The 72,089-nt window shown below is 37.0% G+C and overlaps 2 pseudogenes; both read left to right on the top strand.

The window, feature by feature from the left end:
• The first annotated feature begins 35,694 nt into the window (after positions 1–35,694).
• LOC122733102 lies at positions 35,695–35,794 on the top strand (annotated as a pseudogene).
• Positions 35,795–62,493: 26,699 nt separating this feature from the next.
• Positions 62,494–63,097, top strand: LOC122732272 (annotated as a pseudogene).
• Positions 63,098–72,089: the final 8,992 nt, after the last annotated feature.

Raw genomic sequence — 72,089 nt, 5'->3', positions numbered from 1 at the left:
GTCTCTATACCTTAATATGGGAAAGAGGTTAACACAATTTCTTTAGTCTAATTCAGATACAGGTGAGGGAAAAAATATCACAATTGTCTGAACTGTCTTTTTGTACCTCAGCTAGGCAGAGATAGGAGACTAATTAAAGTCAGAGATGTAAATGCATTGACAAGCTCTGAGACATGACACCTGAGTAGTATGTTGTTTAAACATCTAAATGTGGGTTCTAATCTGTCCCCTCCCCAGTTTGGGGGGAAAACTGCTAAAATCACTGATAAATTCACCAAGAGTTTAGGCTTTTAAGGGCTTATTAAAAGATATAAGATAGTAAAGACAGAGAAAGATTGAGAACAGATTTCTTATAGCATGGAAATTCTAGCCTTCCTAAACCTCCCACGTGAAGTCCTGCCACCAGGCCGATACCTCAAACCCAAAGAGGAAAAAGCCCTCCGCCAGTGTTCGTGTCCTCCTCCCATAAATGGGAGGCTCATCAAGTTGATTGGCTGGTAACCTTGATTGACAGTACCCACGAGCAAACATCACTTCCTGATGCCAAGGAAAGCCACATGGCTTGCCCTCAGACGCCTTCTCCTCATGGTGGAGCTTTCCTACAGTAACTCTCCAGCAGGTGGAGTCATTCCAATCATTACAGTAGTATCACTCTAAGAGAGTAATCATCTCAAAGCAGCAAGAGCAATCACTAAGAAGCAATATTGCACAGAACCTTTAGGGAATGGCATCTAAACATTTCATTAAATTACTTTCTACTAGGGCAAGACACCACATTCATAGTTAAATGAATGTAAATAAATAATAATAACAATATACCGCCAAAAAAGATAACATTACATAGTGGATAGGAAGCTAGGTTCTAAGTTTTAGGAAGATGTGGGTAAAATTCCCACCTCTGATATACAGTGATTTAATGATTCTGAACAAATTATTTAACCTCAGCGTGCCCCAAGAAGCTCTAGAAAACCTTATGAAGTAGGGGCCAATATGCTTTGATATGGGAAGTCTTCTAACCTACAGTTCTTAAATCAATGAAATTATAATATAATAATAACAACTATACAAAAAGAGCACAAATCAACAAACATTTAAGCATCATTGTGGTAAGCAAAAGTCTGGATATATAAACACAGAAATATATCACAATTCTAAAAAACCTATTAATAAGGGGAGTTTTCCTTAATATAGGAAATAGTATTTATCTAAATCCAAGAAAAAGCATTATGTAATAGAGAAAGTTAGAGGTCTTTCCAATAAGATCAGGGATAAAGAAAGGATGCTTATTTTTACCACTACCAGGCATCTAGGTGGTTCAGTGTATAGAGTGCTGAATTTGTTGTCAGGAAGACCCAAGCTGTGTGGTCCTGGATACATCATTTAACCTCTATCAGCAAGAGTTTCCTTATCTGTAAAATGGGTATAATAATAGCACTTATTTCACAGGGCTTTTATGTATGTGTGTGTGTGTTTATGTGTATATATACATATATGTGTATATGAGTACATATATACAGATATACATATGTGATCGTTTGATTTTCATATATGTATATATGCAAAATATAAGGTACAAAACATAAGGTATAAATTCTAATTTTTATTATTACTACTCCTGTTTGATAATACCAGAAATGCCAGCTATAACAATAGGAAAAGAAAAAGTGATCGAAGGATCAATCGTAGGCAACACATAAACAAAATTCTTATTCTGCAGATATAGTGAACTTAGAAAACCATTGAGAATCAACTAAAATTAATTGAAGCAATGACTTCAATAAGGATTTTTAGGATAAAAATAAATTCACATAATTCATCAGAATTCTAATTCTAACATATAACAAACAAAATACAGCAGAAACATATAAATAGAGAAATTCCATGCAAAATAACTACAGAAGCTATAAAATATTGGGGAATATATTCACCTCAGAGCTATATGAATCTAAACTATAAAATACTCTTTACAAAAATACATACCTAAATAATCAGAGAAACATTAATTACTTAGGAGTAGGTTGTCAATATAAAAACAATGACAATATTAACAAAATTTATTCAGTGCTGAACAATTCAAACTCCCAAAAGAATATTTTAGATTAGAAAAAAAAATCATATGGAGAAACAAAATGTCAAGAACAATTTATGAATAGAAAAGGGAAGGAAATATCATTACTTATTTCAAATTGCATTACAAAGCAGTAATCATGAAAATAATTGGATATGGGTTAAAAAACTTGGAGAAGTTGATTTGTGGAATTGATTAGGTACATAGCATATGGAAGCAAACAAGCACAGTGCCATAATGAGATAATAAAGAGACTCAAAGACCGCAATTACTCTGGGAATAATAGTTTGAAAATATTTGAAATATTTGAAAATAACAACTGAGAAAACTAGACAATAGTCTGGCAGAAAATAGGACTCTCGACCTTTAGTTAAAAACTGGTTCAAATTTCTCCTTCACACTGTGACATATGTCTATAGAAGGAAGAAGTAAAGATGTGCACACCCCAGGAGAACACCTACTCACACCTTAGCATTCTTATTTTCAAAGGAAAACAGGTATATGGGGCTTAAGTGGATAGGGATGGGAGAAAAGAGAGAAACAAAATGGAATGTAAAAGAGAGAAATGGAATGAAATGGGAAAATGTGAGGGGTGGGGAAGAGAGGCCAGTCTGTACAGTGTAGGAAGGGAAGGAACATAGAATGAAACTAGAAAGATAGTCTGGGGTCAAGGTATTAAAGGTATTACAAGACAAGTAAAGAAGCATTTGTTCTATCCCAGAAGCAAAACAGATCTGGTGGAGCTCACTTAGGGGAAGAGTGACATGGTCAGATTTGCACTTAAGGAACTACACTTTGGCAGTTATATGAAGTGGAGAAAGACCTGAGCAATGGATAACATCATTATAGTCTAAGTGAGTGAGAGATGATGAGTGTTTGAACTAAGGTGATGGCTATATGTAAGTAGAGAATGAAGCGGATATTGGAGATACTGCAGAGATAAAAATAGGTTTTGTTCAGGTTTTCCAACTTTTCTTTAAAGTCTCTAATTTCACTTACTTCTCCCTTCAAAACTTTTTGTGCCTTCCAGTTACTTTCATACTGGCAAATAGGGAGTCAATGACTCTGCCACACTCTGCCCCTGTCATTGTTGTCTGACCTTTGTTTTTGAATAAGACCAATGACATCACAAGGGATATCTTGACTTGTTCGTGAATTGGATTAAAGTGAGGCAGGGTTGCACAAAGTCATTAGCCTCACTCTCTCTTCCTGAATAATCAAAGTTCAGTGGCAAGAAAAAAGTCGGGATGAGTGGGGATGGCCCAGGATGCAGTGAATGACCGTGGTATCTTTGATATCTGACCAAGGTGTAAGTGCTCCATAGCACCTGCTTTGGCTTCCTTCATGGCCATGGGAACAAACTGTTCTCATTGATCTATTCCACAGAGGAAGTCTTCACATGCCTGGGGTAGACATCCCCCTGACTCAACCTGTCGGTTACCCTCAACCTGATTTAGCCAATCTGCCAAGACAGTTTTTACTGAGATGTGGCCATTGCACATTCTACAGTTTCTTGAAGCCACAGATGACAGTTGGGTGAGAGATGGACACCAAAGGTGAGCAGCCCTGAAAAGGTCTTGGAAAGCCCTTACACCAAAGATGTAACAAAGATGAACACCCCATGCACCACATGAAACCATATCTGGAGCACTAAATATAGATCTGGGCACAATATTTTAGAGAGGATTTTTATAACCTGGAAAACATTCTGAGGGGGGTACACAATATACCAAAGGCCTTCTAACCATGCCCTGTAAGGATTGGTGGGCTGAAGTGGAGATGTTTTGTTTGGGAAAGAAAAAGGTCAGGAATGATCATGATATGACTACAGACTCTCCCAAAGGAGAATGAGCCACCTTAGAAGGTCTTTAAATAAAAATTGACTGGTCAAGGCAGCTAGGTGGCATAGTGGGGCAGCTAGGTGGTGTAGTGGATAAAGCACCAGCCCTGGATTCAGAAGGACCTGAGTTCAAATCTGGCCTCAGACACTTGACACTTACTAGCTGTGTGACCCTGGGCAAGTCACTTAACCCTCATTGTCCCACAAAAAAAATTTGCTGGTCATTATGATGTATACTATAATGGAGATTCATTTATGAATCTATTAAAGTTGGTCTTTATGGCTGTGGTATCTTCCAACTTTGAAATTCTGCAGTTTTGTGATTTGGCATTTATCATCATGTAATTATATTACACAAAAAAGGCTCATGTGATTAATAACTTCTAGAAAAATAGCCATGTGAGAAATTATGTACAAGCCTGTATCCTTCTTATCCTATCAGCCCCAAAGAACTAGACATGCACTAAATAAAACAGAACAAAAAACAGGGGGAGAGACAAAGAAATGTCTATGGTTTTATTAAAAAGGCAAAAAGACTCATTAAAAAGAGGAAAGTTCCAGGGGCAGCTAGATGGTGCAGTGGATAGAGTACTGGCCCTGGATTCAGGAGTACCTGAGTTCAAAGCCAGCCTCAGACACTTAACACTTACTAGCTGTGTGACCCTGGGCAAGTCACTTAACCCCAATTGCCTTACTAAAAAAAAAAAAAAAAAAAAAAAAAAGAGGAAAGTTCCTAATACAGTAAATAAATACGATGGAGTAGCAAAATGATAAGTGAAATCTCCAAAAAAGAATTCTGTGATAACTGCAATTACAACCACAGAAAATAGGAATGGAATGGCTACAAGGACCTTGATAGAATGGTTAGACGGCATAACAAAAGAGTTTAAAGAAGAGATAAGTGAAATTAGAGATCTTAAAAATCAAAGGGAAAACCAAAGGATTCAGAAAGAACCTAAATAATCTTAAGAAAGTAGTAGACATGCTTGGAAAAAAAAGAAAGAAAAAAGAATGAATACAGAAATAAGACATTTAATCATGGAATCAGACAAAAATAGTATAAAAATGCAACAAAGTATTAGAAAAGAGGATATAGCCATAATCAAGATGTAGTATCTTGAAATGAGTCCTCGACCTGGGGGAAAAAAGGAACTCAATTAAAATCTTTGATCTGCCACTTACTACCTGTGTCATTTTTGGCAAATCATTTAACCTCTTTAGGGCTTATTTTCCAAAAATATAAAGTGAGAGCATTGAACTCAATGACCTCTGAAGTATCTTCTAGTTCTAAATCTATTATCCTATTTTTGCATCATTTTGACATGAACTCAAAGATGGTTTAATATGAGAAAAATTATAAACATAATAAATAATACTAATAGCAAATAATAAAATTATCATCTCAAAAAATGCAGGGGAAAGAGCCTTCAACAAAATTAAACATTCATGTTTTAAAGAAACTAAAAAGTAAAGGGCATGTTCCTTAGTATGACAGAAGATATATACATACATATACATATATATATATTCACACATATATATATTTTTTTTAATCAAGAACTAGCATTGTTGAAATGAATTAACACTAGAAGTTTTCCCATTAATTTCAGGTGAAAACCAAAGCTCATTCTCATTTTCTCTCTCTCTCTCTCTCTCTCTCTCTCTCTCTCTCTCTCTCTCTCTCTCTCTCTCTCTCTCTCATATTAACACCGTGTTTGAAATGTTAGCTATACCACTAAGATAAGAAAAAAAATTAAAGAAATAAGCCAATAGGAAGAGTATAGGTGAAAAATGCACAACTAGCTACAAGATAGAAGACTACAAAAGACAAAATAATTGATGTCAATCATTCATAAAACTTCAAAGCTTTTTGCACAAATAAAGTCAATGTGAAGAAATAATATAGGATAGGAAATTTTTTTCACTAAGTGTCTCTGATGAAAGGTTGACTTCCAAAAATCCATAGGGAACTGAGACAAATTAAGAGTGAACATGAATCATTAATTTTCCAAATTAAAAAAAACAAACTGTTAAAAATCACTTGAAAAAATGTTCAAATTCAAAATGAAACCCTACATGTGAAAGTTATAGGGAAACAAGTCTCAGGTAAACATAAAGGAGATCTTCTTAACATTTAGAACTCTCCAAAAATGGAACACGTAGCCTCATTGGGGAAGGAATTCCTCATCAGTGAAGGTCTTCCCAGGGTTGATCATTTCTTGGGATATTCCAAATGAGATTCATGATTTGGCTCTCTGAGGTCCCTTCCAGCTTTAGGTCTTTGAGGTTCTAGATATCAGAGCATGTTTACATGCAATTGAATCACATGCCAAGTTCAATGGTGACTGATGTGAATTTGTTTTCCTTAAAATGCTTTATAACTAGGGGTTCATTGAAGCAACTCTAACAAATATTAGACAATATGTTATTCAAACTGGTTTTGGAAATACTCTCTAAATAATATTGATTCCTTCCCTTTCCCCCTCACCCCTCCTTCAATTCATTGCATTAATCTATTGAAAGCTCTACCAAAAGAATAAGCTTTCTCTCTGTCTTGGAAAATTCAGTTTATTCTGGGTTTAAAAGACTAAGCTTTCTTACCATCTTGGAAATTCACTTATTCTGGATTCTAAAAAAGCCTCAGACTAAGCTTCTATTACCCATGAAAAATGCATAGATATTGTGTATTAAATATTAAACACTCCATATAAGATTGCAAATAGCCCATCCACAATAAAAAAGTATACCCCTAGCTTGGGAAACCAACATTTTTGCTTCAGTTCTCACCTGATACCCTTCATTTATGTGAGATCAACAGTTCTATGATTAAAATTAACTGGGGACATTTTTTAAAGCCATCAAAATCAAAAGTATTAGACAAGAGACGATCATATAAATTACAATACCTCAAGAGATGTAAGGAGACTATTTCCAAATAGTTTAAATGAGCAAAATTTCATTAAGTTCCTAAAACCCAAATTTAATTTTAAAAATCTAAAATAATTTACATTAAATGGCACTATCGAATGTCAAAATATGGTTAGATAAGCTACAGTCATTCAATAGCATTCTGACAAGACCCTGAGGTTTTGAAAGATCTGATATACAATCATAGTGATTAGTCAGTAGCTCATAAAGGAAGAAAGTTAAAATGAGCAGGACATTGCAAAGTAAATGCTGTTTCATGATATTCATCCAGGATGCTTCAAAGTGTTTCAGTCACACCTCAGAACCTAACTTAAAAGTTAAAAGTCCTCAGGGTCCATGCCTTCAAACAATGTTGTTGTTTGTGGTTGTTACTGTTATTGTAGTTGGTGTTGCTACTTCAGCAATTAAAGGCCCTTAGTTTAAATCTGGGACAGAAATTAGCAATAATGATATCCATGTGGAAGAGGTGAGGAATATTCAATGGCAAAATAAAAGAATAACAAATAAAAGAATAACAAATAAAAGAAAAGGAAAAACAAGGGATATGAATGGGGACTTATGTGCCCTGAGATCTCTGATGTAGCTGTGAAATTGTAACGAAACACTAAGAAGATGGCCACTTGGGCTCTGGCAACATCAGTGATTAGTAAGCACTCCACCCAATTTGATGCAACTGTTCTAGAAATCTAAGAAATAGAGGGGAGAGCAAAGGGGTTGTTGGTTGGCCCTACTTGAAAGTACTGTAATGATTATCTTGACACAGAGGACAGTAGATTTTTAATGCTCCTTCATGTTCTGGATCTACAAGAAAACACGGTGTGTTGTAATAAATCAGAAATATCAATACTATGCCTTCTGTCAAAGTGCTCCAGTACGGATGGTAATAACTCACTAAAGCTGACAAGCTGAATGAGCATGAAATAAACTAAAAATGTAAATAATTATTCACCCAAACCATATCAAACTATTATAAACAAATCTCACCAGTTATAGATGAGGACTTTATCATGCTTTTTTTTGGTCAAAGTACAAGTCATATATTGAGAGTTCTAAATTATAGTCACCTTTTGAGTCATATGGCATGAATCCAATTATACCAAGAGATAAATTCACAAAAGTTGATACCAAATATTAATTCAAAGGTTATACATTCCTTCACAATATTTGAGAGAAAGGGAAAAAATTGATTACCTCCACATAAGAGCTGTTGCCATAAGCCGAAAGGGGAAGGTCTCAAGGAAAACCCCCAAGGACAGGTATCAAACACCAGAGATGCTAAAGAGCTAACTGCATTAAGGCATTAAATTATAGCAATTGCTAGCTGGTAAACATAGTTTTAAAAAAACCCTTGAACATGATATGCACATTTTTTTTATTTTGGATTACAATTTTATTTTGATTTTTAAAATCTAATTTACATACCACTTATATGTTAAGTATTTAATACATTGAGCATATTCATTTCAAAGCTACCCTACTTGTCCTTCACTTAATTTCTTTATCTTTTGTACATTTCAAAAATTATTTTATTATAATCTCTTTTTTATACACTAACACTACTTCTCCTTCCCTTATTCCTCACCCCAACCAAGAAAAAAGTGTTCCTTTTACAAAATAAGCACAAGAAAAAATAATGACCAATAATGTGTCTTGTTCTGCATTTCTATCAGAATATGAAGATGCAATGCTTCATCATAGTTCATTTGAGTCATGGTTGGTCACTGTATTGATCAGAGTTCTTAAGTCTTTCAAAAAAAAACTTTTCTTTATATTATTGTAGTCATTTTATAAATTGTTCTCCTGATTCTATTCATTTAAGCAAAAGATATGGATAGCAAAAAGATAAATCAGTCGATAACTTAAAGAAATTAATTCAGGCATCATTGGAAGATCAAATACAGAAACTGAAGCTTAAATACTTTGGCCATATAATGAAAGATGGGACACATTGGAAAAGACCCTCATGTTGGGAAAGTTTGAAAGCAAAGAGAAAAGGGAATGGCAGCTGATGAGATAGATAGCATCATGGAAACAATGAACATGAACTTGGACATACTTCAAGAGACAGTGAAGGATAGAAGAGCCTGGTATGCTATGGTCCAAGGAGTTAAGAAGAGTTGGATATGACTGAAAGACTGAACAGCAACAAATATGAAATAACTAAGATCCTACAGTCAAATCAAAAGGTCCACCATCAGTGAAAGCTATAATTACTCAGTCTATGATATGTCAAAAAAGAAGTATCAAATGAATTATGCATGTTTGTGGAAATGGAAGAGTTTATTATGGTATAAAACGTATGTATGATGAATGTATATATATATATGTATATGATGCATGTATGTGTGTATATCAGAAGGAACTTGAACCCATGTCTTCCTATGTTGGAGAGAAGAGAATGAGATAATAATAATAATAATAATTAATAACTCATTATTGTATCAAATTTTAGCATTTATAGAACTCTCTCCTTAGAAAAAGCCTGTGAAACACATAATGCAAAAATTATCATCTCCATTTTACAGAAGGAAAAAGCAATTTGCCCAATCTCATGGTTGTAGCACATATTGAAACTAGAACCCGAACTCTGGTCTTTTGACCCTAAAATTAATATTCGTCCCACTAATAGTGGACCTATATTATATTCTATGATTGTGGGTTTGTCCATAAATTGGGGGATAGATAAGCCAGTTAATGAATGTGTTAGATGGAATACTATTGTGCTACAAGAAATGATGAAGGCAATGGTTTCAGAAAAACCTGGGAAGATTTGTATACATTTACAAAGTAAAGTAAGCAGACCAAGGAGACCATTGTATAAGTAACTGCAGTATCATAATAAATAAATAAGTTGTGAAAGATTTAGTAACTAACCAACACAATAATCCACCGCAATGCCAAAAGACTCAAGATGGAAAATGTAGCCCCCTCCAGACAGTGAATTGATGGACTCAGAATGTAGATTGAAGCAAATTTTTTCTTTCTTTTCTTGGTTTTTTTTTGGGGGGGGTATAAGGAGGAACATGACTAATTGGGAAACTTGTTTTGCATAACTTCAGATTTATAAAGTTTTTTTAATTTCTTGTCTTCTCAATGGATAAGAGAGAGAATTTGGAACTGAAAATTTAAAAAATTTGAACAATTTTTAAAGTGTATTACAGGGGGGCAGCTAGGTGGTGCAGTGGATAAAGCACTGGCCGCTGGATTCAGGAGGACCTGAGTTCAAATCTGACCTCAGACACTTGACACTTACTAGCTGTGTGATCCTGGGCAAGTCACGTAACCCCACTGCCTTGCAAAAAACAAAAACAATAAAGTGTATTGCAATACTGTGTTTCATCCACAAAAAAAATATCTAGAATCATGAGGGAGACTAAGAAACATTCCATATAGGGGAATCAGTTGAAAGAATTGTTTATGTTAATTCTTAAGGGAAGAAAACATAAGTGGAACATGAGATCAGTTTAAAATTTTTCATCTTTGTAAACCCTATGTAAAGCACAGGAAATTACACATACTAGGCATTTAATAATATGCTTAATTTCATTTCTACTTAGAACATCTGTAGAAGATTGTTTAGAAGGAATCAGGAGAAGAGATAAATACTTGAATGAAATAAAGACAAAGAAATCGTGTAGGTGACTTGAAAGGATATGGATCAATGAAGTAGATCAGTGGTTGATTTGGGGGAAATGAAAATAAGTTGAAGAAAATTTGAACAACCTCTAGACCCAGATGGGGCCATATCCTACTTCTAAATTAAGAAAAGTAGAATCAAGGATCAAGGTTAACTCCAAATAGGCATTTTACCCAGATATACATACAAAAACATCACCTTATAAACAAATTGGAGAAATATGAAAAAAATATCTATTGAATCCATGGATAGGAAAAAAGTTAATGAACTAAAAATAGAGAATCACAGAAGATAAAATGAATAATTTTGATTACATGAAATTATAAAGATTTTATGCAGCAAATCTAATATTGCTAAGATTAAAATGGAAAAATTAACTAGAGAAAATAATCTTTGCAGCAAGTATTTTTGTTAAAGTCTCATTTTCAATATACATAAGTTACTGATTCAAATTTAGAGGTAAAAGAGCCATACCCTAATTGATAAATGATCTAAGGACAAGACAGGGCAGTTTTCAAAGGAAGAAATCCAGGATATCTAGAGCTAAAAGAAAAAAATGCTCTAAATAACTACTGAATAAAGAAATGCAAATAAAAACAACTCTAAGATTCTACCTTACACCCTTCAAAGTGGTAAAGACAACAAAAAAGAAAAAATTATAAATGTCACAAGGGTTATTAGAAAACAGGCACATTAATGCAGAGTTGATGGACCTATGAATTGGTATAACCATTCTGAAAAATAATTTGGAATTACAGACAAAAATATACTAAGCAGTTCATGCCCTTTGATCCAGTAATACCACTTCTAGGCCTATCCCCAAAAGAAATCAAAGTAAGAAGAAAAATTTCTTTATGTGCAAAAAATGTTTTATAGGCAGGGTCTTTTGTTGTTCAGGCAAAAACTGGAAAGTTGAAGAATGATTGAATAAGTTGCATCATATGAATATGTTGTTGTAATATTGTACTGTAAGAAATGAGGAAATAGATGTATTTTTAAAAGACTTGAAAACACACAATTAGGGAAGCTGGGATCTAAAAATGAGGCTTCATTTCAGTACTACAGCTTAAAATACGTATACTAGTTCCTGGCCAGAGATGGATTCCTCTCAAAGGGTAGGTGCAATAGAGAGTATTTGCAAAGAAGAATAGACACCCAGAATTTCACAAAAGAAAAAACCTAGAAAAGAGACATAGTAAAATCTTTGTCTCTATATAAAAAAGGTAAAGATAAGGTAGCAAATAGGAACTTGAGGCCATAAAGCAAGAAGGCAACTTTGACCTCATACCCATGACTGGACTATACCTCTGATTTGGAATATCTATTCCAATGAAGCAAATAGGTAAAAAGAGAATAAGAGTGAGCGTTGTATATTAAGAAGGTATATTTATGTGAAGAAATACAGGAAATAGGGAAACATGGGAGAAAGTATTCATGAAGATAAATGGAAGAAAGAGAAATGATTTTTCATCAAAGTATTCAGCCAAAACACAAAATTCCAATTAAAGAAATGAAGCTTAAAGTATTAGTATGAAAATATAAAATATGATGAGGAAATAATATCGCTATAGAGAAGCCCAAGGCAAATCCAGAAGAAAGTAATCAAAAACAACTACAGAGTCTCAGAAAAAAATCAATAAATAACTAGAAGAAAAGCACAAAAGAGAAAATCTTGACAATCAAGGGAATTAATAAATTAAAAATAAAAAGACCAGAAAACTTTGAAAGGACTATGAAAATTATCAAACCTTTATGAATCTGAATTTTGAATTGGTAAAATTAAAATCACAACAAATGCAAAAGAAATTAAAAGAGTTATATGAACTTTCTTTACACAGTTATATGCCAACAAAACTGAGTACTCAAAAGGAATAATATAAAATACTTGAATTAGTTCTAAAATAATCAAATAGATCAGTGATCTCATCAATTCAATTCCCTCTAGTGATGCAATTCACAGCCCATCCATGCCTAACCATCCCGTGTTCCTCTGGTTTATGTCCTCCTACAATTTTACCTCAGCAAGTCAACCTCACATACTGGAGTCTTTCCTTGTTTCCCCCCTCCATCATCAGGGCACCATTGGAGCACTCTGGCCTGTCAAATGCCCCTCTTTCCATGTGAATCTCCTTTTGTCTTACATTCCTTGGATAAAAATTCTTTACTCCTGTCCTTTTTGGAGTGCTTTGTTGATTATAAATTGCATCTTCCTACTCACCATGCCCCTTTCCATTTTCCTCTGTGTGACACTCATCTTTAGTTCTTTGAAAGTGTATTTGATGCATCTGTAAAGCATTTATTTTTTGTTTATTTTTGTATGGGAGGGGGCATTCAGGGTTGCGTGGCATGCCTGGGGTTGCTGAGTTGGTGAGTGTGTTGTGTCTGAGACTGGATTTGGGCTGGGGTCTTCCTGGGTCCAGGGTGGGTGCTTGCTTTGGCCACTGTGTCACCTAGCTGCCCCATGATGACGTCTTTAAAATAAAATTAAGGGGTGAGAGGATTGCACTGGGGGAGGGAGGAGGAGAGAGGTAGAATGGGGTGAAATCTCACATGAAAGAAGAAGGAAAGGGCTTATGGAGTAGGGGGAGAGATGGGGAAGGAGTGGGACAGTGAATGAGCCTTACACTCATCAGAATTGGCTCAAAGACCTTACTCTCATCACAGTTGGCTCAAGGAGGGAATAACATACACACTCAATTGGGTGGAGTAATCTATCTAGCCCTGCAGGAAAGTAAGAGAAGGGGATAAAGAGGGAGGAATGAAAGAAGGGAAGGCAGAGTGGGAGAGGGGGCAGTCAGAAGCAAAACACTTTTGAGGAGGGGTAGGGCAAAAGAAGATAGAAAATAGAGCAAATATCATGGGTAGGGAATAGGATGGCTGGAAACATTTAATAATAGTAATTGAAAAAAAAATTGAAACAGAGGCAAGAGTAATGTAAGATGAGGAGGAGGACTAAGGGATTGATTGAGTAATTGGAGGAAGATGAGGATTGATGGATGAGGATTGAGGATGATGACAATGATTGATGATGATGATGATGATGACGATGACAAAATGTATGGTACTAACTTGCTGTGCTATTGTAAAGAAAATTCTGTGTCAGGTATAAGGTACTATATAAATGTTTTCTATTACTGGTTGTTGCAATAATCAACCTCATGGGTTTATTGTAAGGAAATCTCTCTTTAAAGTACTTTATAAATGTAGTTTACTATAAGAAAGTGATGAGCAGGATGCTATTGGAAAAAAAAAATGGAAGGACCTGTATGAGCTAATGCAAAGTGAAATATACTGTATACAAATAACAGCATATTGTGAGATGATCTGCTGTGAAATGACTTGGTTATTTCAGCAATTCAGTGATCTAAGACAACTCTGAAGGTCTTATGAAAAATGCAGTCCATCTATAGAGAGAGAATTTATGGTATCTGGAATACCAGATTGAAGCATAATTATTTTTGTTAGTGCCTTTAGATGAAGTTTTGTCTTTGTTTTAATTCATAACCTGGCTAATGTGGAAATGTTTTGCATGACTGCCATGTATACTTTATATTTAATTTGCTTGAGTTCTTGGGGGGAGGAAGGAAGGAGGAGAATTTGGAACACAAAGTTTTTTAAAATTTGATGTCAAATTTTGTATTTTACATGTAATTTGGAAAATAAAATTCTAAATATAAGAAAATTTTGAAAAAAGAAAGTGTATTTGATGCAAAGCCTTACAACCATATACCAATATAAAAATAATGTTTGTATTGAAACCATTCACCTTGTTGTTAGGGGAAGCCTGGGGTCAGTAAAAGGACTTTACAATTTCCCCAAAGCCTTATAACTTAGCTTGTTTTCATCCTCCTTCTAGTTCATTGGCTATTCACACAGTGTTCCCAGATGCTGTTGTATAAGTTCTATAGAAGGGCTATTCAAATGCATGATGAAATGGGCATTTGGTCTTCTTGTTGTAGCTGATATGTTCAAATCCCTTTGGATCAATAATCATCTCTTCCAAGAGGTGTGCATATGATATGACACAATGTCTATTGCTATGACCTCTTCATCCACTGGAAATCTCTACTTAGACCTGACCTATTAAGATGGATCTCTTCTGATACAGCAGCAAATCTTCCCTCTGTAATTTTGTATAGATAGGAGAATACAAATAGATATAAGGCCAGTGATTAATGGGAGCATTTTTGGTCATCAATGAGATGGACCTTTTTCTCATGCCTATGAGTATCTACCTTCCTTTCCATCCCTCATAAATCAGTCCCTCAATTCCTTCATAAACATATCATATCCAACAGATATTACACACACACACACACAAATGAAGAAAAATGATACACAAATATATCTATGTATTTATGCATATTGATCCAATCCAGCTGAATTTCATGTGTTTTGTTCTCTTTGGTGTTATTTCTGCTTTCTTTGTAAGCCTCTCAGGGAAAGAGGAGTTAGAGTTTCAGTTTGGTGACCCTATCTATCCTTGTCGGGAAAAAATTTTGTTGTCATAATTTTGCTATCTTTACCATTGTTCTTCTCTTTTTGGGCCTTTCTTTTATTTTTATCCTTGAATGTTTTGCTTATTGGATAGCTTATCAAACTTTCTTCAGATTTGTGTTACCCTTCACTAATTCTCTCTGCTTTATGAGATACTATTCAAATAACAGAACTCAATTCAACACAGAACTCAAATAACAATACTATTCAAAACAATAGAACTCCAAATAAAGATCCTAAATAATTTAATTTAACAAAGGAAATTGAATTAACTATATAAAGGGACTACCAAACAAGCAAACAACAACCTTTGTCCAGATAATGCTCTCAAGATTTTAAAGAATTAAGTACCACACTACACAAATTATTCTCAAAAACTGAGAAAGAAATCTACTACCCGCAAATTCTTTTCTGAGACAATATAGTCCTAATATCTAAACCAGGGAAGGATAAAGCAAAGAAAAAGAATTATAGCCTAATATAGTTATGAATATTGATCGAAAAAAATCCTGGAAAAATACTATGGTCTAGTAATTTTTTCCCAAAATTTTTCATTATGATCAAGTTTGGATTTATACTAGTAATATAATTATGGTTCAACTTTAGGGAAAATATAATTACATTCAATAACTTTTAAAACTAAATTATCATATTTTGCCTTTGACAAAACACAACTAATTAAAATTTATAAGACCAAAGGTATGTGCCAATAGCTAAGTCATTGGTCAAAGTATATAAATGAAGCTTCTTGTAAGAATTGCAAAACTAGTTATTACTATATGAATAATGTTCCAATTTATTAATATAAGAAATTAAAATGAAAATGATCTTGAAGCTTCATCTCAAATGTAACAAACTGGCAGAAATTTAAAAGTTTAGAACTAATCAATTCTGAAAGAGTTGTGGATAATTGGGCACATAAAAGCATTGTAGGTTGACCTATGAATTCTTACAACCATTCTAGAAAACAATGATTTTCTTAAAATATACATATAACAGAAGTTCAAAATGGAACGTATATAATCAGGCAATGTTGAACCTACCAGGTTAAATTTGAAATCCAAAACAAAATAATATAAGTCCCCTCCTGAGACATCTTCAAGTAGAAGCTGATCACCATTTGTTGGGCATGTTATAACCCACAGATCCCTGAGATGTTGCACTGGAGACAAACAAATTGAAATTATTGAAGTAGTTCATAATCTCTTTAATTATCATCTAGCCCACATCTCCCCAATCATTGCTACAAAAATAACAATGTTTAATACAATCTAGGAAAACTATAGTTAGAATATTTTCTTGATTTACAAATTTATCAATACAGTAAAAATAAAGTTTAGTCTGATATATGGAAGAAGAGGAAGAAAGATAGAAGGTATTGTCAAGAGGCAAAGGAATAGATGAACAATTTTGTTGGAGAATATTCAAATACACATTCATGTATTTCTACATTTAAATATTTCTCTAGTGTGAAAAATTTGCTTTCCATTAAAATCTTCTTCTGATATTCCATCATGGCAAGGAGTTCTTGAAGACTCCATCAAAGGAATACAAGCTGTTACAGGTCTAACAAACCTGGAAAGGGGTTGAGTATAAGCCCAAGAAAGACCATGTCTCTGTTACTGCAGTATTAGCCTAAGTTTAAAGAAGCCAGCAGCTGATAATATTTTTTATTTTTATTTTTATATATTTTTATTATATATAATTTTAGAATATTTTTATAACTTATTAACCATCCCTTAAGGTATAGAGAGAGTCTTAATTTGTCATTGGAAGAGTACACACCCTGATAAATCATGAATTACCTACAATCAAATAACACTCTTAGATGCCCCATATGGAGCAACATATACCTTATATAAGTAGGCTTCTCTGCTGGATTAGGAATCAATAGATTTTTATAAGAATATGACCTGAAGTCCCAGCCATCAAAGTTCAAGGTTGTCAGTCGTTCTGAACAATGGAATTTCTTCAATCACCTTGGAATGCTATTCATGGCAACAAAATGGAATCCGTATACAGCTCCATTTTAACATCTAATACAGTAACTTGTTCTCTGCCTTCAAGATTAAATGAATGGAGCCAGTGTTAAAGATTTAATGCTATTTCACATTAGTGATGTCAGTGCAAAAATAGCCATCTTCTTTGAAATATTTATGCTTCCATTGCATATTATCTTATCTTTTTCTCCTTTTGGCTTTTTCCTGTAGATGAGGAGGTAAATGCTGTTAGTCCTGGACAAAACCTACACAGCATCTTTTCCCATCAATCATTAAAAAACCTTACCTTACACTCAACATGAGTTATTTCTTGTTAATACAATTGTCTCACTATATCCTTCTATTATTATGCCCTTATTCCATTAGCCATTCACTTAATGCTCCTTTAAAGCTGACCCCCCAAGGAGGGTAGAGAGAGGCAGAAGTCCATCTAATAGTGTCAATGCAATAAAATTCTGGAAGCACTTCTCTTAAAACCTTGTAGGTCACCAAAAAAGACAGGTCACAGAATGTATCCTAACCTGAAAAGAGCAGAACAAATTTCGTATCATTAATTTGTCCTGATTGCAAACAGCTTGATGGCTTTAAGATCTTTTACATGTTCACTTTTACAGGTCACTAAAAATGCACTAACCAGCCTTATGGTTTCCCATTCCACCAACACCAATCTTTGCGAACCTTTCCTCCTTCAAAAATATTGCTTTATGTAGTTGAAGCTAAATGGTTTTCTTGGAGGTGGAGCAAACAGTTAACCTTTTCAGGGTTAAATGGCATGAAAGAAATGGCAGTATTATTTCTCATTGTGAGTTACATGCTCTGAATTGAGTCACCTCTACAGAGTACACCTATATGGGGTAAAGTGTGAATACCTTATAAAGGCACTACATTGAAAAAGCTTCCTTCTACAGTCTCTAAATGGAACAACCACTATCACTGTTTAAACAGCTGCGATATAAGTGAAATGAGGATAAGAACCCATTTGCCATTAGTCACCTCTCCAGCTGCCCAAGAAAAATTTTCATTCATATGAAGCATTGGTTCAATTGAACAAATGATGAAGGACCTACTACATGTAAGACACTGTTCTAGGAACTGGGGAAACTGATTAAAAATAAAGCTGGAACTAGTGTCAAGAACATTTTACTCAATTGAAACTTGTATTTATAAGAGAGTACTAATAACTGGTGGGACAGGCCGCATCAGGGAATGATTCATAAAAAGGTGTCACCTGAGACTTAAATGAAGAGGAGACTGCGAGGTGGAGAAAAAATGGTGGTATAATCCAAATGTGCAGTGGCGTAAGACAAGGGAAGAGGAAGTTGTCAAGTCAAATTGGGGGAATGATCAACTGGAAATTTAATTCCATTGGAACATAAAGTATATTAAAAGGCAAACTATGAAATGACAAGAAGGGTAAGAAGGAGCCAGACTGGGAAGGGGAGGATTTGGGGGTGGAGCAGTAATGTTTCATTCCAGAGGCAATGAGGGGCCACTAAAGGTTTTTAAGAATGGAAGCGATAGTCATACATATGCCTCAGAAAGATAATTTTTTTTCAACTATGTGAAATAGAGACATAAGAGAAGGAAGTAAAGAAAAAGGAAGAGTCATTTGTGATCCTGAGTTTGCGAACTTGGATTCCTGAAAAAATCAAGTTATCCTCAATAGAATTAGGGAAGAGAGTTGGGTGGGAGTTTAGAGATAATTAGTTCCATAATGATAAAGACAAGCCAGAGACATATGTGTGTGTCTGTTTGGCATGGCAGGGGGGGGGGGAGGGAAGGGAGGGGGAGGCTCTATTCTTTTTTTTTTTCTTTTCCTGTGGCAATCAGAGTTAAGTGACTTGCCCAGGATCACACAGGTAGTAAGTGTCTGAGGCCATATTTGAACTCAGGTCCTCCTGACTCCAAGACTGGAACTCTATCCACTTCACCAACTGGCTGCCCTCATATTCTAGTCTATATACCTAGATTGTCCACTCTTTTCAATAGTCTACATCTTACTACTCCACTCATTTGCTACCTCACGGCCTTCATTCCTTGCCACCTTTATTTCCCCATCCCTTACTTTTCATTTTTTTTCAATTTCATATCATAATGGTGCCAAACATATGAAAACAAATAAATAAGTGCTCAGTCTGCTTTGCAATGAGCCTGGGGAACCTCTGTAAATATGAATGTGTACATATACACATGTATATGTGTGTATCTATATATACCTATGAGGCAGCTAGATAGCTCAGTGGATAGAGTGCTGAACCTGAAGTCAGGAAGAACTCAGTTCAAATCACATCTCCGACACTTACTAGCTGTGTGACCTTGGGCAAGTCACTTAACCTCTGTTTGCCTTGGAAGGAGCTAGGTGGCTCAGTGTATAGAGCACAGGAAGATCTGAGTTCAAATTTGGCTTCAGACATTCACTGTTTGCTTGTGACCGTGGTGGAAGTCACTTAACTTCTGTTTGCCTTAATCCACTGGAGAAGGAAATGGCAAATTCCTGTGTTATCTTTGCCAAGAAAATCCTGTACAGGATCGTGAAAAGTCAAAATGACTAGAAAAGGGGGACAGCTAGATGGCGCAGTGGTTAAAGCGGCTGGCCCTGGATTCAGGAGTACCTGAGTCAAATTCCAGCCTCAGACACTTGACACTTACTAGCTGTGTGACCCTGGGCAAGTCACTTAACCCCCATTGCCCTGCCAAAAAACAAAAACAAAAAAAAATGACTAGAGAGGCGTAACTGGCCTCTGTTTCCTCATTTGTCAAATGAGGATAATAGCACCTACCTCACAAGACTGTGAGCCACAAATGAGATAAAATGTATAAAGTGTTTTTAAATCCTCAAATTTAAACTATTGTTATTATTTCTAATTTCACTTTGCCTTTCCCTTCTAATAAATGTGGATGTTTTGTTTTATTTGTTTTTCTAAATATGACGTCTAGGTTTTGTTGTTTGGTCATGGATTTCCTGAGAGTCTATGATTGTTAAAATATCTCTCTTTGGCCTGTTTTTCAGATCAGTTGTTTTTAATAGTAGATACCTTACATCTTATTCTATTTTTTTTCAGTATTCTGAATGTAAAGAGTAAGAAGTTGGGGCAGCTAGATGATGCAGTGGATAGAGTACTGGCCCTGGAGTCAGGAGGACCTGAGTTCAAATCTGGCCTCAGACATTAACCTTACTAGCTGTGTGACCCTGGGCAAGTCACTTAACCCCAATTGCCTTACAAAAAAAAAAAGATAGAAGTTGTTCTAGGAGAATGAGTGGCTAGATGCCAAGAAATTCGAGAGAGAAAGGGAGCCAATACAAACTCTCTAAAATCAACTTGAAGTCAGCCAAGTTTCTAAGTAGGTATATCACAAGCCAGTGACAGCACTGATGATAGGGTGCCTGAATCTGACTCCTGGCAGAAATGAAAGAACAGAAACAGAGACGGAACCAGACCTTATGGGTCAGTGTGCAGAGAGAACAGGGATTGGACACCCACTCAAATCAACAATTGGATTAAATTGTTTATTAAAATCACCTACTATGTGCCAGGCACTATGCTAAGCACTGGGGATACCAAAAAAAGGAGGCGGTAGATTGGTAGGGCAACAAACAAACAAACAAAAACACTTCCTTCCCTCAAGGACCACACAACTAATGGTAGAAACAATGTGTCAATAACTATGTACAAATAAGCTCTATACACAATCAATTGAAATAATGTCAGAGGAGGCATTAATGTTAAGGAGGATCTGGAAAGTCTTCTTGCATAAAGTAGAACTTTAGTTAAGTCTTGGAGGAAACTGGGAGGTAGACACTAAGAGTAAGGGAATTCCAGGCAAGTAGAGGACAGCCCATGAAGATGCTCAGTCATTAGGTAGTATGGAAATTTATTTTGATTTGGGGACCCTACCTTTGGACTGAGATTAGAAAGCCTTAGGCCCTCTGGGTCTCTTCTGTGTGGGAGGACCTGGTGCCCCTCCCCCTCTGCTTCAGGTGAGCCAAAAAGCCCCATGGGCTGTATGAGACATCAGGTCAGACAGCTTGGGGGAAAAAGCCCCCATCTCCCTCCGCCCTGCGAGGATCTATCCGAGAGATCCCAGGCTTGTCCAGGCCCGGCTCTGGCATAGCCTGTGCTGAGGCACGTGATGCTGGAGCATCCCCCCAGCCCCAGCCACAGCTCTGGCTGGCGGATTAGCTTGGTCTGTGGGGGCGCAAAAAGCCCCGAGATTTGAGTGGAGAGCAGAAAGATATTTATAGACCTGGGAGTTAGATGGCAAAGGAGGCCGGCTGATGAGAATGAACAGGAACCAAGAAAAGGAGAAACTGACAAGATTAGGAGAATAGAGAGGCCCAGAGGTTAAGAGGTTGGAGAGGAACGGAGAGAAAGGGGCTACAAGGAGAGAACAGAGACTAGAGAAGCTGGAAGGAGGCCAGAAGATTAAGAGGAAAGTTAGAAAGTAGTAGCTGAGCAGTGAAAGTGGAACATACCCTAAGGCAAGAATCGTCTAAGGCCCTTATTGTTTTAAAAAAGTTCCAGGCCAGCAGGTGGAAAGAGACACCAGAACGCAGTCAGGTTGTACATTTTATTTCCCTGTGTTCTTAATTTTAAATAGTATCTCATAAATAAACTCTGCTTTGATTATTTAGTTAAGAGGCTTCTTAATCTTTTGCTTATCAATTTGGGGAGCAGTGTGGTGGAACTTTATAAATGGCCCATGCTAAGTTAATAGCAGTCAGATAGCCAGTTAGTCAAAAGTCCCCAGATTAGTCCTCCAATCAAATTAGCCCCTCCAAATTAGCCCCAGCTAACTTAAAATATTCTTATATTTGAATGGTGACTGCAAAGGGATTTACAGCCCAATTAGAATTTTTCTTTTTTTTTTTCCTTTTTTTTTTTAAAGTGGGGCAATTGGGGTTAAGTGACTTGCCCAAGGTCACACAGCTAGTAAGTGTTAAGTGTCTGAGGCCGGATTTGAACTCAGGTACTCCTGACTCTAGGGCTGGTGCTCTATCCACTGTGCCACCTAGCTGCCCCAGAATTTTTCTAAAGCTATAATTTTTCATATAATCATAATTTTTCATAATTCCAATTATATAATTTCCCAGATTAGATTAAGTAGCTAAAAAATTTTTTTTTACAGTAGAATGCTATGTTCAAGCATCAGAAAGGAGACTAGTATGGGAGGATCATAGAGTGTGTAGAAGGGAGTGAGGTATAAGAAGAATGGAAAGGTAGGAGGGGGCCAGCGTGTGAACAAAACAAAAATTTATTTTCTATTTTTATCCTGGTGTAATAGGAAGCCACTGGAGTTTAGTGAAAAAGGAGTTTAGGGGGCAGCTAGGTGCCACAGTGGATAAAGCACCAGCCCTGGATTCAGGAGGACCTGAGTTCAAATCCGGCCTCAGACATTTAACACTTACGAGCTGTGAGATCCTGGGCAAGTCACTTAACCCCCACTGCCTTGCAAAAACAAAAACAAAAACAATAAAGTGTATTGCAATACTGTGTTTCATCCACAAGAAAATATCTAGAATCATGAGGGAGACTAAGAAACATTCCATATAGGGGATCAGTTGAAAGAATTGTTTATGTTAATTCTTAAGGAGAGAAAACATAAGTGGAACATGAGAGCAGTTTAAAAGGAAGGAAGGAAGGAAGGAAGGAAGGAGGAAGGAAAGGAAGGAACGGAAGGAAGGAAGGAGGAAGGAGGAAGGAAGGAAGAAAGAAAGAAAGAAAGAAGAAAAGAGAAAGAAAGGAAAGAAAGGAAAGAAAGAAAGAAACGAAAGAAAGAAACAGAAGAAAGAAAGAAAGACAAGAAAAGAAAGAAAGAAAGAAAGAAAGAAAGAAAGAAAGAAAGAAAGAAAAAGAAAAAGGAGTTTACATGGGCAGACCCATACTTCTGGGAGATAACTCTGATGGCTGAGTAGGGGATAGATGGGGCCCACACAGCTTGGGCTTTATATTGGCTCTAGACTAAGAAATGACATCAGTGAAGCCAGAGCCAATCAGGTTTTGTAGGGGGAGGAAACTTCACCAAGGAAGCTGTAGGGAAACAGGCTAAAGGCAGCTCTATTCAGGATTATGTGCGAGGAGGTTAAGGAAAGCTGCATCAAGAAATTGCTATTCTGCCATGGACATAGTTCAACATCTCTACACGACATCCTGTTCAAGATATCTATCTAACAGGCAGTTGGATGAGAGAGATGGGAGGTCAGAACAAAGAGTAGAGCAGGATAAAATTGATCTAATAATTATTTGTGGAAGTGGTTGTTGAATCTATGGTAGTCAGTGGGATCACTGAGAGAAACAGTATAGAGGGGGAAAAGAGGAGGAGCCTTGGCACCAGGGTTAGTGGGCATGAGCTGAAAAAAGATACAGAAAAGGAGACAGAGGAGGGAGCAGAAATATAGGAAGAAAACCAGGAGAGAGACATGGCAGAAGCACAGGTCAGCTCAGTGGTCTGAGATTTATGTGATCTCTAACATCCCACTGGGACCTGTAAATTCCACAAGGGGGAAGGAGCTCATTTCTCATTTAGAATCATGCAACAAAAAGGAAAAAGGCTAAGCAAGGCCTAAACCTTGAGGATTTAGTCATTGAGGTAGAGAGGGTGGGGCCTAATTCCAGCCTCCCAAGGAGACTGACACAACACCATCCAAAGGACAAGGATAATATAACCCATCCATGAGTGCCACAGGTGTTGACTCAGGCATGAAATCCCAAACCAAGAACTGAGCCTGAAAATAAGAATGAACAGAAGAAAATACCAAATACATTTAGAAGTACAAATAATCCTATAAGAACTACAAGGGGGAAAATGGTTTAGCCATAAGGATTTCAAGAATGGATGGGATAGGGGGCAGCTAGGTGGCGCAATGAATAAGGCTCTAGCCTGGGATTCAGGAGGACCTGAGTTCAAACCCAGCCTCAGACACTTACTAGCTGTGTGACCCTGGGCAAGTCACTTAAACCCCATTGCCCTGCAAAAAAAAAAAAAAAAGAATGGATGGGATTCTCCAATTGAACAAGGGTCAAAGGTTATGAACAGTCAGTTTTCAAAGGAGAAAATCCAAGCTATTAATCACCATATTTTTTAAATGTGTCCAACTAGAACTCAAAATTCCACTCATACTCTCTAGATTGGCAAAGTTCAAAAATTAAAAAGGGAAAATGTCAAATGTGATGAGACTATATAGAGAAATAATCCAGTTAATGCATCGTTGGTAGAGGTGTGGATTGGTATAATCATTCTGGAAAGCAATTTGGAATCATGCCCCAAAAGTTCATAAACTCTTCATTCCCTTTCAACTAGAAATACTATGACTAGGCCTGTACTCTAGAAATCAGTGTCAGAGAGAGAAATACATATGTTTAAAAATATTTATAGCAAAACTTTTTTTTTATGGTGGCCCAGTAATGAAAACTGGGAGGATACCCATCAAATGTAGAATTAGTGAACACATCATAGCATATGACTGTAATGTAATATTATTAGGCCATAAGAAGTTATGAAAGATATGGTTAACGTGAAACTTGGAAAGATTTATCTGAACTGGTGATACACAGTAAAATTGGCAGAATTCGTGAGGGGGAAAGTACAATTAAAACATTGGAAAAAACAAGCTTCAAAAGTCTTGATTCAATAAGGCCAATGATGAAGCATGGATACCTACCTCCTGACAGAGGTGATGAACTCAGGGTCCCAAAAGATTATATTTATGTGTATGTGTATGTGTGTGTAGTATGTATGTATGTAAGGTATGTATGTATGGATGTATGTATGGTATGTATGTAATTTTTAACCTAGCCAATGCCAAAATGTGTTTACCTTGACTATCAAATTTGTTTATAAGGGCTTTATTTTGTTTCCAATGGTGGATAAGAGGAAAATTCTTTTTCTTAATTGAAGAAAATAAAGAAACAGTAAAAAAAGAGTGGATCAAAGAAATGAAGGAAGACATAAAACTGAAAAAAAAAATAAAATGAGTGTTGGGGGAAGAATAACAGAAGTACAAATAGCTTAGGGGGACAAAAGTAGAAAATTTCATCCAAGTAACAGACCCTCCAAAAACCATGAAATATCTTAAGATCATATAGGCTCCCTTGGAAAGCATGACCAAAAAACCCCAAACAAACCAAAACAAAAACCTTAGCACCAATATTAAAGAAATCCTAAAACTACCCATATCTGTTAGAAATGAAGGGCAAAGTAAAAATTAAAATAATGTCTGCTTTAATCACCTTTTCAAATTTGCTTCCCATATTTTATCTCAATTGATGCTCAACATAATCCTATGAGGGAGATTGCTATTGACTTTGAGGGAGATTAAGAGACTCATACTCAAATTGCATGGTAGTAAATGTATAAGTAATGATTCAACTTCCTGTAGAAAAAATATGCCCCTCAAAAAAAAAAAAAGAAATCTTTAGGAATGCCATAGTTAAATCTAAAACTGCCAAATTAGAGAAAAATACTAAATAATCATAAGAATTCAAATATCAAGAAACCATAGTCATGGGAAGCTAGGTGGCACAGAGCACCAGCCCTGGAGTCAGGAGGGACCTGAGTTCAAATCTTGCCTCAGACACTTAACACTTACTAGCTGTGTGACCCTGGCAAGTTACTTAACCCCAATTGCCTCACCCACAAAAAAGGAAGGAAAGAAGAAAGAAACCATAGTCAGGATTACACAAGATCACCTTGCAATTATTATAAGGGACATACAAATATAGTAAATTATGATATTCAAAAAAGTAAAAAATAAAAACTTACAACTAGGAATAATTCTTAGCATAAAACACACGTGTGCCACAGGAATGAGTGACCTTGCTGTTTCCTCTATCCCTGTTCTATTTTTTTTTTCCACATAAAGGACTATTGGAGAGAAAATGACCTTGTAAGCTTTGAAAGTCTGAAAGATCTGGGAGAAGAGCCAGGATAGCCCTAAAGAGTTATCTACATGAGTCAGCCCAATCAGTTAAACAAACCTGGCAGCTAAGCCCCCATATCCTACAAGCAAGGGAAGAATCTGTCCAGTACCAATGCCACACCTGGCTTTAAGTTCAAGCACAGAGTCCCACTTCACTTTAGAAACCAATTTTTATTCTTACCCATTTATATTGTTACATGTTGCTGATGCTTTTATTTTCACACATTAAGACCAAATGCTTTCTTTTTTTATTTCCAATGCTTCTAATATTTTTGAGTGCTTCCCTATCTACTTTCTAGCTTCACTCTGACTTTTATATAATATAACCCTGGGTTTTGAAGGTCTCTGGGTTTGGGGGCTAGACCAGAAAACATATGAAAGTCATCAGAAAAAAAAAAACTGGCTAGGATCAGACCCTACTATTAAAAGAAAAAAAGATCAGTTATATCCTATCAAAAAACAATGGAAAGGAGAGTATATTAGGGTTTTTTTTTTCAAGAAAACATTATTGTGAAGATAGATTCAAATGTCATTTCCAAACAGGAATGGAAGCACTATAATGTTATAATTAGTAAAAGGCCAAAGTCCTCTCAGAAGCAGTGTATCTTGAGGATCTCAAGTGAGCCAGAGGTGTGCACTCTAAGAAACTCAAAAGGTATCTATGGTCATTTTCTTCAGTGTTTGGTGGGATGACTTTAGGGGAAATTACCCCCATAAGCCATTCCGTGGTGGACATCTGCTTTGTACTCTACATCTGCAGTGGAGTTGCTCCTGAAGCCTTCTACTGCCTGGGGTATTGATCCATGAAGATGGCCCAAGCAGGAAAAGGCTTGGCCCTCTAAATAGTCATTTTGGGTGAGTCATGGGAAACAAGCAAATTGCAGAGCTATCTCTTTAAGCGATTCTTCCATTACTAGATCAGCCTGATAACCTTAAAGGTGGTAAGGGAGGTGGAAAAACCCAGCTAATCCTGTGTTGATTGTCAGTAAGGGACTAAGGGCTGTTTCCTTTGAACGTTGTTTGGGCTGAGTATGTGGCCATACTGGGCAGGTTATAGTTTTGGTTTTTGTTTTTTTAATGAGGCAATTGGGGTTAAGTGACTTGCCCAGGGTCACATAGCCTATTAAGTGTTAAGTGTCTGGAGGCTGGATTTGAACTCAGGTCCTCCTGGCTCCAGGGCCGGTGCTCCATCCACTGTGCCACCTAGCTGCCCCCAGGTTATAGTTTTACCAAATGTAAGACTGTCCTATGCCACGGCAGAGAGGAGAACATTTCTAAGAAAAAAATTGGCTATGCTTAGCTATCTCTGTGCTCAGGCATGTCACGAGAGGGGACACAAGAATAACCACTAGGGGCAGAGTTAGGCGCAAGATGACAGGAACAAAGCCTTGCTCCCATATGAATTCCATCCCATCTTAAGGAAGTCAGCAGACTCTTCAGATATACCCACACCAGCAGTAGATGATCGGTCTTTCAACACTTTAATGAGCCATTTAAGAGAGCTGAGGATGAGGTCCTTTGGTCCCCAGTGGAGATATCTCCTACAACTCTTTCTGCAGATATTTCCAATAGTACACAACCTCTTTTGTGTCTAAAAGGATTCTAGGCTGCCCTTGGTCACGAACATACAATATCTAGCAGCATTTTTATTAAGAAGATAATTCTCCTGTAGATCCCCAGTCGTGTTGGGATGGAGAAGCTTCTGAAAGCCTCAAATAATGACCATTAGTCTTGCCTCTGTGATACAGGGAGAAAATGCCACTCCCATCGTGCCAAGTCACTTAGTCTCCTGCCTGTTATCCTGAAGGGGTAGAGGTAAGTAACACCATGTCTGCAGCTCCCGCACTTGTCTGTCACTTGAACTGCTTAAGGCCCTTAGAGGACTCCATCCTGAAGCCAAAACCCCTATGGACAATGAAAACCTACTTGAACACTTTCCTCCCATCTTCCACAAGAAACCTTTCTTTTTTCTTTTTCTTTTTTTTAGGGTTAATTGACTTGCCCAGGGTCACACAGCTAGTAATTGTCAAGTGTCTGAGGCCAGATTTGAACTCAGGTCCTCCTGAATCCAGGCCAGTGCTTTTCCACTGTGCCACCTAGCCGCCCCCAGAAACTTTTCTTGACCTACTTTCTACTATATACAATTTATATTGTAGTTAACTTACTTATACAATGTTTACTCCCCATTAGATTTCCATGAGAGGACTTTCTTTTACCTTTCTGTATGTAGCAGTGACTACCCTGGGCCCTACTACCTAAGGGCCAAGGATCGATCACTCCTCCTCCCAGAGAGATAGAGAAGAGTGTCTAGTCTCTGCCATTGGCTCCAGCCCTCACCAATCGAGTTCCCCCAAATTAGTGAATTGTTCCCCAGTTCCATTTGACCAGTTAAGCATTCAGATTAGCCTTTGGAATATTTACTTCAAAGCTATAATAAGAATAAATAGGGCAGCTAGATGGTGCAGTGGTTTAAGCACCGGCCCTGGATTGAGGAGGACCTGAGTTCAAATGTGGCCTCAGACACTTGACACTTACTAGCTGTGTGACCCTGGACAAGTCACTTAAACCCTCATTGCCTGCAAAAAAAAAAAAGAATAAATATACAAGCATCCCTACTACTGATACATGGGACATAACCCCCTCCCCATACGATCAGTTTCTGCAGAGGGGTGAAGGATTAAGTTCGTAATTTATCTCAATTTCTACATAGCATAGTTCCACTAAGAGCCTCCTCTTTGGGATCTCATCCTGGGAACCCTGACTTCTCAGGGTATCTCTGATGGGATGGTTGCAACATCTACCTCCAATGTCATCCTGGTTCAAGTCTGGCTCTGGATACTCCACTATGTGCCTAGAACCAAAAAGCACAAACAAAACAGACCAAAGCAAAACCCCAAGTCCATTTTTCAGAGCCAAACCTGCCCAGTTCATAGAGTTCATACTATGGGTGAACACGCTCTTGTTGTTATAAAAAAGACAGGAAGCAAGATTGTCTGCATCTGGCTGTTTTAAAAATGCAGGCTGTTCCAGCTACACAGCCAATGGCAAGAAGCTCTTCCCAAACATGTGTTAGGAGAAGGCAGAATGTCTTCTCCTAGAAGCTGGTGCCTGTCATCTCTTATCTTGGTGCCGTGTGAGTGCCAGCAAGTCCAGGCTAGATTATCTGTGCATGCACAAAATAAAGCCCAATAATGCTTACATCCCCAGTGCTTGGTACAGTGCCTGGGGTTTAACAGGCACTTAATTCATGCTTCTTGAATGCCTGATTATCCAAACTGGGCATGTTTACTTTGGAATTTGGTTATAAGCCTTTGCCAGTTCCTACATCTGTATATAATTTCTGAAGTCAAGGATGTAAACAATTACATTACCATACTGTTTTGACCACTCATTACAGCACCTGGTAATGGACCAAGCTTGAAGGGACATGGAACAATTTCTGCATCAGCAATCAAAGACCAGACTTTGAGTCACAGGGAGAATAGTTATACACATTGCAGAATAAAGGAAGACAAAAGGAGTATAAAGGGCAAGTCAAGAAAATTTCCATGATCTTCTTTTAGGTCCTCCCAAACAGCCCCATCCAAATTTTCTGGTTCTCAGATGATACTTACCAGAGTTTATTTCCACACTTTGGTAGTAAGTTTTTGTAAATTACTTTTTTTTTTTTTTTTTTTTTTTTTTGCGGAGCAATGAGGGTTAAGTGACTTGCCCAGGTCACACAGCTAGTGTTAAGTGTCTGAGGCCAGATTTGAACTCAGGTACTCCTGACTCCAGGGCCGGTTCTCTACCTACTGTGCCACCTAGCTGCCCCCCAGTGCATTTTTGATCATGTGGAGAAGGCAAAAACAACAGACCCCAAGACCTCTGAGGTCTGTTTCTATGTTATGGCAAGGATGAGGTTCATGGTACTCATTCACATGGCAATATGAGTTAAATGCTACGAGAGGTCACCGAGTAACCTAGTTCTTAGCAATTGCCCTGATTCGTGAGACAATTACAAGACTGACAGACAATTCCCACTAAGGACAAGTGACTATCCTCTATCGAAAGTTTCCAGAATAAAAAACTGTCCAAAAAGTCAGCCAGTAGAAAATCTTCCTATCGTTTCAGCAGGAGCCCTTTTGGAGAGCTGCCCATTCATAAACTCTCTGTGACCTCTGACATATCAGAAGATCATAGATTAGAGTCAGAAAGGATTTGAGAGACCATCTAGTCCAACTCTTTCTCTTTGAAGATGACAAAGCAAGGTCAATAGACATCAAGTAACTTACCCAAGGTCATAATGCACATTCTGAGCAAAGGCACAACCTGAGCCCAGATCATCCTATTCCAAATCTACTTTCCAAAGTTGATAGGTGATACTGCCTCACTCTCAGAAAACATTTGGTCCAGGAGAAAGAGATGTAACTCTAGAATCAGGAGAATCTGGCTTCCAAACCTGACAGCAAGTATCAGCTTGCTGACTGTGTGTGCAAGTCACTGAAGTTTCCCTGGGTCTCAGTTTCTCCATCTGTAAAAATGAGGAACTTGGCCTAGATGGCTTCAGATGTCCCATTCTATGACCCCCCACACATACACTTTAAATATATAAATAAGGAGAGAGAGAGAGAGAGATAGTTAAATAAATAAATGAATGTTTTCCATAATTGCACACGTATTACCTATATCTGGTTGCTTGCCACCTCAAGGAGGAGAGAGGGGAGGGAGGGAGGGAATGAAAGAGGGATAGAATTTGGAACTCAAAATTTTAGATAAACAAATAGATCTACGACCCCAGGAGGCCTGAGGCACATCATTTGTGCAAAGAGAATTAATTATATAGAACGGAATGTTCTTTACCTCTAGACAATCTATGATAAATAGATGCAGGTAGGCATATATGAGATAGTTAGATATTGAATAGAAAGCCAAAATCCAAACTGATCCTTTTGTTTAGGCAAAGGTAAATGCATTTTTGGAGTAAAGTATGAAGATAAATTTAAAATTATAATAGAGGCCAGAGAGAGTAGCCATGATAGGCCAATAACATGATCACCAACATCTGTTGATCTATCTGTTAGGTCATCAACAGTTATTTATGGTGACTTTGATCAGGTAGGGCTGGTCAGTCTGAACAAAAATTAACCAGTAGGGGACTGGTTAAAATAAAGTTCACTTAGACAAAAGCAAATGAGTAGAATGAAACAGAATTGGCAACAAAGTCAAATTTTTCAAGTCCCTTAACCTCATTCCCTCAGTTGAACAACTTTTCAATATGAAGTAAAGTGTCTTTTCTATTCATGGTGATGTTTTCCTGAATGTAAAATGAGCTTCAAAACAAAAAGTACTGGTAAAATGCCCTGTCCAAGAGCCACGTGTGGGTGTTAAAAATGATCAAGCCACTTCATTTTTGTGTCGTTGTGGTCCAGGTGTTGACTAAGCAACAATTTTTAACCCTGTGGGTTTTTTAAAGTTATCATTGCTAAAACTGTATTTTATAAATTAAATGGCTATTACACCAGTTTTGCCAATTTGGACATTTATTATTAATTAATATTGTATATCAGTAAAATATTGACCAAATGTCTCCCTAACTTCTCATGGTCTCAGGCCTTCAGACCTATGTTGTCCTAAGAGGCAGAGTGCGTGCCAAGAGAGAGCAAGGCCAGAGAAAGGGGCAAAAGAGCTTAACCCTGGAGTCGCCAAGGGTTTTATCCTCTTTAGATAGAGGTGGGTCATTATACATTGATCTAAGCTAATTGGTTAGCATCATTCAATTCCATTGATTGACATGACTTGAGGGTGGTCTAAATTAAAATGAACTCTACAGATAACATCAGAAAAGAGTAAGCAGAAGACCCAAGCTGAAGGGCAAAGTCCAGTATCTAGATGTGGTTCTTCAGTACGCTAGAAAAAAAGAGTCTCTCCATTTCTTTTGTTCCCTTGGGTTTGTCCCAGACAGGAGCTGAACTTTCTGGAGTGGGGGAGAGAAAGGACTGAAACTGATTTCTGGGTCACCCCTAGAAATCCATAATTAATAATTATTTTCTCACAACCCAAAAGTAAACTTTGTTCTACTATTCCGTGTAGTCTTGATGCCCAGAAGTTTCCCTCTGTTGTGGTTTTTTTGATAGTTTTTTTTTAAATAAAGATTATAGATCACAACAGTACAGCCAAGGAGTATGGATAAGGAATGTATCTCTGTATAGTCCTGCTCTAGAAACCTTCAAAGATTCAATGAAACTATTTATAGAGGGGGAAAAATCTTTTCAAAGGTGCTTATGTCCTCCTCCCACCCATTACCCCCATCCCAGAAAAAAAAAATCACATAGCCATAGCTCAGGGGTTTCTTTTCCATGCTCTGTAAGGATTCTTGTGCCTACTATTGCCTGAGTCAAAAAAGGCATTTCTTGTACTGCCTTGTTCAGTCATAACATTTAAACCCAGGGGCCAGCCCCAGAATTCTATGCATCATTAAAAACTTTGATGCTGTTCTGACTTCATAGAAAATATGTCTTGGCAAGTCTGAAACTCCAGTTCTAAAGAGGCCATATTGATTAAAGGCTATTTTAAGACTTCTCCTTGTTCAGTTCTTAATGAGCTGCAGTAGCCTCTACCCTAATCTCTTTAGATAGCAATTAATTTCTTTTCCTTTTTTAAAAATTTCTTTATTGTTTGTTAAGAATTACAAAGGAAAGGAAAGGGGAAGGGGAAGGAAAAGGGAAAGGGAAAGGAGCAGGGAATGGTGAAGGAACGGGGAAGGAAGGGGGAAGGAAAGGGGAAGGAAAGGGGAAGGAAAGGGGAAGGAAAGGAAAGGAAAGAAAGGAAAGGAAAGGAAAGGAAAGGAAAGGAAAGGAAAGGAAAGGAAAGGAAAGGAAAGGAAAGGAAAGGAAAGGAAAGGAAAGGAAAGGAAAGGAAGGAAAGGAAAGGAAAGGAAAGGAAAGGAAAGGAAAGGAAAGGAAAGGAAAGGAAAGGAAAGGAAAGGAAAGGAAAGGAAAGGAAAGGAAAGGAGGAAGAAAGAGAAAGGAAGAAATAGAGAAAAAGAAGGGAGGTGGGGAGAAAGGGAAGGAAGGAGGAAGGAAGGAAGGAAGGAAGGAAGGAAGGAAGGAAGGAAGGAAGGAAGGAAGGAAGGAAGGAAGGAAGGAAGGAAGGAAGGAAGGAAGGAAGGAAGGAATCTCTCCCCTCCCCAGATTGGATCTAAAGGGCAATTCCATTCTTATATATTTTTTTCTTCCCCACGCCCATGAATTTTCTCTTTCTTCATATAGACTACATAGAAGTTTTACCAGTTTACCAGATCAGCCCTTCACCTGCTGTCCTGCTTCAAAAGTTTCCACATTAGTAATATCACTGTAACTCTAGCAGAGATTAATGATGATGCTGAAACACTAGATGAATCAAAGCATGAATGCCTTGAGCTCAGACAAAAGTTAGTATTGGTGTCCATCTCAAAACCCTTCATTGATGCAAAGCCCTTCATTAAAATCTACCTTGTAGTACACTAAAATCATGGGAGAAGTTGGGGTAAGGTAGATGCTATTCTCTTTGTAAAGACACCTCGGTTTTTCTCTTTTTCACACCTCCCTAGCCTATGTGGTAAGAGCAATATTTCAAGGCGCCACTCCCCACATCACGCCCCCTCCTTCAGGCAGGTAGATTAATTTTTCCTTAGAAAACAATAAAATTGTCCTTAAAATGTAATTAGGTAAGGAAATTAAAGAATTAACATGCCTTCCTGGTCTCCCAAGTACAGAAATATCCAGAACACAAAGGCCTGATACTTCACTCTCGGCCTCCTCACCACAGATCATGAGGAAGACCAACACTGGCATAGGAAAGCAGCACTCAGCTGAATTCTCACAGAACATCCTTTCCCTCTTTAGTCTATCCTTCCTTGCTTTAACTAGGTTAACCTCCTTTGGTTTATTGCTCAGAGAATGTTCCCTGAATGTTTCACTTCATTCTAATACTGTATCTAAGCTACCAAGGGATTGATAGACTGAAATTAGGCCTGGCCTACAATACACTGTTTTGATCTCCCTGAACAATTCTGAAATGGTTTTTTTAATCGATTTTTCTAGAGAACTGCTCCAGATCCAGTGTATTTTCCATTTCGTTGGCCAAAAGACATTCAAAGCACTCAATGTGGCAGAAACCAGAAAAGTATCGGAGTTCTGGACAGGAATTTCACAGGCTATGCTATGAGATCAATAAATTGAAGAAATCTTCCCAGTACCTTGGGGAGAGATTAACAAGGTTAAGTTTATCCAAATCCATTTGCCCTGTGCAGTTTGGCCAGCAAGCTAATGCTAACAGAATAGCTGTTCTTCATTGAGAACATTCCCCAAAACAACTTAACCAAGTGATTCCAACTTGGTTACAGGAAGCTTAGCTAATGTTTTCAAGTAATTCTAGCCATACTGGGACAAATCCCAAGTGTACCCAATTGACTTATCTGGCATATCGGTTCCTAAAACTTTGCCCCATTTCTGTGAGAAAGGTAAAAGCATGTACCTACTTACTTGACCCAAATAAGACAAAAAGACTAAGGAACCATAAGGGATTTCTCAGAAAAGAATGGAGCGAGTGCAATCTGACAGTATATTTGTTCTGTCTGCTTAATGGCTTTTCTTTTTTGCAAAGAGAAAGGACAGGATTTTATCTAGAAATGATTATTTGTAAAAACAAAAAGGATAAATGAAACTTGTTTGCTTTATAAAAAGTAAATCCACTATGATATTTGCCTATTGACATTGTGACATGACTGATGTTAACAAGAAATTCATTTGCCACAATTCCAAATAATAATAATAATAATAGGATTTATATAGCACCTAGTATGTACCAGGTGCTGTGATAAGTACTTTAGTGATATTAATTTAATAATCACAATAACCCGAGGAGGTAGGTGTTCTTATTTTTCCCCATTTTACAGTGGAGGAAACTGAGGCAAACAGAGGTTAAGTGACTTGCCCAGGCAGGGTTACACAGCTAATAAGTAGATATGAGTTCTGCTCTTCATGGTTCCATGCCTAGTGCTTTATCCACTGCACCACTTGGTGTGTAATAATTTGTGCCAATTAAATAAAGTATCAGGTAATACTCCACTACACTGATAAATCTGTCACTTCATCTAGGGGGAAGTTTCCTGCAACAAAAACAAACACAATTTTTGCATGTACCTGATACATTGCCCTTACAATTTGAAGCTTTGTTTTCTCCACAGTTCTTTCCATTTCCCTTAGAACAAGGATTCTTAACCTAGAGTCCATAGAATCCTAAGTGGTCTATGAATGTGAATGGGGAAAAAATCCAACTTTATTTTCACTAACCTCTAACCCAAATTTGGTACTTCCTCCCAATATGGTCATAGACAGCAAAGCAGAGTAGTATTTTTATTACCTGTGACTTTGTCATCAGTAAAAATCAGATATTTTCTTTTTTCTGAGAATTAATTTCATTTTTATCATTTTAACAATTACCAAAATATGCATGAAAATACAAACTGAAAATATTTGAATAAAAAAGCTAATTAAAAACTTCATTACTTATAATTAAAAAACAAATGTTGAAAATTCTACATGTAACTAGTAAATAATAAAATATTTTTATGATTTAAACATTTTTTTAAAAACTTCATTGAGGGGTGGCTAGGTGGCGCAGTGGATAAAGCACCGGCCCTGGATTCAGGAGTACCTGAGTTCAAATCTGGCCTCAGACACTTAACACTTACTAGCTGTGTGACCCTGGGCAAGTCACTTAACCCCAATTGCCTCACTAAAAAAAAAAAAAAAAAAACTTCATTGAGCTAGTTTCTTTGCATGCTTGCTCCAGCAGCACATATACTAAAATTGAAATGATACAGAGATTAGCATGACCTCTGCACAAGGATGACACACAAATTCGTGAAGAGATAGTTTCTTTGCCTAGTTGGACATTTGGGGGAAAAAATACAAATTTATAACCCATAGTCTGTTAGTTTTACCAAAGTAACAACAGAAATCAGATATTTTCCTATCATATTACAATTGCTGAAGGTATTTTGAAATATCATTTATATTCATCACTGCTTTGAAATTACTGTAGTAATTAGTATACCACAATATACTATACCATATATATAATATACCATAATATATGCTGTGATAGTAATCTTCCTATCCATATAGAACAATGCTCGTGCCTTCTAGTTGGTCAACTCTCAAGCAATTCTCTACCTTGTAGACACTGAGCCACCAAACACTGTTCTCACATTGGTAACCCAGACACAACACTGCTTTCCAATATTCTTTATCTGTAAATGGTTGTTGATCAAGAGATGGAAAGAGATGAGTTGTTTGCACTATTAAAATGCTGCAAAATTCAGTTCAAATAAGAGGTTTTAACTCTCTCAAATGAAATAAAATGATATCCTTTTGTAAAGAGCCTTAGAGTAGCCCCTGGCACAGAGTGGGCACAATAAATGTTTGTTCCACCCCCAGCCATCTCTGCCCAGTCTCCCTAAAGCTCCATGGCCTGATGATCAGTCTGTGAGGATAGCCAGGCAAAATCAAATGTGTGAAGGCTGAGATAACCGTTCAGGTGTCTTATTTAAGGTGACTTCTGATTATTTCAATTGTTCGGAAGGCATAATGATGCAGGTGATGCATGGTGTTGGAAGCTCCACGCATAGAGAGGCATTTTGTTTCTCCGTGCTCCCTTTTGTATACTATCTGTGATGACATAAGGGCTTGAACATGTTGCATGTTGTACAAGTGGTGTCCATACATCATTATTCTATGAAAATAGCAAAAGAACTTGGAAAGAAAACTGTGAGCAATATCAGATATCATTTCTAGCATGCACGCGTATTAAACATTTCATTATTTTCTCTAGCCTAAAATCTTTTTTAGACTTTTCAAGATAGTAGGGTAAAGTACCAAGCCTGATACCCCAGAAAACAGTGATGGAAACTAAACTTAACTCTCATCTGGGTAAAGTCATTGCCTCTTCCCCCTCCTGAAGTCCTGCCACAGACCACCTAAGGGCCACATCCTCTTTTGAATTCAAGGTTAAAATATTGAGAATCCTCCTTGGAGGCGAAAGTCAAGGAAGAAATCCAGTAGCATGAGTCATCTTAGTAGATTGTGACTATTTTTCCATTCTATTAACCCAAAGCTGTATTTTAATATATTATGCCATTTTTCTGTTCAAGCTTCCTATAAACATTAACTGAGATCTAATTATGATAGAAACATATCAGAGGGTATGAAGGAATATTTCAGTTTGTATCTTTATCTCTCTCTCTCTGTCTCTTTGTCTCTGTCTCTGTGTCTGTCTCTGTGTTTCTCTCCATCTCTCTTTTTCCATCTGTCTCTCCTTCTCTCTCTGTCTCTCTGGCTCTCTCTGTCTTTCTCTCTGGCTCTCTCATTCTCTCTCTGGCTCTCTGGCTCTGGCTCTCTCTGTGTGCCTTTCTCTGTGTGTGTGTCTCTCTCTGTGTGTCTTTCTCTGGCTCTCTCTCTTTCTGGCTGTCTCTTTGTCTCTCTGTATCTCTTTCTCTGTCTCTCTGTCTCAGTCTCTGTGTGTGTGTGTGTCTCTGTCTCTCTGTCTCTCTGTCTCTCTGGCTCTCTGTCTCTCTGTCTCTCTGTCTCTCTCTCTCTCCCTCTCTCCTATCATTACTTGGCTATTAGATTAATGTTAAACTAAATAAAATTCTTTCTGGAAGACTTGTGACTAAAAAGCAGAAGATAGTATTAATATTTTTCTTCTAAAATTAAATGGTTCTGTTTAGATGCAAATTCCAAAGCTTATCAGAAAGTCAGCACTGGTCTGGTATTGCTTCTCTTTGAATGACGTCCATGGTCAGCTAAATAGATATGAAGGATCTCTTAGGTCCTTATAGGAAATTTTGTCTTGAAGTAGCCCAGCTCATGGAGTTTGACTGAAAGGCCAAATCTGTCAGACTCAAGAGGTAGGTAGGCTCATATCTGTGCATTTAGCCATCTCATATGTTGTATATGGTAAGCTTTAAACTTCTGCAGTATAAGTCCTTCCTTCAACATCTATAAGTCACCTATGTCTGGAATGAAGCCATTTTTAGCCACACTAGACCTCTTACAATTCCTTGACAGGGAAGCTTTCTTTACCCTCATTATAGCATTGGGCAGCAGGGCAGCAGAACAGTAGAGACTAATGGATTGTTCCCAGGTCCACTGGGAATTCCACAAACCAGTAGTTCTCTGCCCAGGGACTGTCAATTATCTAGGAGTAATAAGGCTTGTGTTTGTTGTTGTTTTATTCCCTACTTTGTTGGTGGCTTCTTTCCTGTATGAATCTGTTGTTGGTTTAGAGATAAAAAGGCTTAAGTATCTTGAAATCAATAGATATAAAGGGATTTGGGATAACCAAATTACAAGAATCCCTGCCCCCCAAAAGTGCTTGACTTCATAGTCAAGGGACTCTTCTGGTCATTTTGAAATGTTGATCAAAAAGTGTCCTCAAGATCAGTGGACACTCAGAAATGAGAAAGGGTGTTAATGCCTCTGTATCCAGAAAAAAACACACACCTTCCTTGTCATTGAGGTAGAGTTGGTGTCAAACTATTGTTGGTCATTAAGCCTTTTATTCCAGTCTCCCTTAATTACAGTGCCTTCCTTTTGTTACATATTTCCAATTTATACAATGTATATGGGATATGTATAGTTGTTTATCTGCTATCTCCCCCACTTGACTTTCAGCTCCTTGAGAGCCAGGATTTTCTTTTGCCTTTTGTTTTTTTGCATTCTTAGCACTTAGCATAGAGTACAGAACATAACAGATGCATAATAAATGATCGTTGTTCAACTGAGTGATGGAGAATGAGGAACAGAACATATAAAATGCCTGTTTCAGGAAATGCCAGCATTTGTATCTTGCCCACTAGAGAAATGGAACATGCAAATTCTTGATCAAAATGATTTCACTAAAGTTTTTTTCAAAAGGTTCCATTAATCTTCAATCTAAATTCATAGTACATTCAATGGATTTTTGGTTATGTGAATAAATAAATGTTGCCAGAAACAGAAACATTTTCTTGTGTTTTCTGAGAGTCTGTTGATATCTACTCGGTAAAAAGGTGCTTGATCCTTAATAGAACTGAAGCTCAGTCAAGTTTTTATTTTGGGGTTAAGGGTTTTGAGGTGGGTTTTTTTTTTTGGTTTTTGCTTTTGCTTTTGCTTTTGCTTTCACTCCAATGACTACAAAAGCAAAAGAAGAAAACATGAACCAACGTTGCAGTTTGAAGTTTTAGCTGTAACTAAACCTTATCTGCTTAAGAATCTTATTTTCCATAGACTATCCTCTTAATTTTCTATATTCCAAAAGAGGAAAGAAAGCAATAGTCTTGTTTAAACCACCTTACGGAAAGGAATTGCCTCAGAAAAAGATAAATAAGATACTTTTGAGGAAAAAAAGGCAGAGGGACAGTCAAGATGGTGAAGAGAAAGAAACAGGACAGCACAGCTCAATCCCATCTCCAACCACATCTCATACACACACACACACACACACACACACACACCTACCCCAAAAGGAACTAGAAATGCACTAGGAAATCCACTGAAAAGTCAGTGACTCACTTTTCCAACCTAGGTTGACATAGAGATGCTGAGATCTCCAGACACTGGGGAGGGGTCCAGGCTAGAGGGAGCCACAGGAAGTCATCCATGTGGGACCGCTTTGCTTGGACTCTAGAGCAGGGTATCTAATCCAAAACCTAGCTTCAATTAAATACCTGGGACAACGACTTTAAACAAAACAGCTCTGTCTCTCTGAACCTACAAAGCCTTCACACTTGCTAAAAGTAGATAAGGCCAATAACAATTGACTGGCTCTCCAGTTGAGGGTAAGCCCACAGTAGTATTCTCTTGATGCAAACCTAAGAGAGCAGCTTGCAAAGACCAGACTAGTAGGACAGTAAACCAACTTGACCCATTGAAAGCTTGCAGATCCCTGAGATCCTTAGACATTACTGAATATGTGGAGAAAGTAAAAGAACTCCAAGAGAATATGACATAGGAAAAAATATAATTGTACTAAGCATGGCCTTAACATAAAGTCAAAATTTGGGAAATAAAGCTAAAAGAATGAGTAAACAACAACATAAAAAGGGTCCACCCATAAAAAAAAAAAAACTATCATAGTCACAGGAGCAGACAAGACCGAAATTCTAAAGATGAGAATGACTACAAAACTTCTACAAGCAAATCCTCAAAGAAAAGTACATTTTTCCAAAAGGCAACCAGTGGAGAGAATTCAAAAAGAAATGAGAAGTATGGAGAAAAGACTTGGAAGGAAGATTAATAGTTTAGCACAAGAGATACAAACTTTATTTAAGCAAAAGACCCATAAAATTGAGCATAGACAAAATAGAAGTTAATTACTCCATAAGAAAGCAAAACAACAACAACAACAACAACAACAACACAACAACAACATTAAAACAAAGGACTAAAAAGAAAAATAGAATGTAAGCCATTTCATATCAAAAACAACTGATCAAGAAGAGATGATATAAGAATCATTGGACTACCTCAAAGATATGGCCCCCAAAAAGAACATGAATATTGTATTTCAAGAAATCATGAAAGAAAACTTCCCAGTTCTTCTAGAGCCATAGGTAAAAGTAAAAATAGTCTCCTCATGAAAGAAACTCCCAAATTAAGCTTTCAGAATTGTTATAATCCAAACCCTGAACTTCCTGGTCAAATAAAAAAAAATCTACATGTAGCCAGAACTAAAAAATATAATTACTGAGGAGCCCCAGTCAGGAATACACAATATATAGTAGCTACTAAAGAGTTCTTAGAAAATTTCATGGACTTTGAATGAAATAAAGGACTTTCAAAGTATTCCTGATGAAAACACCAAAGCTGAGTGGAACTTTGAACCATAGGTAGCCAAAAGAAGCATAAAAAGATAGCACAAGGAAACAATCAAAAGGAACAAAATAAAGGTGAAGTGTTTATGTCCTAATGGAGGAAATTATAAAAGAACACATGTAGTAGGTCTCATAGGGAGAGAAAAATAAAATTGAGGGAGTCAAGAAATATTCTTGGAATGGTTTAGTTACATATTGATTATCTTTTTAGAAGGGAGGAAAGAGAATGGAAAAGAATATGATAGAGAAAGAGAGGATAAAGGATGGGGGAACTTATCTTATAACTGAAACAAATAAGTAAAAGACTATACAGACCAAGAGGATGGATATAAGGAATGCTTGAATCTCATTTTGATTTAAACTGGTTGAAGGAGGATAGAATAAATAGAGTTGAGTACAGAAATACTCAACAGGGAAACATGAAAGGAATGGAAAGAGAGAAGAGAGATGAGTAAGAGAGAAGGGCAGATTCTGTTTGAGATTTGTCATAGACAAAACAAACTATAACCAGGATCAGAGAATGGATCCTGAAGAGGGGTTTAAAAGGAAATAAATGGTAAGAACTTGTGATTAGGATCTGGGTAAGAGATAGAGAAGAGGGAAAGGGAGCCAGAAGTAGACTGCATCATCCATAGAGGACAAATATGAATCACACTCCTTTTTGCTCATCATTCTTTTCTGGATAAAGAGGAGGCAAGAAGCAAAGGGAAGGACAAATTACAAAAAAATGGGATAAAGTAAAATATACAGTGAATAATCACATCTATGAATGTCAATGGTATAAGTTCACCTACAATATGGAACAGGAAAGCAAAATAAATTAGGAAGCAGAATCCAACAATATATTTACTAGAAACATACTTGAAACCAGAATTTACACAGTTAAAATAAGAGCCAAAGCAAATTTTATTATGGTTCAGGTGAATTAAAATAGAGCTACCAATAATAATCTAAAACAAGATAACAGCAAAAATAGACATGATTTAAAGACGTAACAAGGAAAGTACATTTTGCTAAATGGCACAAAAGATAAGGAATTAATATCAATGCTAATGTTATATACACTAAATGGTAAAGCATCTAAATATTTAAAGTAAAAATTAAATGACTAACAGGGAAAAATAGATCATAAAGCTATAATAATGAGAGACCCCCAAACATCTCTTTCAGACCTAGATATATAAGCAAATAAACTAGAATTAAGTAAAATACAGAAAAAGCAGAAATATTAAACACATATGTTATGGTCCACAATGTAATAGAAATTATATACAATAAGGGGCTCCTGAAGAAGTGATTAAAATTAATTACAGACTAAATAAATTAATCATAAAGAATTGGTAGGTTGAAGAACAAAACATAGAAACTACAAATGATTTCATTAAAGATAATAAAAGCATTGAGACAATATACTAAAATTGGGGAGATAAAGCTAAAGTAGTCATAGGGAAAAGTATATGTCTAAAGACTTTCAACAAAGAAAAGAATAGATCAATAAATTGGCTATGCAACAACAACATTTATGTAATGCCTGCTATGTGCCAGGCACTGTGCTAAGTACTTTACAAATATTATTTAATTTTATTCTTAAAACAACCTTGGTAGATATGTGCTATTATTATCCCCAATTTAGAATTGAAGAAATTGAGGCAAACAAAGGTTAAGTGATGTGCCCAAGGTCACATAGCTAATAAATGTCTGAGGCTGGACTTGATCTCAGGTCTTTTACTCCAGGCTCTCTTCTCTAATACTGTGTTGCCTAGCTGCCTGCCTAACCAAGAAATAAAACCAAAATTGTAAAGAATTAGACACCAAGTAGAAATCTTGAGAATCAAAGACGGTATTAGTGAAATTGAAAGCAAAAAAATGGAATCAATAAATGAAACTAAGGAGTGTTTTAAAAGATTTAAATATACAAAATATTAACTATTTTCATTTTCAAAAACCAAATTGTGAGTATCAGAAGTAAAAAAAAGTAAGTTTATAACAAACAAAAAGAAATGTAATTATTAGAAACTATTTTGCCCAATTATATTCCAATAAAATGACAACCTAAGTGAAATATTTACAAAATTCTACAATACCCAGATTAACAGAATATTAGAGGAATGAAATAGCCCAACCATAGAAAAAGGAGAAAAGTGGCATCATACAACAGCTGAGGAATGGTGACATAGTAAAGGAATCAAGGATGACTGGTTTGCATCCCTTACCCCAGATGGGAAGAATTCACATGGATAGATGAACCCATAGGATTAGTCAAGAGATAGCTGGAACATTTTGATACATTCTGGAGAATCAGGTATTATTGGTCTCAGATCTTTCCCAAATGCGGGTACCAGGAAGAACTCTCCAGGAGGGGAAAGGCCCTGGAGAAGAGTCAAAAAGCAGCTCCAGGCCTGGAAGCCAGGTAGGACATTTAATGGAGGGTAGCATTTGATATTAGGAAAACTATTAATATAATAGACTATAGTAATAATAATAATAATAAAAGTAATATGATTATGTCAATAGATGCAGAAAGAGCTTTAGATAATATAAACATTTATTTCTGTTCTTTTAAAAAAGTAACTTTCCCTTAATTTGATAATATAGATAGTATCTATCTAAAACTAAGAGTCAACAATCTAATGGAACTAAAACAGAAGTCTTTCCAGTAAGATCAGGAGCAAAGCACAAATTTCCATGATAACTAATGTTACTTCATATAGTGCTTGAAATGTTAGCTATATCAATAAGGCAAGAAAAAGAAACTGAAGGAATATACATAAACAAAGAAGAAACAAAATTATGACTTTTTGAAGAAGATATGATAGCTTTTTTAGAAAACCCTAGTGGCTCATCTAAAAATTAACTAAAAAAATAGTAACCAGCAAAATAGAAAAGTAAAAGATAAATCCACATTAGAATTTCTGTATGTTACAAAAAACAGGGAGATATAGAATGAGAAATTACACTCAAGATGAATTTAGAGTATATATAATACTTGGGAATCTATTTACCAATACACACATACACACACATAACCACACACACACACAGTAACATTATTTTTTACAGCTAGAAAAAAGTAACAAAATTCCTCTCAAAAATGAAGTGTTGAGTATCTAGGGAAATGATGAAAAAAAAAGAGCAGAGCACAACTGGTGGAGTGGTGAACTGATCCAATCATTCTGGAGGGCAATTTGAAACTGTCCCCAAAGGGCTATAAAATTGTGCATACCCTTTGATCCAGCAATACCACTGCGAGGTTTATGTCCCAAAGACATCCCCAAAAAGAGAAAAAGACCTATTTGTACAAAATTATTTCTAGCAGCTCCTTTTGTGGTGGCTAAGAATATCAAAGGAATGTCCCTCAATTAGGGAATGGCTAAACAAGCTGTGGTATATGATGGTGATAGAATATTGTTGTACTAAAAGAAATGACAAGCAGGATGATTTCAGAAAGGCCTGGAGAGACTTGTATGAATTGATGTATAGTGGAGTAGAACCAGGAGAATATTGTGCACAGTGACAGCAATATTGTTTGATGGAGAACTGTTAATGACTTAACTGCTCAGCAATACAATGATCCAAAACAATCCCAAAAGACTAATGATGAAATGTACTATCTACCTCCAAAGAAAGAACTGATATTGATGGAACAAAGACTGAAGCATGCTATTTTTTTTTTTGCAGGCAATGGGGGTTAAGTGACTTGCCCAGGGTCACACAGATAGTAAGTGTCAAGTGTCTGAGGCCGGATCCGAACTCAGGGACTCCTGAATACAGGGCCGGTGCTTTAACCACTGCACCATCTAGCTGCCCCGAAGCATGCTATTTTTCACTTTATTTCTTTCATTTCTTCTTTTATTGTTTTCTTGTACAAAATTACTAATATGTTAACGTTTTACATAATTGTACATGTATAACCTATATCAGATTGCTTACCACCTTAGGGAAAGGGGAGAGAGGAGGGAGCAAAGGAGGGATAAAATTTAGAACTCAAAACTTTAAATAAACATATTTATTATAAAAAGCAGAGGAATGAAAAGTTAGCAGTACCAAATCTCAGATTATACTACCAAAAAAAAAAAAAGAAACCCGGAAAGGATTTTGATTCTGATGAAGAAATCAAGATGCCAATCAGTGGAACAGATTACACAATAGTCTAGTGTTTGATAAACATGCCAGAAGCAAAAAAAATCAGCTTTCAGGTCTATGGATCGAGAAAGAGCTCGTGACACCAAACAAGGGCTATCATGACACCAAACAAGAGTATCCCAGAAATTAAACTGGGTAATTTTGATTATATAAAATTTAAAGGCTTTTACGCAAACAAAACCAATGAAGCAAAAATTAGAGTAGATGGTTGTAAATGTTATATTAGATATTTGAAAATTACCCCTTTTTTCTGATAAATGTTTTCAGACTTCCAAATGCAAGAGGAATTGCTCAATCAAGATAGATTTGAGATATAAGATTCTCTGTTAACTTCCCAGAAAAGAACCATCTGCAGATACATGGAAACACTTAAGAACTCTCAAAAAATCATTTCTATCATGATGGCTTTAAAATGAACCATATATTCACGAATCTTTTCATTCTGTTATAAAATGTATTTAAGACGTTGACCTAGCCAAAGATGATCAGCCTTAGAATAAATAAATAATTGGAGTTTAAAAGTCTTAGAAAATTCTTCTTTCTTTGAAAGAAAACTTTTCTTACCTTGTAAAGCAAGCTATGGGTGTCTTCATTTATTTTCAACATTTGTAAACAATAAAAAAAAATCAAAAATTGATTGGATTTTCAATTTGACATGTGTTGCCTCACATTTTAATATTCTTGTTCCAGCTAAGCAATAACAGCCTTTAAACTCATGTTTAAAAAAATTAATTCAGGGGTCAGTTAGGTGGTGCAGTGGATAGAACACCGGCCCTGGAGTCAGGAGTACCTGAGTTCAAATCCGGCCTCAGACACTTAACACTTACTGGCTGTGTGACCCTGGGCAAGTCACTTAACCCCAATTGCCTCACTTAAAAAAAAAAAGTTAAAAAAAAATTAATTCATTCATATTTTAATGTTTTATTCTGCCATTTAGTTTATTATCTAAGACATATTACTATATCACAATTTCCTTTATTTTTTGAAAATGTATCAATATAATCAGTTCCTGTTTTATTCCAATGTATTTTATTTTACAGATTTTAAAGTATTATTGTTGGAACTGGTTCACAGGTTTCACCAGTCTGCCAAAGGGATCCATGACAACACCACCAAAAAAATGAACTTGGAGAGTGGGGAGTGAGAACTTACACCCAAGACTGGAAGTTATTGCCCTTACAAAGTGGATCAACTGCCCTTAACAGGGAAAGGAGTTTATTATTAAAATACTTGGGAGGCGGCTAGGTGGCTCAGTAGATGAAGCAACGGCCCTGGATTCAGGAGTACCTGAGTTCAAATCTGTCCTCAGACACTTGACACTTACTAGCTGTGTAACCCTGGGCAAGTCACTTAACCCCCATTGCCCTGCAAAAACAAAACAAACAAATAAAATACTTGAATTTTTTTTCTTGCTGTAACTACTCTTTTCAAGTCAGTACTTATTTCTTCATTGCTAAATTGACTTGTTTCAGTTAATATACTTTTTTTTTTGTAGTGAGGCAATTGGGGTTAAGTGACTTGCCCAGGGTCACACAGCTAGTAAGTGTTAAACATCTGAGGCCGGATTTGAACTCAGGTACTCCTTACTCCAGGGCCGGTGCTCTATCCACTGCACCACCTAGCTGCCCCCAGTTAATATACTTCTTGATCTCTCTGTAGCATTTGGCATTAAGTAGCCCCTCCTCTTGAATATTCTCTCCTCCCTAGTTTAGGTCACACTACTCTCTCTGGTTCTCCCTCTATCTGTCTGACCACTCTTCAGTCATCTTTACTGGATTTTTATCCATACTCTCCCTCCTCGATATAAGAGTATACCCCCAGGATTCTGTGACAGGACCTCTTCTCATCTCTCAACACTTTTTATACATGAATTCTTCACCTCTATGACATATCTCCCATCACTCACTATTCATATCATAATGACCCTTGATCAGACCCTTATCACTTCTTTCCTAGATTGTTATAATAAATACATGCTTGTTTAATTGAGTTGCTTGTTTATCCTGAGAGATTCTTGCTCATGTCTTCCCATAACAAGAGAATGACCCAACAGGCTGGGGACTTCCTTCCTCAAGCATCCCAACCCTCATGAAGATAATAATGGACTAAAGAGGCAGATTTTAGAAGTGAATAGTGATCCATTATTTATCTTTTGTTCTTACCACATAACCAACCTCCTTCTTTTTCACAAATATAGACATAAGACATCATTAAAAGATTTATTATTAAAGATGGACTATGTTTCTAGGAGAAATTTGGGATGTTTAAAGGGACTTTGCAATTTCTCAAAGATAATTCAGACTCTTTCCGCCATATTCTATTCTGGCCAATTCATTGCCCATTTGAAGTGTGTGTTCAATACTGATAGACAAGGTCAATATATTGTCCATTTACTTGCACATGTATACAATAGTCACTCTTCATCCATTTAGTTTTTCCTATGAGAATAGTTAGACCAAACTCTTTTGAGTGATTGTGAACATAGTGATATAGATTTAGGAGTTTCTGCAATATCCTGGGATTTAATGAACACAAAATGATACTCAAGCAGAAGCATCTATAGGGAATCCCTCTTTGACTTGGATGCTGCACTGAAACTTGCTTCATGATAGCAGCAAAACATACATCTTCAGTAAGCATTCACCTCTTTGTTTTTAATTTTGAATGGTAACAATATATAATTAATTAATTACTGACATTTATTTGCTTATGGCATTATCTATTAATTAAATAATGATATTAAGTCATCAAATGAGGTTATCTCTATTATTTTGTCTTTCATTAAATTTTGTATAATTTTGATATGCGTACATGACATACTTTGTTGGAAGATAACCTTTAAAGTGTCATTTCGTCTACTAAATCAGATGATTTTATTTTATTTTTTATATAATTTAAAGTAGTAATCCTTTTAATTTATAGTTTTGAGTTTCAACTTTTAGTCCTCCTTCCCTCCCTCCCCTCTACTCTCCCTGAGGTGGTAAGCAATTAGATATGGGTTATACATGTACAATTATGTAAAAACATTACCATATTAGTCATTTTGTACAAAAAAACTTAAAAGAAAAAAAATGAAAGAAAGTTAAAAATAACATGCTTCAGTCTGTGTTCCATTAAAATCAGTTCTTTCTTTGGAGGTGAATAGTATGTTTCATTAATAGTCCTTTGGGATTGTCTTGGATCATTGTATTGCTCAGAATAGTTGTCATTCACAATTCTTCACCAAACAATATTGCTGTCTCTGTACACAACATTCTCCTGGTTCTGCTCACTTCACTATATATCAGTTCATACAAGTCTTCCCAGGCCTTTCTGAAATCATCCTGTTTGTCATTTCTTATAGCACAATAATATTCCATCACCATCATATACCACAGCTTGTTTAACCATTCCCTAATTGATGGACATTCTTTTGATTTCTTATTCTTAGCCACCACCACAAAAAGAACTGCTATAAATATTTTGGTACAAATAGGCTTTTCTTTTTTCTTTTTGGGGGTATCTTTAGGATATAAACCTAGCAATGATTTTGCTGGATCAAAGGGTATGCACAGATCTATAGTCTTTGGGGCATAGTTTCAAATTGCTTTCCGGAATGGTTGGAAATCAGATGATTTTAAAAGTCAACAAACAGCACTTATGTACTAGTGTGTCTCAGGCAATGGATGAATGAATAAATGAGTGAATGAGTGAGTGAGTGAATGCATAACATTTATTAAGAGTTTACCATTTGCCAAACAATTTGATAGGTCCTAGAGATATGTGTGCCCCTTTCCTCAAGAAACTTTTATTTTATTAGGAGAATCCAAAAAATGTAAGAAAGTGGTAGTCAAGGAAGTGTGTTTTATTTTGTAATGTCTTAGGGAGAGTGAAAGGTAATTTACATTTTTTTTCAGAAATAATGGTAATATTGGTTTAATTACTATTCCCATTGTAAAGGTATAGAAAGCAGGGAAGAAAGTAGGTAAAGTACAATGAGATGACCAAGGGGATAGTCAATGAGATAAGAAACATTATTTGGGGTCTGGAACTATTGCTGACTAACTTACCTATCAAGACATCAAGGTGCCAGGGCAGAGACCACAAAGTTGACCATGCTTCCTGAGGAAGCAGAGGCAGGGTTAATGGCAAGAAGATAACTGGAGTACGTTGTTAAATTGGATGTGAGGCATGGTGTGTGATGGAAAATCTTTGATCTGCTGTGGAATATCATTTGCAAAAGACTGACTGTTCCCTTAAATTATTCAATTCAAAGATGCACTCAAGGGACAGCTAGGTGGCAGGGTGGATAGAGCACCAGCCCTGGATTCAGGAGAACCTGAGTTCAAATCTGGCTTCACACACTTAACATTTACTTGCTTTGTGACCCTGGGCAAGTCACTTAACCCCAATTGCCTCACCAAAAAAAAAAAAAAAAAACAACCCACAAAGATGCTCTCAAAATATGTGTAAATTGCATATGGCAAATAAATGTATGAGTAAGTCATTATTATTTTGAGTCTTGGTTTTTTTTAATAATAAGACTCAAGAATTTTCCAAGTTTTTGGTATATTCCCCACATTGAGACTTAGTAAGACTCAATGCCTCGATGCTCTAGAAATGGTGTTACCTCTATCATAGACCTCCTGGATATACACTTAAGCAGTTCCACCCACGTTTAGGATCTTTGGGGGGTGTTTTTTTTAATATGGTTATTTCCATATTTCTGGAACTATGCTATTAGAGCCTAAATTAGGATAGCTCCACTGTTCTTTGATGGTGAAGAGAGGTTATTAGTTAAAAAATAAAATAAAAAATCTTTGCTGATATTTTCCATCTTTTGTCTGCTGTAGTCCTTTCACTTTCATCTTTAGATGTTCTAGGACCATTTTGATGAGTTGAGTCTGTTGTTAAAGTCTTTAAAAGTAATTGTCTTATCACAACTTCTCCATGTTTTGAGTAGAGCCTACTCTTATTTTCCTACCATCCTTCTCCACAAGATTTTGCAAATAAAAAGGCTACTGTTATATTTCTTTGCTCAGCAAATATGTCCAGTGTTTGATGAATAAGGTGTTTTGGGGGCTCTTTTGGTGTCCTTTTTAATAATTGATTTATATTTTTTAAAATTCTATATGAAAGGGTTATAAACAGTGGACATCCTTTCCTATTTCCATTTTCTACTTTGGGGGGGGGGTTGGTGAGGCAATTGGGGTTAAGTGACTTGCCCAGGGTCACACAGCTAGTAAGTGTCAAAGGTCTGAGGCCGGATTTGAACTCAGGTCCTCCTGAATCCAGGTGTGGTGCTCTATCCACTGCGCCACCTAGCTGCCCCCATTTTCTACTTTTTTGAGTCAATAATTAGGTAATTAGCAAATAGGTTAAAGTTAGAATTGTTTTCATTGTGGGCTGTCTTTTTTTCTCACTTTTTATTCTTTCTCATAGACTTGAATTGCTTTTGATCTTTGATATAACTGGTAAATGGATTCCTGGCAGCAGTACTGAGTCATTTCCTTTTTACAAAGATATAATCTATTTAATTTTTGTGCTGTCATTTTGTACCAATACTTCACAGCTATTTTCTGAAAAATATTATCTGCACTTTTTAGGAATAAGGGTTTTGCATAATTTACATGCAATCTATAAGACTTTCTTCTTCTTCTTCTTCTTGTTATTGTTGTTGTTGTTGAGTTGTGTCCAACTCTTCATGACCCCATTTGGCATTTTCTTGGCAAAGGTATTAGAGTAGTTTGCCATTTCCTTCTCCAGCTCATTTTACATATGAGAAAACTGAGGCAAACAGGATGAAGTGACTTGCACAGGATCGCACAGCTAGTAAGTGTCTGAAACCAGATTTAAATTCATGTCTTCCTGACTCCATGTCCAGTATTCCAACCACTGCACCATTCAGATGCTCTTCCATAAGAATTTACTAAGCATCTATTTATGTTTAAGGTACTCTTGAATTTGGAGAAAAAGATGAAAATGATACAGTACCTGTGCTCAAGGAACTCATATTTATAGGAACATGCACATATATATTTGCATGTATACAATGTATATACAAATAGATATTGAGATAGATAGATAGAGAGAGAGAGAGAGAAAGAGAGATAGATAGATAGATAGATAGATAGATAGATAGATAGATAGATAGATAGATAGATAGATAGATAGAAATTGAATACACAATAAATACAAGGCAAATCAAGAGAGAAATAGCTGGTGGAGGGATTCAGAAAGGCCTCGTGTAAGATGTAGTGCTTAGAATGAGCTTTAAAAGAAATTAGAGGGGGCAGCTAGGTGGTGCTGCAGTGGATAAAGCACCAGCCCTGGATTAAGGAGGACCTGAGTTCAAATAAGACCTCAGACGCTTGACACTTACTAGCTGTGTGACCCTGGGCAAGTCATTTAACCCTCATTGCCCTGCCCCCCCCCAAAAAAAAGGAAGGAAAGAAAGAAAAAAGAAATTAGGGATTCTAAGAGGCAGAGGTAAAGAAAGCATGCATTCCATGCATGGGAGATAGCCCATGCAAAGGCATGGAAATGGGACATGGAATGTCATGTGTAAAGAACCAAAAGAAGTCACTTAATTTAGAGTATAGAGTGCATGAAAGCATAAGGTACATATGGTAAGATGGAAAAGGTAGGTTGAGACCAGGTTGTGAAAGGCTTCAAGCCTTATTCTCAACCATATTTTCCAACAATTTTCATTATTTTTAAATATGCTCATTTTTGCATTGAAATCAGGTGTAAAATATATGCTATTTTCACTTACCAGGTCTTATGGAGGTTTTTGTAAAATTGCTCTGTTTCTATATCCTCTGAAACAGACATTGATTCAGAAGCTGCAATTGCACAATAGTGAGCACTCAAAAAAAAGAAAGATGACTAAATGTCCCATGAATGGTTATTTTTGGTGACTTTGAACACAGCATAAAACAACCTTTGCCAACTCTTTTATTTGTTTCTCCAAGAATCTGTGTGTCATTCTTCTATTTAGCTGCAACATGCTATTGTATTTTGGTTGAGATTGTTAAGATTGGTATGATTCATTTCATCCATAAGTATGCTCATATTCATTTCCTCCAATAGATATTGGACAAAGAGCTCACATTTAACATTTAGAGATGGTCTAAGAACTGTCTGATTCTTAAAGCCTTCTACCTCTTTTTCTAATTCTCTATCAATGCAAAAGCAAAAGGGAAAACCTTAGAACTCAAGGCCATTCCATAGTCTTTGTTTTTGGACCAAAGAATTTATCACTAAGGAACCAGCCAAATGGTAATGAGCCATACTAAACTAGGCTGGTTTGGAAAGAAGCTATTAACAGAACTTTATTAGAACCCATTAGTAGCTTTCTTCTGGTATAGGTCTAAAAAACCTAGGGTGTCCACGTTGAGTAGGATATTTTTTAGAATAATAATAAGTATATAAATTCTATCCAGAAATAGGACTTTTCTCTTTATTCTGTTACAACCCCCTCCCCATGAGTCTCTAAATCTGTCATTCACCTCCTACCAAGTTTCTCTGAGTGTATATTGTCATAGCAAGAAAAACACCACAACCACTCAGAGGTTCTTAGCAAGAAAATACCACTTTGCCTTATATAATTCAGAATTCATTGAATCTCTAGACTATCATTCACCAATATTTTGACACCAATACCCATGAAATTCAAATAAAAATCTACTGAAAAGACAATACAATGAATTTCATTACCGTTTCATTTTTGTGATTATTTTTAGAGGAGTGGTTTGTTTGGTATGCAGCTCTCTGTGCTTCAGAGATACTGGAGTGAAGGGATAACCTAAAGTATTCTAAAAATAATTTCTCTTTGTTTTTGTCAAGTTTTTTTCAACTTCAATTGAGATTTAAACCAAGACACATTCACTGACTATTAACTAATTGAAAATATACCCACAATTTGAGGAGTGGTAGGAGGACATTATAAATCTGCAGGCCATAATTAGCAATGCTCTATATTAACAATTTAATATTATACCAGAGGGTTTGAGTCCCACCTCTCCCTTCCTCCAGTATTTAATCTAATGATGTTAATTTTCTAATAGTTACATAATTTGCTATAAGCTATACATGACACATGAAATACACCGTAATCTGAAGAAGTAAAAATTCATAGCATATGATCAATTATGAATGACTTAGCTCTTCTCAGCAAAACAATGATCCAAGAGAAGTACAAGGGACTCATGATGGAAAATGCTATCCACATTCAAATAGAGAACTGATGAATTCTGAATGAAGATAAAAGCATACCTTTTTACTTACTTTATCTTTTTCACAGTTTTTTATCTGTTTCTTTCAAAACCGTAACTAATATGGAAATATGTTTTACATAATCGCACACACATAACCTATATCAAATTGCCTTCCATTTTAGGAAGAGGGGAGGAGAAGGAGAGAGGGAAAAAAATTTGGAACTCAAAATCTTGTAAAAATGAATGCTAAAATTATCTTGACATATAATTGGAGAAAAACAAAATGCTATTTTTGTAAAAAAAGAAAATTCATATTTTACAGAGAACTATGAATAGAGGCATGGTAGATCTAAGCATACTGCAATACATAACCGATGAGGAACTTCAAAGAAGAAAAAGACTAAAAAAAAGATGTGATAGGAAAAGATGAGCTGGTCATGTTTGAAGGATAACAGGTGGGTAGTAAGAATACTCCACCACCATCCTTGCAATGTCAACAGAAAGCAAGGAAGGCCTCAATTACATTGGATAGTTTTCTGAAACTTATGAAAAGAAGAAATAATCCAGAGTTTCATAGATTGGACAAGCATGCATGTTGAGATCCACATTGCTGGAGGAAACATCCTAAATCAAGGAGATCCAAGATTGATTTCCATTTTAAGTATGAATTAAAATGCTACAAAAATAATAATAATAATAATAATAATAATAATCAGTGGTCTCTACTGCCACCTATCTGAATTACTGTAGAAAAAAAGGTGTAGAGAAATTGACTTTTTTCCTGAATCTTAAAAAGTAAACACACTATATGAAATGTTTATTATTTATATTGGGTCACTAATATTCCATATGAAAGCAATTAAAAACCTAAGGCCATAGCAAAATATTGCCCTCTTCCTGTGACACATTTCACCTGGAACCATCTCCTCAAAATTGTTCTTTCTTTGGTCCTTGCACACTAACAATACATTATACCAAAGGGTGTTTCTATTAAGTTCAAGAGGGTAAAAAAAATCAATTAACTCCCCACTAGTTTCAGTCAAAACTGAATATCCTCTCATTCTCCTTCCCCACCCCTCCCCCCCACCAAAAAAAAAATCAAGAAGCTACATTCTTGTGATCCTAAAACAAAGCAGCTCATGACATGTTGGTGATAAAAACATTAGTTCTGGATGAGAAAAGAGAGTAGATATTAATGAGGTCTAGAGGAAGGGGGAGGGGGAGTTGATCTTATTTCTCTTTTTTGTAGAATGTGGTAGTCAAGTTGTAAGGGTAAATTGATGTTGGTAAATACACAGTTCTTCAGTGTGTGCCTCTGTAATAAATGTAGCTTAGCCAGTGAACCTGCCAGTCCTTAGAACACAACTCTCCTGATTAAGGAGATAAAAAGAGGATATTGTGGAAAGGGTCATTTCAAGACTAATGATTGCTTACTCCATCACTCTACCACTTCAAAGAGAAGAAGTCTACTGGAAAATCCAGGTGGCAACACGGAGAACTGCAAATCATAGATTCCTGAGACCAGTGATATGATAATGGCAGCATTCCACTTAACATCGAAATTATAATAACATGGAAATAAAGTTAATTCATAGGGAGACTTATTAAGTTAGCCTAATACCTTATTTAATGATATTAATCAATAAAAATATTTTTTTTATTCTGTGGGTCCAGGTGAAATTCCTTTAATTTAGGAATTAAAAATAAGCTATGAATTTAATGTACTTTCATGAGATTTTAGGCTAGTCTTAGAGTAAAGAATAAGTGAAAATTCCATTCAATTTTTTAAGTCAAAGGAAGAGTGATATATGTGTGTATACATATATACACATATGTATATACATTCACATACACACATATATAGCTTTGTGTATGTGTGTATATGTATATATGTGTGTTTGTATGTATATGTATGTATCCACACACATATACACACAGTTGTTTTTGGTCCTATCCAACTCTTCATGACCCCATTTGGTACTTTCTTGGCAGAGATACTGGAGTAATTTGTCATTTCCTTCTCAAACTCATTTTTTTTACAAATAAAAATACTGAGACAAACAAGGTTAAGTGACTGGCCCAGGGTCACTTGCCCAGCTAGTAAGTGTCTGAGGCCAGATTTGAACTCAGAGAGATGAATCTTCCTAACTCCAGGACTGGCACTCCATTCATTGTGCCACGTAGTAGATAGAAAGATAATAGATATGTGTGTATGTATATGTATGAATGTAAAAGCTACCTAGCTGCTATATATAGGTCTAGATATATGTGTCTATATATGTGTATTTAGAGATATACCTAGATAGATGATAGATAGATAATTTGTGTGTATGTATGCATGCATGTATGTATGTGTGTAAAAGCCACCAACTACCATATATAGGTATTTGTATAAATATAGATATGTGGGGAGAGAGAGAGACCAAGAGAGACACAGAGAGACAGAGACAGAGACAGACAGAGACACAGAGAGAGAAAGCTAAGTGGCTACTCCATACCTACATATGTGCATGTAAATATCAACAACAACAAAATATATTGGACCTTAACAAGTTAGAAGTAAATTTGCATATAAAAATTATACTACCCTGCCTTATGGACATCTGAATGAAGGATGACATATGGGAGCAGAGCCTCATTAAATACTGTTTTCCTTCACAAGACAAGTCAACTTCAATAACAATTGAAGGAAAGAGACATTAAAAGACACAATGAAGCCTATGGGAATGCATTCACTTAGTGATCTCATCAGCTCCCTTAGGATCAATTGTCATCTCTCTGTAGGTGATTTGTAGCCTGAACCTCTCCCCAGTCCCATGCCACCAAATGCCTTTGGAACATCACAAACTCAACATGTCCAAAAGAGAAGTCATTAAATCTTCCCCTAAACCTCCACTCTTATGACGTTGCCTATGATTATGGATGGAGACTATCACCATGCTTCCAGGCCCATAGGCTCACCTCAGATATCTAGTCTGTTGGCAATTGTTATTTCTACCTTCAAAACATTTCTCAAGTACGTTCCTTTCTCTCTGCTCACTCAGCCATTTTCATCATCCAGGCCTTTCTCACCTCTTAATTGGACAAACATGTAACTGATCTACCTTCCTCAAGTCTCTCTCCTCCAAACCATTCTCCTCTTTGCTACCAAAATGATTTTCCTAAAGCATAGATCTAACCATGCCACATACCCATAACTTCCAGAATCAACTACAAATCCCTTTGTTTGTTATCTTAAGCTCTCCCTGAACGGCTTCTTTTCTGCCTTTCCAGTCTTCTCACACTTTACTTTCCATTCAAAGTTCAACATTGAACTTCCTCAAACTGGACACGCCACCTCTCATCTTCCTGTCTTAGCAGTAGCTGTGAGCCAAGACTCTAGGCCAGTGTCTTAGTTTGATTAAATCCTACCTTCCGTAAGAGGTCATTCCCAGCTTCCCTTTTCATACATAATGCCTCCATCTGCTACATACCTTCTATCTACTTAACTATTTACATGTTTTACCACCATTAGAATTCAAGCTCCTTGGGGGCAGCTAGTTGGTGTACTGGATATAACACCGGCCCTGGATTCAGGCAGACCTGAGTTCAAATCTGGCCTCAGACACTTGACACTTACTAGCTGTGTGACCCTGGGCAAGTCACTTAACTCCACATTGCCCTGCAGAAAGAAAGGAAGGAAGGAAGGAAGGAAGGAAGGAAGGAAGGAAGGAAGGAAGGAAGGAAGGAAGGAAGGAAGGAAGGAAGGAAGGAAGGAAGGGAGGGAGGGAGGGAGGAAGAAAAAAGAAAGAAAGAAAAAGAAAAGAAAAGAAAAAAGAATTTAAGCTCCTTGAGGACAGGGACTATATTTTGACCATTCTTTTTATCCCCAGTGTTTAGCACAGTGTTCTTCCGTGTAATAAGTGCTTAATAATGTGCTGCAATGTAAGTGCTTCAGTTGCTTCCTATGTACTGGCTGCTGCTTCCCTAATGACTACAAACAATGCTTGTGTCTCCCCCATCCTCAAAAAAAACATCTATTGGTCTACCCATCCCCCTCTGGCTATCATTCCATATCTTTCCTCTCTTTTTTTTAGTTAAATTATTTAATAAGGTTGTCAGGAATGGGTGCCACTAATTCCTCTCCTCAGATCTCACAACTTCCGGATTCTGACTTCATCATTCTACTGAAACTGACCTCTCCAAAGACACTAACAAGTTCTTAATTGCAAAATATAATGTCCTTTTTTTTTCTTTTTTTTTTCTTTTTTTCTTTTTTAATTTTTGCAGGACAATGAGGGTTAAGTGACTTGCCCAGGGTCACACAGCTAGTTAAGTATCAAGTGTCTGAGGCTGGATTTGAACTCAGGTACTCCTGAATCCAAGGCCAGTGCTTTATCCACTGCACCACCTAGCTGCCCCCTTTTTCAATCTGTATCCTTCTTGTCCTCTGCAGCCTTTGACAGTGTCCATTGCCCTTTTCCCTTGATGCTCTCTTCTCCCGATATTTTTGTGACACTTCTGTCTCTAACTCTCCTACTTGTTTGACTGTTCCTGCTCAGTCTACTTGGCTGGATCTTCATTAATATCAGGCCTCCTAATCAGGAGGGTTCCCCCAAAGCTCTGTCTTGGACTCTGTTCTCTTCTCCCTCTATACCATTTCATTGGATTATCTCATCAGTTCCCATAGTTTTCATTATCATCTATATGCAGATGACTTTCAGATCTACTTATCTGACCCTAACTTTACTCCTGACCTACAGAGTTACATTTCCAACTCCTTCTGGAAATGGACGTCCCATAGACATCTTAAACTCAACATGTCCAAAACTGAACTTAATATCTTTATCTCCAAACTATATTTTCTTTCTGGGCACCTAGGTGGAACAGTGGATAAGAGCACTGGCCCTGAAGTTGGGAGGACCTAAGTTCAAATCTCATCTCAGACACTCATTAGCTGTGTGACCCTGAGCAAGTCACTTAACTCCAATTGCCTTAAACATTTGGGGCCATCTCCAGTTATCCTGAGATATATGTGTATGTGTATGTGTATATATGTGTGTATATGTGTGTGTGTGTGTGTGTGTATATTTACACACACACATCAGGATGACTCTATATATGTCTTTATCTCTATGTATGTGTGTGTGTGTGTGTGTGTGTGTGTGTGTGTGTGTGTATATATATATATATATATATATATCCACCGGACATAGATGGCTCTGGAGGAGACAGTGAAGCTGGTAGCTTTGCATAGCCCTCCCTCACTTAAATCCAATTTACTGCAAGTCATGACATCATCTCCCAATGTTATGGTTCTATTTGAGAATGAAGTAAAAACAAAAAACAAAATTTCCTTCTGAATTTCTCTATTACTGTCTGTCCCCACTATCCTCCTAGTCACCCAGGCTCACAATTTTGATTTCACCCTTGATTCCTTACTCTCTCTACCCTCAGCCAACCAGTTGTTAAGTTATATCATTTCCACCTTCATAACATCTCTAATATAAGCCTTCTTCTTTCCTCTGACATATAACTACCCTAATGGAGGTTCTCATCACTTCACACCTAGACTATTGCTATAGCTTGCTGATTGGTCTTCCTGCATCATTCCAATCTATCCTCCACTAGGTTATCAGCCTGATCTTCCTAAAGAGCTGGTCTGTTCATGCCATTCCTCATTCCATCCAAGAAATTCCAGTAACTCTTTAATACAGGGTGGGCCAAAAGTCATGGATATTTAATAACACCTTTATTTTTTGTTTTTAATTTACAATACCATAGAATGATGTACAATATATATAGGAAGTGAATTTGCATTACATATGAAAAATCGAATTTCATAAATTGTGAAAAATAAAGAAAAAATAATTTCCAAAAAATTATTAAAACATATGTTCCCTTCATGACTTTTGGCCCACCCTGTACCTGCAGGATCAGATTAAAATCTTCCATTTTGTTTTTAAAGAACTTCATAACCTTGCCTTTTTTACCTTTCCAGTGTTCTTACACCTTCGTCCCCTCCACATACTCTATTATCTAGTGACACTTGCCTCCTTGCTGTTCCTCATACACAACACTCTATCTTTGAATCCAAGCATTTTTGCTGGCTGCCCCATACCCATTCACTTTCCTTATTCTCATCTCCTTCTTTTAACTCCTGTAGCTTCCTTCAATTCTCAACTAGAGTCCCATCTTCTGCAAAAAGTTTTCCCCAGTGCTCCTTAATCTGAATATTTCTTCCTTTGAGATTACCCCTAATTTATCTTGTAAATATCTTGTTTGTCAATAGATGTTTGCATGTTCTCTTCCCCATGCTTTCTATAACAATAGGACAAGAAAAAAAATGAAGGAGCAAATATAGGCAAAGAAGAACAAAAACCATTACTTTTTGCAAATGATATGATCGTCTATCTATAGAAACCAAAAGAGTCAATGAAAAATTAATTGAAACAATAACTTCAGCAAAGTAGCAGGATAGAAAACAAATAAGACTGGCAAAGCTAGTGGAGTAGGAAAAAACATACTGTCTAGTTCTCCCCCCCCCAAAAAAAAAGCATTTCAACAAAGACCTAAAAAGAACACGTTACTGGGACATGATCAGAAAATTCAAGAAAAACACACTGAATCTTTTTCCCCACATAAGTCAGCAATGGAAACCAAGGCCTGTGGGCACTAGGAATGAAGTCTAGCCATGAAGACTTCACATAGACCCTCCCAACCCTGGGACTGAACTGAAGCCTGAGACCTTGTATTAGGAAAAAAGTTGGCATAGATCTAGGAGAGCAGAAGCATGACACTGCACAGGGAGAAGAGACTCTAACCCCAGAGTCGCTGGTTCACAGAACCAGTTTGGAATGAGAAGACCTACAAGAAGGCATGCCCAACTTGCTGTACATGAAGATACAACCATTACAGAGCTGAGGTTGCATACTTGGCAAGGAATAAGAACAGAAATATATAATACCTGCATAACTGATCCCAAAGCTAGGTCAGTCTGAGGCCAATAGCTTAGTAAATAGGTCAAGGCTTTCAGACCAAAAAGAGACCAGTTCTTGTTACTCTGAACCTTCAGAATTTTCCATCTAGATGACAAGAGCTAGAGTTCCAAGCAGGGGCAAGACTAGAGTTGGGACACTGAGACCCAAAACGTGCCAGGCTGGGACTTTGCAAAGCTCATTCCAGGAGGGAAGGAGTCACACTTCACCATAGGTCAGATAGCTTTGTTTGTATTGAAAGTTTGCATGGCCCTGGCCTAAGATTCCCCTGAGATCATTGAAGAATATGACACTCAATACCAGAAGAGAGCAGCAGCAAAAATTTAGATAATGGAAATCATTATGAAAGAAGAACAAGATATTCCCTCTTATGCAAAGCCTAACTCTAACACAAAGTTCAAAAATTGGGAAGTAGTGGTATAAGAATGAGTAAACAGCAATAATAATAACAAAAGACTCTCATCATAAAAAGTTATCCTAACATGACTTTTAACATCCTTGAGACATTACTTCCAAAGAATTTAAATTGGGGATAAAAATTTTGCATAAAACTCTTTAAACTGAAATGCCCTTGAGTAAATGTTCTCTTTCTTTCTTCCTACCTGTGCCTTCCTGCCTATCCTTCATGTTATTTACCTCTGTGCTCATTTTTATATTAATCCTTCCAGGAACTGGAAATTCTAATATCACTTATAAGTTTGTGTAGTGGGTTTATTTTTAGTCTTTACCCCTGTATATGTGAATTTTGGAATTATGACCTATCAGTCATACCTAAATAGTCGATTCCCTGAAAGTTAAAACACTTTGACACTCTTGTGAGGTTTGCTATTCTTGGATCTATGTGAGTGGCTATAAATTATTGTGCATATGCCCTATATTTATGTTATCCAGCTGACTTTTGTTTGGACTGTTGAAATTCAAAAATTAAAATGCTTATGCAAATAAAAAAGAGATATCATAGTGCCAGGGACACCTAAAACAAAAACCTCTAAGAAGACAATTACTCTAAAACATCCGCAAGCAGATGCTCAAAGGAAAACACAGCTTGTAGACAAGGTCAGTGAAAACTGATGAAAAAAGTATTTTAAAAGAAGAGTTTAAAATGACTGTATACATAAAATGAGAGGGCTAGAAGAAAGAATTGAAAAAGTAATGAGGGTTTTTTTTTCCTTTTTTGTGAGGCAATTTGGGATTAAGTGACTTGCCCAGGGTCACACAGCTAGTAAGTGTTAAGTGTCTGAGGCCGGCTTTGAACTCAGGTCCTCCTGACTCCAGGCCAGTGCTCTATCCACTGAGCCACCTAGCTGCCCCTAAAGTAATGAGTTTTGAAGGAAAGATGTAAAAGAACAAACAGCTTTGTGTAACAGGTACAAAACCTTACCCAAGTAACAGATTCTTTAAAAATTATAATCCATATTAATTTTTCCATCCAGCTGCTCACCCCTGACAAGAGTCCTACAGGCCTAGACTCCAACATCCCTCCTCCAGCCAATAACCTTCCCCCTTCCCCTTTTTTGGACTGACTGTAGTATTAGGCAATGATACGGACCAACTAGACACAGCCTTATCAGGCTAGGGTTAGTGACTGGATTCTTTGCATTCAAATTCCCTCTCACCTCCCTCTAATTACAAAGGAGGAAAAGGTCCTTGGTTGATAAAGATCAGAGAGGATCCATGATGACTGTGAGAGGGGATGAGGTGCCCTCAACTCAGCTCACCTCACCCTCCTAGGTAAGGAGCTGAGTATGAACCTGGCGTCTTTGGAGCCTGGTCCTAGGATAGGCTCAGGGATCCCTGGGCATGTGTTACCCAGCCCCACCCCAAGGGAAGCAGACCCAGGTTGACTATGATTTATATAAAATTATGTAATTTATATAAAAGATGCTAATGGATTCATACAGCAAAAAAATACTCAAAGTAAAAAGACTGAAAAGAAATAGAAGAAAAAGTATCTCATATTATTAAAAAAAAAAAAAAAAACCCTGATCTGGAAACCATTATCAAAGAAACAATTAAGAATCATTGAACATGGGGAAGCTAGGTGGCGCAGTGGATAAAGCACTGGCTTTGGATTCAGGAGGACCTGAGTTCAAATCCAGCCTCAGACGCTTGACACTTACTAGCTGTGTGACCTTGGGCAAGTCACTTAACCCTCATTGCCCCACAAAAATTTAAAAAAAATTTTTTTTAAAAAGAATCATTTCACCCCCTGAAAGGCATGACCAAAAACTGTTTAGACTTATTAAAACCAAAGGGCAAAATGAAAATAGAAAGAAGTCACTGATCTTCTCCTGAAGGAAACCCCAACAATTAAAACTCTAAGAAATTTCATAATGAAAACTTGAGAGTTCTGGGTCAGCAGCTCTGTTTGGTTTCCACTATACAAAACATCATGCCCAAATCCATGAAGATGGCAGTGGAGGAGGAGCTGATGTTGCTGGAGAAGTTGCTGGGCTTGAGGAGAAGGAACAAGTATAGCGCTCAAGGAGAGCACCAGATTCCAGGCCTATAGAGAAACAATGGGCCATGTTTAACAGGCTTGGCTACTATTGCAGCTCATCTGGTAAAAACAAGCCAACAAAGAGCATCTTCTGGGAACCACAGAAGAAGAGAAGGCAGTCATTCAGCAGTGGTTAGAATACAGAGTAACCCACATTGATGGACACTCCAATAAGGAAGATATCCAAACCATGTTGAAGGATCTTAACTCATATCTTGAAGATAAAGTGTACCTTACTGGTCGTCATTTTACTTTAGCAGATATTTTATTGTACTATGGACTTCATCATTTCATAGTTGACCTTTCATTTCAAGAAAAGGAGAAATATCTGAATGTGTCTCGCTGGTTTTCTCACATTCAGCATTACCCAGGCATCAGACAACATCTGTCTAGTGTTGTTTTTATCAAGAACAGACTTTATACTAATCCTCATTTGAAGATCATCAAGATTTCCATGCTATACAGAACAGTCATTGAAAATTGTTTAAAGGAAATAGAATTCTGGACCTTGTAACTAAGTGAAATAGATATCCAGTCCTTTGCAGGCTAGAAGAACTTTTGATAATGTGTCAAAGTATGTTGAAATGTTTCATTTGTTCTTTAGAGTTAGTTTGTAGCTTTTTATGTAAAAATGGAACTGTAGTTTTAAAAAATACTTGAATCAAAATCAAGTTCTAAATTGCCTTGTTTTGTAGGTGAAATTATTTTGACAAAGTGGAAATCAGTGACTCAATCTTAAAGTTAAAAAAAATCTACAATGCTTTTAGTATTTGCTCCTGATTAGCTATTTATTGACCTCTGTATCATATTAAAAATTTCATTTTTCATCCATGAATGTTTACATTAGTTTGTTTACTATAAAACTTTAATGAATTGTGCCAAGGATACAGAAAGAGAAAAGAGATTTATTTGTTTGCAAATATTTATGTGATCTAGTAAACATGGTTGAAAAAAGGCAAAACAAACCCCATCATGCCCCTGATACACTAGTGGCTCTGCACTCCACACTTTTCATCTTCCTTTTCTGTGTTATCTTCTTCCCACTAGATTATAAACTCTTTTAGGTCCTGGATTATTTTCTTTTGTTGTTGTTGTTGTTGTTGTTGTTGTTGTTGTTGTTGTTGTTGTTGTTGTTGTTGTTGAGGCAATTGGGGTTAAGTGACTTGCCCAGGGTCACAGAGCTAGTAAGTGTCAAGCGTCTGAGGTCACATTTGAATTCAGGTACTCCTGACTCCAGGTCCAGTGCTCTATCCACTGTACCACCTAGCTGCCCCTACTGGATTATTTTTCTTTCTCTTGTTTATACCCCCAGCACTTAGCAACAGTGCCTGGTACATAATAGGCATTTAATAATTGTTTATTAGATTGAATTGAATAAAAGAAATACTCTAAGCAGCCAGAAAGTCCTTGGTCAAGTACTTAATTAAGTACAAAGAAACCACAATCAAGGTCATACAAAATTTAACAGCCACCCTCTGTGAAAGAGTTGTGAATGTGGAATATGATATTCCAAAAGAATGAATTAGATGGGGTTTTTTTTGGGTGGGGTGAGGCAATTGGGGTTAAGTAACTTGCCCAGGGTCACACAGCTAGTAAGTGTCAAGTGTCAAGTGAACTCAAGTCCTTCTGAATACAGGGCCAGTGTTCTATCCACTGTGCCACCTACATGCCTGAATTAGACTCAACAAGGAACAATCTGCACAGCAAAACTGAGTATATAGAGCAATAGCAACAAGAGAAACAATGGTCCTTTAAATGAACTACAGAATATCTAAGTATTGCTACAGAAAAGGTCAGAGTTGAGTAGAAACTCTGACTTACAAATACTGGAGTCAAGAGAAACATAAAAAAGAAACATGAGTTAGTAACTGGAATGAACTAAACACAAACTAAGGGGAAAGTTCTTCTTCGGGGAAAAGGTCCAAGTGTCCCCTCAGAACCCGATATCATCAGGGCACCTGGAGAAAGTTAAAGTAAATCAAGTACCTGAGAGTGGTTCTGTTACATGTGACAAAGCAAAGGTGTCTATGATCACCAGTACTATTTGATATAGTAGCTAGAAATACTAACCGGAGCAGCAAGGTGTTGCAGTGGATAGAGCGCTGGTCCTAAAGTTGGAAGGACCTGAGTTTAAATCTCATCTCAGACATTTACCATATGTGTGACCCTGGACAAGTCACTTAACCTCAATTGCCTTGAAACATCCAGGGTCATCTCCAGTCATCCTGATATATCTTGCCACTGAACCCAGATGGCCCTAGAGGAGAAAGTGAAGCTGGTGACTTTGAACAGCACTTCCTCACCTAAATCCAATTAATTGCAAGTCATGACAACTGTCATGGTCCTCTTCGGGAATAAAGGACCCACAAGAACAACAACAGAAAGGCTAACTATAGAAAGAAGAAGGAAAAGGAAGGGAAATTGAGGTAATAAATAAAGGCAAAGAAGAACTTAAATGATCACTTTTTACCTGAGATATAATGATGTAGGGGCAGCTAGGGTCCAGTGAATAGAGTATTAGACCTGGAATCAGAAAGACATCTTTATGAGCTCAAATCAGGCCTCAGACACGTACTAGTTATGTGACACTGGGAAAGTCACTTAACCCTGTTTGCCTCAGTTTTATCATCTGTAAAGTGAGCTAGAGGAGGAAATAGCAAATCACTCAGGATCTTTGCCAAGAAAACCCTAAATTGGGTCATGAGGAATCAGTCACAACTGAAAAACATGATGATGTACTCAGAGAATCATAGAAAATCAACTAAAAATTAATAAAACTTTAATAACTGGATTAAAACAGTAGGATAGGGGCAGCTAGGTGGTGCAGTGGATAAGCACCGGCCCTGGATTCAGGAGTACCTGAGTTCAAATCCAGCCTCAGACACTTGACACTTACTAGCTGTGTGACCCTGGGCAAGTCACTTAACCCTCATTGCCTTGCCAGAAATTTAAAAAAAATTTAAAAAGAAAACACAAAAACAGTAGGATATAAAATAAATTACAAGAAATAGTCAACATTCCTATATATTACCAATAAAACCCAGAATATAGAGATAAAATGAGAAATTCTATTTTTAATAACCACAATATGGCAGTCAATAAACATTTATCAAGCACCTCCTATGTGACAGGTATTGTGCTAATCATGGGGATACAAAGAGAGGCAAATAAACGTACATATTTATTTATTTGTTGTCCTTTTCATTATTATCTTTTGACTCTCTTTGTATCCCCCAGAACTTAACATGGTGCCTGACATGTTGTTGTTCTTCTTCCTCTTCTTCCTCCTCTTCTTCTTCTTCCTCTTCTTTTTCCTCTTCTTCTTTCTCTTCTTCCTCCTCTTCTTCTTCCTCTTCTTCCTCTTCTCATTTATTCTTCATTCTCAAAGAGGACTATGACATCAGGGAGGTGACTTGCAATGAATTGAATTTAAGTGAGGCAGGGCTATGTAAACTTGCTCCTCTGGAACCATCAGAGTCCAGTGGCAAGATATACACCAGGACAATTGGAGATGTCCACCTAGCACATAGTAAGCACATAATAAATGTTTATTGACTGACTGACCTAGATATGTACAAACAAGTTTACGGGATAGATAGGAAATTTATCCTTTGACAGGAAGGAAAGCACTAGAATTTAGAGGTATAGAAGATGAGATTTAAGATGGGACTTGAAGGAGCCCATAAAAGGTAGAAGAGGAGAGAAAACATTCCAGGAACATGGAGAGCCAGGAAAAGTGCCCAGAGCTGGGAGATGGAGCATCTTTTCCATGGAACAGTGAGGAGGCCAGTCTTCCTTGATCAGAGTATCTATGGCAAAGAATATGTTACAAGAGCACTGCAAAGAATGGAGGTGGGAGGGTGAGCAGTTTATAAAGGGTTCTGAATACTAAACAGAGAATTCTGTATTTGATCCTAGAGGTAATGAGGAGCCACTGGAATTTGTTGTGTTGGGAAGGCAGGCGACACAGCCTAACTTGTGTTTGAGGGAAATCCCTTTGGTGGCTGAATGGGAAAATGGGCTGGATGAAGAAAAGTGTTGGAGAGATATCACAACAGTTTGACAATAGTTTGGGTGTGGGGCTAGAGGGTAAAGGAGAGTGAGGAATCAAGGATGGCTTCTAGGTGGTCAGCCTGAGGAAATGGAAGAATAGGGTTGCCTTCTACATTGATGGTGAAATTTAGAGAGGAAAGTTTAGGGGGAAAGATAATGATTTCAGTTTTGGTCAGGTTGGATTTAAGATGTCTACTAGACATCCAGTTTGAGATGTCTGAAAAGTGGTTGTGGATGTTAGACTGGTGGTAAACAGAGAGGTTAAGACAAGAGAGGCAGATTTTAAAGCCGTCTGCATAGAGGTGATAACTAAATCCATGGTCGCTGATGAGATCACCAAGTAAAGTCATATACAAGAAGAGAAAATGGCCCAGGGAGAGACTTGTGGGACACCTATTGTTAGAGGGTGTGACCTGGATGAGGATCCAGCAAAGGAAACTAAGAAGTGGTCTAAGAAAGAAAGAGAAAAAGAAAGGAAGGAAGGAAGGAAGGAAGGAAGGAAGGAAGGAAGGAAGGAAGGAAGGAAGGAAGGAAGGAAGGAAGGAAGGAAGGAAGGAGAGAAAGAAACAAACAAACAAACAAAGAAACAAAGAAGAAAGAAAGAAACAAAGAAAGAGGTCTGATAGGTAAGAGAAGAACCAAGGGAGAATGGTATAAACCTGAAAACCTAGAGAGAAGAAAGTATCCATGAGAAGAGGATTGAACTGGTTTACCAAGGGTTCAAGATATGTGTTAAATACTTGGGAGTCTACCAATATATACACAAGGAACTAGGTAAATATAGCTACAAAACAGTTTTGTTTTGTTTTTATGGGAATAAAGACCAACCTAATAGGAGAAAAGTAATTGCTAATGGCTAGATCAGGCTAATATAATAAAAATGAAACTAAATTGATTGAGTTCTTTAATGCCAAAAATATGATAGAGCTAGAAAAAAAATCAAAATTCATCTAGAGAAACAAAAAGCCATGGAGCTCAAGGGAAATCATGAGGGGGAAAAGTGGAACGGGAGAATGACTAATAGGACTAGGTATCACCTCTTATACTGCAGAGCAGTAACCATCAAAACAATTGAATAATGGTTAAGAAATAGAGAGATGAGTAAGTGGGACAGATTAAGCACTCAAATCAAATCAGTAAATGAATACAATCACAAGTGTTTGATAAACACAAAGATCCCAGTTGGAGAAATGGAAAACTAGAAAGTAAACTGACAGAAATTAGACCAACACCTCACCCCATATTCCAAGATAAATTCTAAATGGATTACTTAAAGGATAATATCATAAACATCATTGGAGCAAGGGGAAAATCACCTTTGGGGGGGGGGGCGGCAATGAGGGTTAAGTGACTATCCCAGGGTCACACAGCTAGTAAGTGTCAAGTGTCTGAGGCCGGATTTGGACTCAGGTCCTCCTGAATCCAAGGCCAGTGGTTTATCCACAGCACCACCTATCTGCCCCGGAGAAGTCATCTTTTGATCTATGGTCTATCTGTGAACAGGAGAAGAGTTCATGACCAAATAAAGGACTTAAAGGATCACAGAAGATAAAATGGTCAATTTCAATTACTTTTTTTTTTTTTTTGCGGGGCAATGGGGGTTAAGTGACTTGCCCAGAGTCACACAGCTAGTGTCAAGTGTCTGAGGCCGGATTTGAACTCAAGTACTCCTGAATCCAGGGCCAGTGCCACTGTGCCACCTAGCTGTGCCTAATTACATAAAATTGTAAAGTCTTTGCACAAATGAAATCAATGCAGGTAAAATTAGAAGAAAAATAGGTAAGCAGTTATGTTTAATGGCAGTAAAGGGAGGTTTAATTTGGTTCAGTTCTAGAACTTCCATGAGGAATTCTTACAACTCATTAAGATAAGTTGCTTTGGGGGCAACTAGGTGGCACAGCGGATAGAGCACCAGCCCTGGAGTCAGGAGGACCTGAGTTGAAATTCAGACTCAGACACTTGACAACTTAATAGCTGTGTGACCCTGGGCAAGTCACTTAAGCCCAATTGCCTCTCTCTCTCTCACACACACACACACACACACAATAAGTTGCTTTCTTAAAGCATTGTGTATGGGGTCTAGGCTTTTTAATACTATCCTGATGTTCCACAGAGCAGGCAAGTCAATATAGCTGAAGCATAAAGGCACCTAAAGAAAGAGACAGGAAATAATATGTGCTGGGCGAATCAAACCACCACCATCACCTTACCTACCATCTCTCCTCAGACCTAGTACACACAGTCCAGGACCCTGAATCCAAGAGCATTGATAATAATGGTGTCCTTCTTTCAAAAAGAAAAAAGAAAAAATCAACAGACCTGCTTCCATCCCAGTCCCCACAGTAATTATTGAGGGAAGAAAATTTTTATGAAGGGGACCAATCAATTAATCAATCGGTCAATAAACATTTATTAAGTGTCTTCTATGTGCTGGGCACTTTGCTAAGCTCTGGGGATACAAAAGAGGGGCTACCACTAGCAAGAACTACTATCAATGGGAATGATATTAAAGAAGGATTATCATGTGATTTACACTGGACACTAAGGGTCATGGAACCTTTCTATCTGACTTGAAACTAAAACCTTCCCTATGTGTTGTGAACAGAGACAGTCTCTACTTTTCTATGTATATGCCCAGGGCTTCGCACAACATAAGTTCTTTTTTTGTTTGTTTGTTTGGTTGGGTTTTTGCAGGGTGATGAGTGTTAAGTGACTTGCCCAGGGTCACACAGCTAGCAAGTGTCATGTGTCTGAGGTTGGATTTGAATTCAGGTCCTCCTGAATCCAGGGTCAGTTCTCTATCCACTGCACCACCTAGCTGTCCCACAATGTAAGTTCTTAATAAATCCTTTTTCATTCATTCATGCAGATATCATAGAGAGGAAAGTTGCCTGGATTAAAATACAAATTTGGGACCTTTTGATTATGTGTTCGATATTTTTAAAGGCTTTTGGAGTTGCTTTCATACTACATAATGTGACATAGTAAAGCCATGAAAAAGTAACTGTTACATAACTGTCTTAATATTTCTAATTCTACAGGGAAGGAGCAGAGAATGCCAGTGGTGGGTGGGAGATATGCAGGGGCCAGATATTCACAGGGTAAGAAATAGAATAGGAAGGAGACAGAGCTAGAGAAAGTCCAAAAGAGAGGAAACTGAAGAAGAGATTAGAATAAAAGGCCACCGAAAATCCAAAACACTCTGTTAATCATGTGATTTTAAAATATCCATCATTTAGTATAAAAAAGCTCCTCAAAAATCCAGACTAGTTATTAAATTAAGCCAAATTATAATCAGAAGTCAGAAGGAAAAAACACACGTAAATGAAGAAAAAAAAATCCAAAAAAGGTGCAAAGCCCATCTAACATTCAGTTTGTGAAATAGATCTCAATCCAAATAACTGGTTTTTTTTTAATTAAGTTTTCATCTCAATGCTGTTATTATTATTCAGTCTTATCCAATTCTTCATGATCCCATTTGGCATTTTCTTGGGAAAGATACTGGAGTGATTTTTCATTTCCTTCTCCTGCTCATTTACAGATGAGGGAACTAAGGCAAATGGGGTTAAGTGATTTGCCCAAGATCACACAGCTAGTCAGTGTCTGAGGACAAATTTGAATGCAGGTCTTCCTGACTCCAGGAGCAGTGTTCTATCTACTGTGCCACCTACCTGCCACTTTCATCCCTTATATGTGTGCATACTTTTTCATAAAATGAAGCTCTATTCTCAAAAAATGACTGCAAACATCATTGTGGCCTTCCATATTTATTCATCCTTATTAACTTCCACATCACACTTCTTCAGTTTACAAGGAGCAAAATGATTTTCCGAAAATCTTGCTCTGCCAACTCAAGCTAGGGCCTAAAATATTTTTCTTCCTGCCTTTTGGATTATCTGAGGTTTCAGATCAGAGAGCAACCATTTGAATTTTTTGCTAAGGATGCTTGGGACAGAGTATACCATGGCCTCCTCTTGCCTAAGCTGACTGGCTGCATGCTACTGACAGACCCAACTCCACATTTTATCAAAGGAATCCAAGCAGACAAATGCTGCAGCAAGAAGAGTCTGTCCTGCTCCTCATTTACCCCAATGGAATCACATGTGAGAGCTCAACTGTTTGATTTCTCTATGCCTTCTCCTCTTTCTGAAGTCCCACCAAAGTTTTATCTGTACAAGTTTTGAATATATTTATAAGTATACACGTTGTTTCCCCAGACATGATGCAAGTTCCTGAAGAGCAGGGACTGTCATATTTTTTCTTTATATTCTCAGTACCCCTAGTTCAGTGACCAGCACAGAGTAGGAATTTAATAATGATAACTTATTCGATGTTTATTGATTGTTGATGGACTTATCTCTCTTTTGGAATTTATTTCTTGCTATTTTACATCACAAACACTGGGACTTAGGGGAAATTAGAGAAAAACTTTTTGATCTCAAGATTTGTCAGTTCCTTAGTTAGCTTGGAACTGAATCTCTAGCTGCCAATTTCTAAATGTACTTCTATTAAAAACTTGCTGCCTGGGGGCAGCTGGGTGGTGCAGTGGATAAAGCTCCAGCCCTGGATTCAGGAGGACCTGAGTTCAAATCCAGCCTCAGACATTTGACGCTTACTAGCTGTGTGACCCTGGGCAAGTCACTTAACCCTCGTTGTACCACACACACACACACACACACACACACAAAGTTGATATCTTTCCTCAAATGTGCTGCCCAAAAATGGACATAATATTCCATATGTGTTTGAAATAAGTAGAATATAACCCCCTCACTCTAGATACCACATGCCTATTGCTGCAAACAGAGGTCACGCTGTCAACTAATGTTAAGACATGTAATCCATTTAAACCCCTATTTTCTTTTCACGGAAGTTTTTAACTAGCTACCTCTCTTACATGTAATATGGGAGTCATTCTGACCCCAACTGCACAACTTCATATTTATCAGTATTAAATTTTACCTCATTAGATTCAGACTATTATTTTAACCAATTAAAACTCCCTTAATGTGGTGCCCAGTGTGGGGCACCCAATGTGTTGGCTATCCCTCCAACACTTAACAGGTACAGATTTTACAAATAAATTTTCTATGCATCCAAGCATGTCAATAAAGCAAGTACTGAATGGGATTGGGTGGAAGACTCCATTCAAGGCCTCCTTACAGAGTGATATTGACCAATTAATGATTCCTCCTTGGGTCTAACCATTCCACCAGATTTGAATCCACTTGGCTGTGATATCATTCAGATATTACAACTCTCCGTCTTGTTCATAAAGATACTGTGAAAGACTTTGTGAAATGGTGAGGTAAGGCAAGGTGAGATGGAATTTTAGTCTGGCAGGGCATTCTTGAAAAATCCATGATAATTTTGCAGAAAGAAAATCAATAGAGATATAAAGGAAACAGTTAAATGAGGAAAATCTTGTCAAAAAATTTTCTGTCCAATTTTCA

This window comes from Dromiciops gliroides, chromosome 6 (assembly GCF_019393635.1).
Source record: "Dromiciops gliroides isolate mDroGli1 chromosome 6, mDroGli1.pri, whole genome shotgun sequence".
Lineage (NCBI taxonomy): Eukaryota > Metazoa > Chordata > Mammalia > Microbiotheria > Microbiotheriidae > Dromiciops > Dromiciops gliroides.
Note: the sequence above shows the minus strand (reverse complement) of the source record. Positions and strands in the feature narration are given on the sequence as shown.